Raw genomic sequence first — 60,948 nt, forward strand, 5'->3', positions numbered from 1 at the left:
ACCAAGTTGACCCAGAAGGGTGTTGCTTTTTCATGGGGTCCAGAGCAGCAGGCCTCCTTCGAGACACTTCGCCAGATACTATGCGAAGCTCCGGTGCTAGCCCTTCCGGAGGGGGTGGAGGACTTCATAGTGATAGCATACGCATCGAGGAAGCTGAAGCCTCATGAGATAAGGTATCCCACCCACAATCTGGAGTTGGGGGCGGTGGTGTTCGCCCTCAAGATCTGGCATCACTATCTGTATGGGGTTCGGTGTACCATATACACGGACCACAAGAGCCTGAAGTATCTAATGGATCAGCCCAACCTGAATATGCGTCAGAGGAGATGGTTGGATGTGGTGAAGGATTACGATTGTGAGATCCTGTACCACCCGGGCAAGGCTAATGTTGTAGCCGATGCACTGAGCCGAAGGGCGGAGGGCGCCTCGATGCGAGATGTTTGTTTGAGATTGACAGTGATGACTCCGGTATTGGACACTATTCGTGAGGCCCAGGATGAGGCCATGAGGCCAGAAAGCCAGAAGAAAGAGCGAGTTGTCGGGCTGGTATCGGAGTACGTTACCGATAGCCGGGGGCTTATGACATTCCAGGGTCGGATATGGGTACCGTTTTTGGGCGGGACGCATACCATTTTGATGGAAGAGGCTCATAGATCGAAGTTCTTGATCCATCCCGGGGCCACTAAGATGTATTTGGACCTGAAGAGAGAGTATTGGTGGCCCTGTATGAAGAGGGATGTCGCATGGTTTGTAGAAAGATGCTTGATCTGTCACAGGTTTAAGGCCGAGCACCAGCGTCCACATGGTAAGCTGCAACCGTTAGAGATTCCCGAGTGGAAATAGGAACAGATTACCATGGATTTCATCACCAAATTGCCAAGGACTGTGAGAGGTGTCGATGCAATTTGGGTGATTATGGACAGGTTGACGAAGAGCACTCATTTCCTTGCTATTAGTGAGAGCTCTTCCGCGGAGAGGTTGGCAGAGATGTACGTGAAAGAGGTGGTATCGCGACATGGAGTGCCGATCTCGATTGTCTCAGATCGAGATGTACGTTTCACTTCCAGATTCTGGAAGAAGTTTCATGAGGAATTGGGTACGAGACTGCATTTTAGTACCGCATACCACCCACAGACTGACGGGCAGAGTGAGCGGATGATTCAGACGCTCAAGGACATGCTCCGAGCATGTGTGTTGGATTTCGGCGGGATTTGGGACACGTACTTGCCCTTGGCAGAGTTTTCCTACAACAACAGTCATCATTCGAGCATTGGTATGCCACCCTTCGAGCTGTTGTAAGGGAGGAGGTGTCGGACCCCCATTTGCTGGGGAGAGGTAGGGCAGCGTGTGATGGGTAGTACTAAGATCGTGCTTCAGACGACAGAGCAGATTCAGTAGGTCAGACAGAGGTTGTTGACCGCTCAGAGTCATCAGAAGAGTTATGCGGACAGGCGCCGTTCCGAGCTCGAATTTCAGGTCGGCGACTTTGTGCTCCTGAGGGTCTCTCCTTGGAAAGGAGTGATTCGATTCAGGAAGAGGGGCAAGTTGGGGCCCCGATATATTGGTCCTTTCAGGGTGATCGTGAGGGTAGGCAGTGTAGCCTACCGTTTGGAGTTACCTGCAGAGTTGGGTCAGATCCATGACACTTTCCACGTGTCGCAGTTAAGAAAGTGTATAGCCGACGAGTCGGCAGTGGTGTCATTAGAAGATATGCAGGTGGATGTGAGCCTGAACTATATTGAGAGGCCAGTGGCGATTAGGGATTGAAAAATCAAGGTTCTGAGGAGCAAAGAGGTACCTCTGGTGCAGGTCTAGTGGCAGCATCAGAAAGGGTCAGAGTTGACTTGGGAGTCGAAGCGTGAGATGCGGGAGCAACATCCAGAGTTGTTTGCAGAGTGAGACTTCGAGGGCGAAGTCTAATTTTAGTGGGGGGGGGGGGAATTGTAACACCCGGATTCTCACGTATATTATTTATTCTTTTATTTTTGGAGGTCAGGGGGACTCGGCGAGTTGGTGTTCAGACTCACCGAGTATGGTCGCGGATTCGTATCCAGGTTCACAACTGGACTCGATGAGTTCATGAGTGGACTCGGCGAGTCCACGCTGTTTAATGAAACCCTAATTTCCTTGGTTTGGGACCTATTTAAAGGCCCTTAGGGCCGTTATTTGCGGCTACCGAACCCCAGAGAGAAACCCTAAGAGATCTAGAGTGTTTGTGAGGAAGGAGAGGCCATTCTTGATCATTTCGTTGGTGTAATTGCAAGAAGGAGGTGACCAAGGCAAGAGGAGGCTGAAGGAGGTGCAATTCTGGTGATTTCAGAGTTCATAGACTTCATCTTGAGGTATTTATTCAGACGTTCTTCAGGTTGGTGTTGATTCTTAGAGTTAGGGTTTTCTAACCCCCTTTAGAGGATGGATATGTGGAGCAATTGGTCCCCTCTCGAGTTTATGCTTTGGATCTGGACTCAAAGAGGTCCAGAGACCTTAACCCTTGGAGCTTTATGAGCTATTTTGGGAACCATGAACTTAGGATGTTGTTTTTGGGGCTAAATCACCAAGTGAGACAATCTAGATGTTATATGTGTGTCAAGGTCTGAACTTTACGTGATTAGCATGCTTGGGAAGGTCAGATCTATGGATTAAAGGAACAGATATGACCTCAGGAGGTCTATGGAGTTTGTGCATGGCATGAACTCGCCGAGTCCAAAGATCAGACTCGACGAGTAGGGTTAGGGTTTCCCGTAAATCACTCAGTGAGTAGACTTGCCGAGTTGGGGAAATAACTCAGTGAGTCAGAGGGGGATTAGGGGACTGGAGTTCAAGGCGGAACTCGCCGAGTTGTTCTTGAGACTCGACGAGTTGAGTCGGGGTGGCCCCGCGATTCATGTCAGGTGTGACTCGTCGAGTAAGGGGAGGAACTCAACGTGCCAAGCGGGACTAAAGAGTAGTGGACACGTGTAGACTCGCCGAGTCTCCCAAGTGCACTCGACGATTCGGGTTAAAGTTTGACCATTGACTTTTGTTGACTTTTAGGGTTGGGTCAACAATGTGGCCTTTGAGCTAGAAGTGGGGCAAAATGCTCTTTTACCTACTGAGGGTGCCTAGAGAGGGTTAAGTCTAGTCCCGAGAGTTATATTTATGAGAATATTTACTTTATGTGATTAGGCGGAGGCTAGATCATATTTCTACCGAGTCAGAGATTTACCGAGACATCTGAGGTGAGTCTTCTCACTATACTTTACCTAGTGTGGAAACAGAATTATGTGACAGATTATTTTAGAGTTATATGCCAAAGTAATTGCATGTTATCATGTGTTGTAATTTAGTGTGATATGTGATATGCATGATTCAGAGTTTACAGAGTTAGGACCAGTGGGTCCACAGAGTTATGGGACCAAGAGGGTCCCACGGAGATATTCGACCAGAGGGTCAACAAAGTTACAACCTTGAGTGGCTGATATGTGTTTATGTGGTATTTTGGGGAACTCGCTAAGCAAATATGCTTACAGTGTTATGTGTGGTGTTTCAGGTACCAACGATAATCGCAAGAAGGCGCCGGCATGATTCGTACACACGCACACTGGAGTTTATATATTTTGATCTTGGGGTTTTGTATTAAGATAATGATGATACAATGTTATAAAACATGGATGTGAATGAAATTATATGATTTTTAAAATGCGAAAAATTGTTTAAATTTTTTCGGTGTTACAAGGACACCGCCCCTCTAAAAGCCCAACATTTATTGGCGACTACCATTTTTAGTAAAATTATCAAAGATATGGAAGTTCACTTCGACATAACGATTAGGCAAAAAAACAATTTTTGAGTGTCTAATGGCCCCACATGCTCAAGATTTTCTTATGACGATTCCTATTGACGGTCTGGACCAGCATATGTCACTAGTGGAGTATTGTGTCATCCTCAAGTATCGCTTTTTGATCCCATTATTTCCAGTTGACGGTCTGGACCAGCATATACAAGACCGTGTCGTATTGTATTGTGGGAAATACCAAATATATGAATCTGTTGCAAATAAAGGACCAGGGAGATGGAGACAAGTCATGTTAGTATTAATTGATTTTTCTAGATGATTCATATAATAATTAGTGATCACAATATTAATGTCTCATGTGTGTGATTAAAATAAACAGAGTTGGGCTTGATCCATTTACAGTGGGCTAAACTATTCATTTAATCTTAAATTCGTAACTGCAGCTTGGAGCCTTGGAAGGTTGCTGCAATTGCAAATGCCTCACTTTCATTTTTCAATTATTAAAAAAAAAAAAAGAAGAAGAAGAAGAAGAAGAAGGTTGTTGTTACTTTCTGTCCAACTCTATATACCTTAGCAATTTTGAAGCTAAAATTATACCGGATCAAGCTAAGTGGTGTAACTATTGTCAAACTTTTTTCGTCACTTCGTATTTATCACATCTCTTCTACATCTTGTCATTTATGAAGTTGGTTAGCCATGCAATAATTATTTATTTATTTTTATTATTAAAAAAATTAATTTATATAAAAACTAAAACTCATATTGACTTGAAAAGGAAATTACAACATAACTTAAACACTAGAAAATACAATATAGAGATTAAAATACTTCATACGAACGGGTTGAAATGGGTTTCTTGAATGGTTTCAAATGGGTTGAAATTATTTTAGGATTGAATTAGGGATTAAGATGGGAATTGGTCAATTGGGATTGAAATTGGTGTTGGAATCGGCTAAGATATGGATTGCAATATGTACAGTCACCAACATAATAGAAAGTAGGAGGTGAAAAAATAGGAGATTTATTTGACTTTGGTAGAAAATCTGAAAATGGGTGGTTTTTTTTTTTTGAATTGGACGGGGAATTGGAAGAAATCATTTTCGCCTAGTAAAAAGAATGTATGAGTGAAACTAGGGGTGAGCAAAAACCGCACCGCAACTAAAATTAACCGCAAAACTCGCATATACCGCAACCGCAATAGAAATCGATGGTGAGGTTTTCTGTTTTTCAAAAACCGTAAATTTGTTGTACGGTGCGGTTATTAATTTTCAAAAACCACAAAAAAAACCGCACCGCACCGCATATATTATATACAACTTTTTTTATTAATTATTAATATATTAAATATTAGAAATAAGACAAGTTTCATGAATGAGTGAAACATGGAAGGTTGTTGTGTGTTAAAAAATTGGATAGTTGTTAGTATTTATAGTGGTTGAAAGAGCAGTAAAATTTTGAATTTCTAGTTAAAAAACCGATATGTTTTTGAAAAGTAAGAATAAATTTGAATTTTTTTAATTTTTTGGCACCTTCTCTCTCATCGGCTAGCCATTGTTGAGTCACCCTTTCGAGCTCCGGATGCCGAACTCAAGGGGTGGTGTACACTGAGTCCGGCTCATCTTTCGTTAAGTATTTGCCGAGTCACACCCCCACAGCCTTATAAATTACCCTTGAAACTTTATATCACCAACCGAAATTTCTTTTATCAGTTTTCAAAAGAATTATATAATATCCATTATTTTATAAATGTTTATATTTTATTATAAAATACTTCAATTATGATTCTAGGATTATTATTATAGTATTATCGAATAAGAGGTATTAAATATTTAACAAGTTTTCTTATAATTTATATTTTAGTCATAATTTCTTATATCCGGAAGAACTTATATAAGTTCTTTCTGATAGTAGAGTGGTTTAAGTTTAAAGACTTACGCTTATGTGTGAAATTAATTAATACAATATTTTGTGGTTACTAGCATGTAATTCTTTTTTTGTATGTACCCTTTAAGTAATGTGTATTCAATATTTGGAAAGGTTTATAGCATGCATTGTGTGTGAATCCACATGCATGGTTCGTTGACTTACTTGGTGGAAGTGTTGTGGCGTGGGGTCGTACTTGTTTCCTGATATAATGACCATATGCAACTAACAACACACATGTGTGACAACGGTGTCATGTGAAGTAAGGACGAGGGTTGAAATAGTTGATTGTATGCATGTTATTGGTTCACATTGATAGCATTAATAAGTTATTTGGTTTTTTTTTTTTCTATTTGACATTGTGTTTACCTCCTTAGTTAGGTTAACTCAGGATAAAAAAATTTATATGCAGTGTTATTTATCTTTATTTATATTCATATTTTTCCATCAAAAATGTAATCCTAATCGTTTTCTCTCTACACGGTTTTTATCAACAATGTAACCTTAACCATTTTCTCTCTATATCATCATTAGTTTTCTGTAGATTCTTATTAGTTTACATGGTATTAGAGTTGTGTTCTATCCGTCTTTTACGATTATTTGGTGTGTTTTTTTGATTCATTTATACATTCATTTATGTTTAATTTGTTTGAATTTGTGGTTTTGAGGGTATTGTTGTTATCTCGTCACTTCATGGTTTGTTTGGTTCGCTTTTCTTTGATTTTCGCATTGTGATCTGTTATGAAAATACATTTTGATCGATATTTTTCGATGTAGTTTTGTGAATCTCTCCTTGAACGTGGGTTTGAAGTGACATTTTGGCGATTTTGGGTATTATTTTCTAATTCATTCATGTATTTCGTTTTGCTTGATTTGTTAGATTTTGTGGGTATGATTTTCTAATTTGTTTCTATACGTTTGTTTGATATTGATTCCTTTGATTATGAGAGTATGATATTAATGCGTTCGATAATGAGAGTTTGGATCTGAACAAAATATCATGGGGCAACTAGTGAAATCGTGTCAGTATATTCTGTTTGTTGTTATTGTTCATCATTTGTGCGTTTTGGTTATTGTTCAATAAATTTCTTGTTTGATTGTTGCATGTATGTGTATGTATTTGTTGTTGGTATTAGTTTCCTTTTATTACACTTTTTTCTTTTTGCAATTTTCTCAATTATGAAACCTAGTCGAAAGTTGTATTACAATTTTCTTTTGTTGTCGGAGCTCTTGAAAACTTTGGTCGTCGAAAGTTTCCTACTCTAGTTATTTTCATTGTCTGCAGTTCAATTCTTGTTTGTTTCGTAATTATGAAACATAGTCGAAAGTTTTATTGTTGTTTATTGCGTCTATATGGTTATTGTTTGAAGTTTTGTTTGTTTGGTTGTTGCAGATATTTGTTCGTATTCATTAGTGGTATTAGTATGGTTTTATTATACTTTTCCTTTTTTACAATGTTTTTCAATTATGAAACTTAGTTGAAAGTTTTATTAAACTACTAGGTGTGAAACCCGTGTATTACACGGGTTGATTGTTTTATCATTTTTATTAAATTTATTATCATATTCAATGTATTTTAATATATCATATATATATATATATATATATATATATATATATATATATATATATATATATATATATATATATATATATATATATCTACTCTAATAAATGAAAATAATTTTTGCCACTTGTCATCTTCTTATGCATTTTGCCACATGGCATTTTATGGTAAATTTAAATTAAATTTTATCCACATGTCATTTTATGGTTTTTTATATTTTATTAAATTTCATATATAGTATTAAATGGATATTAATTTTAATAATACACTTTCTAAACTTAAAATCCCTAATTGAGCAATTCAATCATATTTTAACGTCATTAAATTGGGAACAAATTTAACATGTATTTTTAGTAAATATAGTCTCTACATCTCCCTCATATTCTTATTTCTTCTCTCAACGACGATGATTTCTATACAAAAATCTATTATGTTACTATATTGTCATATTATTTCATTTATTAAAAACTTACGGTCAAAATTTAATTTGGAATGTGATATAGAAGAAACCTAATGCTTTTAAGTAATTTTATCCTATTTTATTTTTTGTATATATAGAGAATATATATCTCACTGAAATATAATAAATGTTGTTATAATATATTATATTTAACATCTTATTAATTTATTTCTTTAAGTTTTGTTATGTTGTAAACGAATCCAATCAGAACCGATTACAATTTGATATTCTTTTAATCAACCCGTGTATTACACGGGTCTCACACCTAGTATATATATATATATATATATATATATATATATATATATATATATATATATATATATTTAAGATTCTTTGCACTTATTATCACATTAAATATATTTAATACTTTACATATATAAATTTAGTATTATGTGTCATATTAATTGATTTAATTCAAAAAAACCACAAAATGACATGTGGATTTAAATTTAATCAAAAAATTTACAAAATTACATGTAGCAAACTTAATGACAAGATGACATTTGGCAAAATGATCTTCATTTATTAGGATAGATAGTTTTGTTGTTCGAGCTCTTGAGTGAAGAAAGTAAAAAACACCAAATCTTCCCAACTTGAACAGTTTATTCACTATAAACCAGTTCGGTTATACATCAACTTACACCAGAAGCCTCTTTACATTAACACTCACTCTCAGATGTACAAATAACAAGATCTAAGATATATCAGTAGAACAATGAAACCCTAAACGAGAGAAAATATCTAAGAAGTGATATATGTTGTAATGTCCTCAATGAGAGAAGCTTCAACTTTAAATACATCGGGTCTCAACAAACGGAGCAACCATGACCCATAAAAGATCCGCGTATAAACCCAAATGATTCTTTCCTGCATAAAACTTACACAAACAACCCTTCGGATAATAATAATATACCCTTTAACAATTAACGTTTATGTTTGACTATAGAATATATATTTCAACACCCCCCCCCCCCCCCCCCCCCACAAACTAAACATTAATTATAACTTTTATTACTTATTAAAAATATTAATAAGACCAAGACAATTAGAAATATATTCATGCTGACCAACACCTAATGCTTTAGTCAAAATATCAGCATTTTGATTTGATGAATCAATCTTATTTATTTTAAAAACACCTTTTTCAATTTTTTCTCTAATAAAATGGAGATCAACTTCAAAATGTTTAGTTTTTTCATGAAATACAGGATTTAAAGCTAATTTAATAGCAGGATCATTGTCACAAAAAACATTCACAGGAGTTAAACCTGTAATTCCACAATCACATAATAATTTCAGAATCCAAATTACTTCACAAGCTACAGAACCAAGAGCTCTATACTCAGACTCAGTCGAAGAACGAGAAACAGTACTCTGTTTCTTGTTCTTCCAAGATACAAGACAACCTCCAAAATATACCATAAAATATACCATAAAACCAGTAACAGATCTACGACTAAACAAGCATTTATCCCAATCAGCATCAACAAAGGCAACAAGATCAAGACTACTATTTTTTGTAATATGAATACCCTTTCCTGGACTTTCTTTCAGATACCTCAAGAGTCTGAATACAACATTTAAGTGTGACTTGTATGGTTTATGCATATACCGACTCAAAATCTGAACAGCATACGAAATGTTTGGACGTGTCATAGTTAAATAGATTAATTTTCCAGTCAATTTTTGAAATTCAGTTATATTAACTACATAATCAGAACTATCCAAGTCAGACTCTCTTTTAATAACTAAGTTTGCTTCCAGAGGGGTTTTTACAGGTTTACATGCAAGCATTCCAAACTCATTCAACAATTCCAAACAATATTTACTTTGATTTAAACAAATTCCTTTATCAGTTTTTATAACTTCAATTCCTAAAAAATATTTTAACTCTCCTAAATCTTTTATGAAAAACTGTGACTTCAAGAAAACTTTGACCTTTTCTAACTCAACATTACAATTTCCAGTAATAACAATATCATCCACATATACCAACAAAACTACAAATGTATGTTCATGTTTTCTAATAAATAAAGAGTAGTCATTTATGCTTTGTTTAAAACCAAAAAGTGAAAGTTTTTGGCACAATTTCTCATTCCACTTCCAGGGGGCTTGTTTAAGTCCATAAAGAGACTTTATAAGTTTACAAACTCTAGTATCACCTTTAGAGTGATAGCCTTCAGGAAGTTCCATATAAACATTTTCAAATAAATCACCATATAGAAAAGCATTATTAATGTCAAGTTGATATAAAAACCAAGAATTGTGAACAGCTAAAGACAAAACTATTCTAACTGAAACCATTTTAGCTACTGGAGCAAAAGTTTCCTCATAATCTATACCTTCCCATTGACTATAACCTTTTGCTACAAGTCTAGCTTTAAATCTTTCAATCTCTCCATTAGATTTATATTTTATTTTATAAATCCAACGACAACCTATAACTTTTATTCCTTTAGGAAGATCAGTAATTTCCCAAGTATTATTCCTATAAAGAGCCTTCATTTCCTCATTCATAGCTTTAATCCAATTTGGATCTAAAGCAGCCTCATTATAGTTTTTTGGTTCAACTGTTTTATTAAGGTTTGAAACAAAACAACAATTTAGTACTAAGAGAAGAATAGTTTACAGATTGTTCAATGCCATACTTATGTTTTCCTTCAACAACATCATCACTAAATCTAGCTGGCATATGTACAACTCTACCAGACCTAGTAACCCTAGAAGAATGACTACCAGAAGGATCTAAATTACTCTGACCACTTTCCTCAGCCACAGTAGAGGAACTAGGAAACGTCTCACCAGATGAAGGCACATGTGCCTCACCAAACTGGTTGCTGACATCAAGAGGACTAGTCTCATCCAAGAAATGGTCTGCAGTAGCACCATCCAAATGATGGACATCTCTCAAGTTACTAGTACTAGATTTATCAAGTAAGGAACTCGAATAAAAAGACTCATCATAGGAAAAAGGATCACTAGAGCATGATGGCACACTAATTTTATCACTCACAGAAGAAGACTTCATTTTGAAAGGAAACACTTATTCATAAAATTTTACATCCCTAGAAACAAAAATAAGATTTGAATCAAGACTAAGAACTCTGTACCCTTTTTTATCAGGTGAATAACCAAGAAAAATACACTTATCAGCTCTTTCAGAAAATTTATCAGAATTATTCAACTTTGTTGCAAAACACAAGCATCCAAACACTCTAAGCCTATCAAAAACTAGAGAAGATTTATAAACAAGTTCATAAGGAGAAGCTCCATTTAACACTGATGTAGGTGTTCTATTGATTAAAAAAACAAAAGTTAAGACAACTTCTCCCCAATACTCCAGAGGTAATCCAGACTGAAAAATCAAAGATCTAGCAACATTTAAAATATGTCTGTGTTTTCTCTCAACAACTCCATTTTGTTGTGGAGTGTGAACACATGAAGTTTGATGAGAAATCCCTTTAGACTCAAACAAAATTTTCATTTTGTGATTTAAAAATTCAGTCCCATTATCTGACCTAACAGTCTTAACTTTAACTTCAAATTGATTAAGAAGATTGTTTAAAAACACAGAAACATAAGCAAAAACTTCATCCTTTGACTTCAGCAAATAGACCCATGTAGCTCTAGTATAATCATCCACAATGGTCAAGAAATATCTATATCCTTCTGATGTGGTCACTCTATAAGGGCCCCATACATCTAGATGAATTAATTCACCAAGACTAGATGTGATATGTTGACTAACAGAAAATGACTCTCTAGTTTGTTTAGCCATATGACAAACATCACAAGGAGGAATAGAATCACTTCCAAAATTAAGTTTATGCTTAAGAGATCCTAATGCTTGATCAGAAGGATGACCAAGCCTATTATGCCATGTAAGTTTAGAAACACAACAAAATGATGAAGAATTATGAACACCAAAGGAATTAATACCTGAAGACACACTATTCATGTAATAGAGACCCACAGATTCTTTACCATTCCCCACCATCTCCTTTGATTGTAAACCCTGAATTGTACAACTATGTTCATTAAAGACAACCTCACAATTACTATCCTTACATACCATATGAACAGAAAAAAGGTTTACATTAAAGTCTGGGACAGCAAAAACATCAAACAAAGTTAAGGAATTAGATATATTCATATTCCCAATTTTCTCAATTTTAGCAGATGTGCCATTAGGATGACTAACAAGAAGATTCAACTTAGACACATCCACGGCATTATGAAGAAGAGATTCAGAAGCAATCATATGTTGATTGGCTCCTGAATCAACAATCCACTTTTGACAATCAAAGGGAGAATTAAAGGCTTGAAACAAGCAAGTACCTGCCATGTTAGCACTCGCAGGTGCTTCCTCATTAACTTGTTTATCATTTATTAGTTGCAAAAACTTCATGTATTTTTCCTTAGTGAGCTGATGAAGCTCAGAGTCTCCAACAACATCAGATAAGACAGGAGCATTAGAACTCCCTGGAGAAGTGGTAACATAATTAACAGAAAAAGTTTTTTGACTGTTTGACACATTTCGATGTTTAAAATCTTTTGGATATCCTATTAGTTTATAACATTTTTCAATTGAATGACCTTTAATACCACAATTATTGCATTGTACTACCTGATTTTTATTCCTATTAGAATTGTTTGAATTAAACCTGTTATTAAAACTACTATTAAAAGCAGTAGGTTGAGATTTAGAACACTGAAGAGAAGTCAAAGAACCATTTCTTTGAAGAGACTCTTCTCTAGAGAATATAGAAAATGCAGTTTTGACATTAGGTAAGGGTTCCATAAGAAGAATATGACTCTTGACTTGACTATATGAATCATCTAGACCACTAAGAAAGTGCATAAGTTTCATAAGATTGGAATGGTCCTTAAGTTTAACAGATGCTTCACATTTACACTCGGTAAGACTAGTAAGACCATCAAATTCCTTCCAAAGAGAGTCAAGTTTATTAAAGTAGTCTGATAGTGAAATACCATTTTGTTTCAAGGAATTAATCTGTTGATGAATGTTAAAAACAACAGATCCATCTGACTTATTATAGGTTTCAAAAAGATTGTTCCAAATATCCTCAGCAACATCTGAATAAGCTTGACTCTGATAGATGGAATCTGATATGGATGACAAAAGCCAAGAACAGACAACAACATTGGCTCTATCCCATTTAGAACTTTTAGACTCATCTACCTTTGTTTTCTGAAAAGAACCATCTACAAACCCAATTTTATTTCTGGCCCTAAGTGCTCTAGACATAGAACTTTTCCAAAGTCTAAAATTCTCATTTCCAGTTATTTTTATAGTAACAATAGTGGTAATGGAATTATCTGAAGGATGAACAAAAAGAGGATCATCAAAATTAACATGATCATCCTTTCCACTACTGCTAGGAGAATCAGTAGGACCAGCCATAAGAACAAGACAAACATATAATCAATCAGATAATCAAGAATTACAGATAGAAATCAGACTCGTGTATTGACTTAGAGTCCAGATGGTCACCACTTTTTTCGGGGCCCAAGACAATCAATATAGAGCCACAGAAAACAAATCGAAACAAGAAAACAAACAACTGGTGTAAACAAAAACGGACAATCAGAAGCTATAAGCAAGAAAATAACTGATGTATACAAAACAACCAGGATCTCCCAATCACCATATAATAGAGAAAAAAGGGAACAAGAAAACCCTCACAGTGCTTTAAAGAAGAAAAGAAGACATAAATCGACTCTGTTTGTCCGTTCTCAACGTAGGGTTTATCGGTGATGAAATCTGACCCCTAGAGAGTTATTTCAGACTTAAACAGATTAATCGATTGAAGAAGAATCGTTGATAATTTGACTGATGTTCAACTATCAGGCGAACAGAACAAGAATCAGCCACAAGCACCTGCAATAACACGCAAAAAACTTCACAGTACCAGGATCGAAAGAACGAAAACAATAAAAGAACTAAATCGATCGATCAACCAGAAACAACAAAAGAAAAAGAAACAAAAGGTTAGAAACAACCTTTTATGAAACTATTCTGAGTTGTGAACCTCCGATGAACATCGATGAAGAAGAAGAGCCTCCGATGAACATCGACGAAGAAGACAAAGGAGCCTTAAGCTCTGATACCATGTGAAGAAAGTAAAAAAAAAACCAAATCTTCCCAACTTGAACAGTTTATTCACTATAAACCAGTTCGATTATACATCAACTTACACCAGAAACCTCTCTACATTAACACTCACTCTCAGATGTACAAATAAGAACAAGATCTAAGATATATCAGTAGAACAATGAAACCCTAAACGAGAGAAAATATCTAAGAAGTGATATATGCTGTAATGTCCACAATGAGAGAAGCTTCAATTTTAAATACATCGGGTCTCAACAAACGGAGCAACCATGACCCATAAAAGATCCGCGTACAAACCCGAATGATTCTTTCCTACATAAAACTTACACAAACAACCCTTTGGATAATAACAACATAAACATAATATACCCTTTAACAATTAATGTTTATGTTTGAGTATAGAATATATATTTCAACAAAAACCATGGTCGTCGAAAGTTTCAAACTCTTGTTATTAGTTGATTTTAAAATCTTCTTATTAAAATTTTTTACTTTTGCACGAATGTCGATTCATGTTAAGTGTAATTTTAATGCTTTCGTCTTACCTTTTTGTTACAAACATAGTTTCTTAAGGGTTCTAATGTTCTTCTATTTAAGTTTAGTGTTATGTAAAATATAGATGTTATGCTTCGTTTAGTATTATTTAAGAAAACATTTTCTTGTTCTTTTGTTGTAACGTCCTAAAAATACTAAGTAAAAATTTTTGTTTTTAGGTCAACCAAAACCATTAACCATTCATTTCAAAAACCATCAAAGTATGTCAATGTAGACGATATTTATCATAGTACAATCCAAAATTATAAAATGCATAACACAGATGGATGTTGTGTCGTCATGTTGGGTCCTTCCCCTTCAAACCGGAAGTACCTGAAAAAAAACATTTTAAAAATAATCGTAAACACGAAACTTAGTGAGTTTCCCAAAATACCACAAACTATACATACAACATGCCCGCTCGACATCGGGCTCTGCCCCATAACCCGAACCATCACCAGAACTTGAACTTCCTCGAGTGACCACTATACTGAAAAATAAACAATGCAAACCATCAGAAAACACTCGAAGAATCCCACACCCTACAAATTCCTTAGTATACTCGTGACTCCCCTTGACTCGAGTACATATTATATGCTTTTAGTAGTACGGGCCCAATACTAACTTTCACACCTATTTATACTTTCCTCAAGAGTCGCCTCGATTCCCCTAAGTTACTCCTTTACTACAAAGCATTTTTCATTCCCGCTAAATAATGCATCTACCAAGCTAACATACTTCATAGTCTCTCCTAGGATTCCCTTCACACCACTCTCCACCATCAGTTATAGAAGAAACTCCCACTAATACCCACTAACTATCTCACGAATACAATTACATGCAACAGAAACTAAATAATTCTTTGATTGCAAGGTTTCACACTACAACGGTTGGACTCAAACAAGAGTTGCGCAATAGAGTTAAACCTAACCTTATAAAGTTATCTAAATTTTGTAACATGTAACCTAGCGTATTTGCTTGATGGTTAATTGATACTAGTGGAGGTCCCTAAAAGCACAAATGCCACATTTAAGCATCGAGTTCTACCCAGTACACTACCTAAACAGGCCATCCTATCATATCATCTAGAATCCATACTAGCATGCAGTTCTAGAGGCTCATACAGTAGGCATATAAAGGCATCTCTCGTAACATACAATTATGAGCAGATCCTTAGCCCTAATCTAGCATGCTATACACACATTCACATACTGAAACAAATAAGCATGTATGGGTATTTTGGGAAATACTTACTTGAGCTCGGCCAATCGCTCGCATCACACCCCATTATTTTATAAAAAAAACCCTTTAGAAAATCTTTTTCTTTTACCAATTCCTTAGTTTAAGTTCAGGCACACCGGAGAGTGTGCCTGAATCCCTCAAACCATGGCTCTGATACCAACTTGTAACATCCCAAAAATACTAAGTAAATTTGTTTTTAAGTCAACCAAAACCATTAACCATTCATTTCAGAAACCATCAAAGTATGTCAATGAAGAAAATAGGTATCATAGTACAATCCAAAATCATAAAATGCAGAACACGGATGGATGTGGTGCCATCATATCGGGCCCATTCCCTTCGAACCGGAAGTACCTGGAAAAAAACATTTTAAACATAACCGTAAGCACAAAACTTAGTGAGTTCCACAAAATACTACATACCATGCAAAAAACAGGCCCCACCCAGTACTGATCTGTCAGTAACATGCGATGGGCCCCACCTAACACATTCATCAGGCCCCACCCAGTATACTTACAAACAAATATAATACATAGCATCCTATAACCATAAACCAAAGGGCCGGCATTAGTGCCTTCGACCCGCAAATAATGTGAGGAGACTCACCTCAATACGATAATAAAACAAGTCACTCACTCGAGCTATTGCTATAAAGGTTCCTCACACTGGACATAACCAAAACCATCCCTAATTAATAATTAGGGTAATAACTTATAATCAAAGGTCCAAATCAAATTCTCTTTTATTAAGGGTAAAATACTATTTTATCCCTCCCATACTAGACCCAACTAAGCATGACCCAAGGCCCAAAAGGCAACTCTGAGAGTACGTTATGCATACTTCTCCCTTACGCACTCCATACTCGGTGTCCACAGAAAAGATCACGGGCCAAAACTCGTTACGCCCTGCATACATAGAGGTTATACCCTGCGTAAACCTTTGTTGTCCAAAACTACTTTTTAAACACTTAATACCTAAAGACTAAAACTCCAACTCACATGTCTTAATCTTGAGAAGGTCTTAACTGATAAATTCGCCAACTTTAAGCTTTTGCATGGATTAATAGAACTCGAAACCAAACCCCAGGTCCAAAACTTCACAAAATGACCAACAATTCATGCATGGGAGGAATATAACCCTCAAGATCCAATTTTTTATGCCAAAAGAACCTCAAAAACACCAAAAATGCTAATCATAAGTTCTGGAGTAGCTTTTACTCACAAGAACCAAAGCATGCAAATCTCAAGTTAACCGAGATCTACACAAAAGAATCATAAAAGTGAGAGCTTTATACCTTCAAAAGTTGGAAAGGTAAAGGAAACTCTGGATCAACAAGCTCCAAGCCCACCATTCCTCAATGGTGAACTTCTTCTTCTTCTTCTTCCACAATGCACCAAGAACACTCTAAAGGTCCAAAACAAGCTTTCAAGACTTAGGGTTTCGAAATGGCCGTTTGGGGAGAGTGGAGACTGAGTATGAAGAAGCCTCATGGGACTTCAGATTTTTAAATAGGGGCTCAATCCTAAATCTTTAGGGCTTTGGGTTAGCTCGAGTATGTCCTGCATACTTCTTGTGTACACCCAATGTGACATCCCCGGAAAAGACCAATTTGTGTATGCTTCATTTTTTTAAAAATCAGAGTATACTTTTATAAAAAAGCAGAAAACATGATAAAGATATTATCAAAGCATTTCCGAAGTAATGAAGATATTAAAACTTTGGGATGTCATCGTCAATACAGAAACATAAGCATAAACAGACTTTACATGTATTTACACTAATGATTTTTATCTCCTTTAATCTCTTAGTGTAATGTAGTTTCGTATCGATACCTGTGATACAAATAAACTGAGTGTGTCAGGTTGGGAAACCTGGTGAGTATATAGGGTTTTCAACCCACAATAATAAAGTTATTATGTTTCATCATCACACAATTAACTCAATTACTCATCCCCATTATCTTCTTTATTTCTTAAGGATCTACCCTAAGAATCATCTATCATTCACTTTTTCATTCCTTAGGATTCTCCTAAGGAATAGGCACGAAGTCCATCATTGCCTATGACGCAACTGCCAATGTTATCTATTAGGCGCAGCTGCCAATATTATCATTTAGGCCCAGTTTCCAGGATTATGACGTTCTCTATTAGGGGCAGCTGAAATATTATCCTTTTGCGCAGCTGCTAGGATGTTTAGAGTACATCGTAGTTCGAAAATATCTACAGGTTGTAATGCAGCTTCCAATATTCATCTATATCAACTTTCATCCCTCATCATTTATCTACCCATGTTCTACCCAACATATTTGTAGATATAAAATACATATACAGTTCAGATCTGAAGAAAAAGGTTCAGACCTGAAAAGAAAATACATATACAGTTTAGATATGAAGAAAAAGGTTTAGATCTGAAAAGAAAATACACATACAGGTCAAATATGAAGAAAAAGGTTTAAATCTTTCTTACAGCATAGATCTCAAGGTAAACAGATAATTTGCACAACGTAATTTATAGAAAATACTTCATATCTATGTGTAAGATGAAAGTAACTATGCACTCACCTGATAAGGTGGTGGTTCCAATTTGAACAACGTTTCGCTTCTTAAAAATATGATTTCCTTTGACGAAACCAGGAAGTTTGCTGAAAACCGGGTTCTGCACCGGCAGAGTTTTGAACTGAAAAACTCTTTTTCTCGGAGCCTTCGGGCGCTCCGAGGCTTTCTTCTAGTGTCGGGGAGGTTTCTTAGGCTTCGGAAGGTGTTTGGGAGGTTTAGAGAGAGTAGAGAGAGAAAAAAGAGGTTAAAGGTGTGAAGAAATGAGCTGCCCTCACTCTCCTTTTATACTGCGAGGCCTCGCATTACGCGGGGAGTTCCTTTAAAGTACACGGGGCGTAAGGGGGCACGCGTCTGACATCGGCTGGGTCATAATGGCTAGATTCGGACACATAAGGAAAAAGACCGCGTAGCGTAATCCTCGGTGTACGCAGGGTGTACTTCGGTACGTAAGGCGTCTAAAGGTACATTGGGCATAGTCCTCGCACCATCCTCGTATTGTAACATCCGAATTTTCAGGGTTATTATTGTGTAGGTTAATCTTTTGATTAAAAGAGAGACTCGACGAGTTGAGGATCCAACTCACCGAGTTGAGTCGGGTTTCTCACACAGATTTAATGAGTGGACTCGACGAGTCAGAGGAGGGACTCGCCGAGTAGGTGTTAGGCATAGAAACCCTAATTTCACAGGTTTGGGACCTATTTAAAGGTCCTTATGGCCTTCATTTGCGGCTACTACACCCTGAGAAACCATAGAGAGCAGAGAGGAAGCTTGTAGTGCAAGAGGAGGGCTAATTCATCATCCTTTGGAGTGTCTTAGCAAAGGGAAGGAAGGATTTCGAGTTGGGCTGTCTTGTGGGACTCAAATCTTCCATCATTTTGTTCAGAGCTACTGTGAGAGGTAAGGATTCATGTCCATCTTTGTTTTTTTAGTAGATTTCATGAATCTAGGGTTTCTTCATGTTTTATTTAGCTTGAATCTAGAGTATGAGAGGTCCCATGGTGAAATGATTCCTAGATTCAGACCTTAAGAGGTCCAGAGAGTCCCTTTCATTATGCTTTATGCCTTTTCCTTGGAGTTATGAGCTAGGGTTGTCATGATATGAAGGATTTCACCAAAATAAGCATAGAGAGCCTTGCATGTGTACCAAGATTCGACCTTTACGTGGTTATTGGTTATAGGGAAGTCAGATCTATGGATTAGAGAAATTATTTATGTGATTAGGCAAAGGCTAGCGCAGTATTTCAGAGTACAAGGTTTACCGAGTATCCAAGGTGAGTCTTCTCACTATACTTTACCTTGATTGGTAATTAGAGTTATATGATAGAGTATCTCATATGCTATGTATGCGATGTGTTGCACTGCGTTATTTCTATGTGATTTATGTTGTGTGTATTCCACAGCTTGACAGAGTTAGGTCCGGAAGGTCCACAAAGTTAGATCCGGAAGGTTCATAGAGTTAGGACTAGAGGGTCCACAAAGTTAGGGCTCAAGGGCCCACAGAGTTATAGCCTCGAGTGGCTAGTATGTGTTATGTGTGGTATTTTGGGGAACTCACTAAGCTTCGTGCTTATCGTATTATGTGTTATGTGTTTCAGGTTTTCTCGGGATCACGGGACGGCACCGACTCGATTGTACACACCAGAGGAAGAGTTATGTTTTGAGGATCCTGGTTTATTATGAAATTGAATATGGAGTTATGTTTTGTAAATTAAACAGAAATGAGATTTCTACGAAAAGTGTTTTAAGAATTAAACGATTATTTTAAATTTAAAAAAAAAATTGTTTTGAAATTTACGGTGTTACAAGTTGGTATCAGAGCCTTGGTTTTAGGGATTCGGAGCCACCTTTGGGTAAATCTGGACTCAAACTAAGGATTGAGGAAATTTTTTCCAAGAAACGATTTTTCTAAAGAAGAATAAGAGTTTCAAAGAGAAAACAAGAAAGAGCAGTGTGTACAATCAGCCAGAGCCCGAACGGTGATTTCCCAAAATACCCTTACTTTGTATTATGAGATATTTATGAGATATGTTATGAGATATTATGCATGTTAGAGACAAGCTAGGTATATCATATTTTAGGACTAGAGTGGCCAGATTTGTGATGTCTTAGCCTAGGAGTTGTTGTTATATATGTGGTGTGCTTTCGAGTATGGGCTGAATGAGAGTATTCAGCAGGAATCCTTTTAGGGGATTCGAGTAGATGAGTAATCTAGAAGAGGTATCTACATGAGCATTGGAGGAGCATGCCGAGAGGGTAGCCAGATGCCATGTGGGGAAAAGTTGTTAGAGTTCGGTGATATCCTTCGATTATGAGGAAGGCGAGTGGATAATGACCTAAGGAGGTTTTACGTGATGAAGGAGATGCTTCGATGCCCGAATACTGCTTGCTTCGTGCTTTGTGGAACTCTCGAGGATGGGAGTCAGCTACTAAGTGAATATGACGATATTCAGGAGGTAGATGGTTGGCATCATTAGGAGATCTTCAGCAGCTAATGGCGGAGAAGTAGGAGAACCAAGGAAGAGCCTAGGGAGTCACCTTAGGCAGATGAGTACGCTGGCAGAGTAGAGCATTTCACTGAGGAGCGAGCACGCGTGACGAAATTGGTGAACGAGAAGGTTGAGCAGCTACTTAGGAGCTCTGAGATGGTCCGTGTGGAAAGTATGGGTAGATATGGCAGGTAGTATGGGCCCGTACTACCGAAAGTAGAGGACCCATACTCAATACAGGGAGTATTCTGAAGGTTCTAACTTCTAAGTAGCAGGTTGAGGAGTGATGTTATGGTTTGAGTACCATACATCATAGCAGATGGAGGAGTGATGTCATGGTTCGAGTACCATGCACTGTAGCAGATTGAGGAGTGATGTTATGGTTCGAGTACCATACATCGTAGAAGATGGAGGAATGATGTCATGGTTCGAGTACCATAATTTGTAGCAGATCGAGAGGTGACATCATGGTTCGAGTACCATGATTCGTAGCGGGTTGAGAAGAGATAACATGGTTCGGGTACCATGATTCATAGCAGATCGAGAGGTGGCCACATGGTTCGAGTACCATGACCCGTGGCAGTTAGTGTTGTTGATTCTACCAGTTATTTTGTGGTGATTGGTTAGACCGAGATCAGATGTGAAAAAGTATGGGGCCAGAGGGCCATGATTAAAAAGTTTTAGTGGAGCATCCATTAAAAGGGAAATCGAGTTAGCTCCGAGGAATTGTTGGTGAGATGCCAATTGGAGTCGCAAGACTCAGGAATGAGTAGATATGGCGGTTATGGAGGATTGTGGCATGAGTTGAGCAATCAGCCGATGGTGGAGATGTCATTTTCTGTGCCCTGAGCGGTGTTATTTCTGTTCCTGTGGGAAACAGGAGAGGTATTGAGATTTTCGGTTTCCAAGGATGGGGGTGAGCCCTGTGGGGTGGCTTTGGTTACAATCTTTCATCAGAGTATTTGGGTAGTATGTCTGCCGAGAGGCAATGTTAGAGCCTGAGTAGGTTGTCGGCGGAGACTGAGATGGTTAAGGACAAGGATACACCCTATCTGAGCATAGTAGGGCATGTATTAGCTGCAACAGCAGGCGATCAAGAAGAGGATATTAGGGCGATGGCTCTTATTGTCTATGATGAGTATCGAGTGTGGTAACGATGAATCCATTCTTATTACAACCCACGGGATGGAACGTTGGTTGAAGAGTCGAGGATGAGGAATATGTAGTTCGTTATTTTCAGACTGAGAGTCAGGGTTACGAATGGACAGTTGAGACGTCCGGTAGTGGGATGGTACGACATTCTGAATGACTAGAGGTAGTCATGATGAGAAGTTTCTGAGGATTTCATCGGAGATTCGGAGAATTTAGAATTGCTTGACCTCCATCAGGGAGATCATCGAGCATTGTGTATCACCTTCTAAGAGTAGGTGTGATGTTATTGGTAAAAACAGTCTTTGGGTTAGATTGTTGGAGAACCAATTGGTGATGGATCAAACCCTGAGTGGGGGAGAACCAAGTACTTTTGAGGAGATCAGAGAATTGTTCAAGAGTGATTATAGAACTGGATAGAGAGGCCTACGGTGCGAATTCCTGAGACTAGAGTTATTGGTTGTCAAGGAGAGGTGCAGAGCGAGATAGTGCATGTGGTACGTGTTTGAGAAAGGATGAGTGTCTCCACGGCAAGTGGTTGTTGGTCGGAGACCTTGTGGTGGTTAGGAATCCTTCAAGGTTAAAATGGTGAAATCGAGGTGGTTGGCTTACGAGGTTAGTTCGGCGGTTGAGGATTTCTGGTTCAGAGTATGGGCTATTATATGCAGTATGGGACGGAAAAAAGTTGATTGGGCGACCAACCTCAGGGTCGGTCAGTGTATTCTTGCATGTGTTTTGAGCAATAAAGGAGGGAGTTTCGAATGGTTGTCATCATGTTCCGAGTCATTTTCGATTCATCAGTGTTTCGATTGAGAGTTGTGATACTCTGAAGTTTCGCGTTGTGTGAAATGAAGGATAGTTATGATATCATGAGGGAATGCATGGAAGTATCCGTGTATGATGTCATAAGTATGGGATTGTTGGTTGAAGCAGGACATTGTGATGTTCTGCGATGGTGTTCCGGGGCATCCGAATATGACGTCCCGAATTCCAAATTATATTAGAGTTGTGAGTTTGAGGCGGTAAGTGGTGAATTAAGTATCTACGGTTCCAGTGGGAGCCCTTCGGGTATTGACATCAAGAGGGATTATTCAAGAATATGAATTTCAGCAGGGAAGGATGTTTTGTTATGGCAGTTGCCGTTAGAATCTATGATGCTACGGGGGAGACGTAGTACTCGCTAGTCACAGAAAGGGTGTTGTGATGCTACGAGAAGTCGTAGTACTCACTAGTTAAAGAGGGGGTGTTGTGATGCTACGGGGAGCCATAGTACTCACTAGTCAGAGAGAGGGTGTTGTGATGCTACGGTGGAGCCTAGTACTCACTAGTCAAAGAGAGGGTGTTGTGATGCTACGGGGAGTCGTAGTAGTCACTAGTCAGAGAGAGGGTGTTGTGATGCTTCGGGGAGCCGTAGTACTCACTAGGCAGAGAAAGGGTGTTGTGATGCTACGTGGAGCTGTAGTACTCACTAGTCAGAGAGAGGGTGTGGTGATGCTACGGGGAGACGTAGTACTCGCTAGTCAGCACAAGGTTCTTACGATGAGGTACTCTTTGATCAGAGCATGACGTAGAAGAGTTTTAGGCTTGGGTAGCCCTAATTTATGAGTTTTGGGAGACTGGTGGTCAGATCAGGGGCGTGACAGGGGTCTCCTTAATGATCATGAGTCGTTATATCCTGATTTAAGGTATGGTTATCGCAATCAGAAGGAATTTGGGAAGTGATGTACGCATGGGTTGCGGGTCATGAGTCATGAGTTGAGTGGTTCGTTGGAACGAGTGGTTCCAACTCTGGGTCGGACCATACTCTCGAGTTGAGTTTGGCTCTAGTGGTGCATTGAGTAGGCGAGATGAGATTCTGGATTCTGAGGTGGGTTCCAAGATGAGGGGTATTGTTCGTCATCTGATGTCTTAGGCCTGTATAGGTCAGTGCTCGGGTGCGGGAGATACCGCGAGATGCGCGGAGATATGTGCAGTAGACATCAGAGGTCGGGGCTAAGTCGATCTTCGGTTGGATTGTAGTTTTCGTTTGAGAATTTTGTGACTTGTGTGTCACAGGGCCGAGATAGTTGATGCGAATAGGAAGTCAGTGAGACATTTTGGATCATGTTACAGGTAACCATGGAGGTTCAACTATCGGGTTGAGGTCAGACCTCGTGTGGTGTTAAAAGAGATATGGAATTTGGAGCTGAGGCTTATGAATGTGATGTGTGAGGACACTTTTGAGTGAGCATGGTTATGCTTTTGTGTCTAAGGGCAGAGTATTGGGGATTCTTTGTTCGGATGGTTTCTGATAGCAGTCTAGTAGATGTGCCCCGGTGGAGTGTGAACCTTTCATTTCGTGGGGCATGATTCGTATGATTTAGCATTATCGGATTGGATGAGAGATAGTCGGTTGTTGGATGTGGTCTTATGAGAATCAGAGAGCCAGTGAGGAAACTGGGTTGATATTCGAGGAGCAAATATCATGGTGATCGCTCAAGTAGGCGGTCTGGCGGCGGGTCAGGCCACTGGAGTTTCCGGTTATTAGGAAGGAGTATTTTAGCGGCGAAAGAGTTGGTTTAAACTCTGGTTTTGGAGGTTCTATGTGGTTTCGGGTGTCCATAGAGAAAGATATCAATGTGGTATGAAGATCATTTCGGTAGTGCCTTTCGGTTTAATGATGTAATCTATGTGTGGTGAAGGAATGATTTCGATGGCGAAATCTAATTCAAGTGGGGGAGAATTGTAACATCCGGATTTTCAGGGTTATTATTGTGTAGGTTAATCTTTTGATTAAAAGAGAGACTCGACGATTCGAGGATCCAACTCGCCGAGTCGAGTCGGGTTTCTCACATGGATTTAATGAGTGGACTCGACGAGTCAGAGGAGGGACTCGCCGAGTAGGTGTTGGGCATAGAAACCCTAATTTCACAGGTTTGGGACCTATTTAAAGGTCCTTATGGCCTTCATTTGCGGCTACTACACCCTGAGAAACCATAGAGAGCAGAGAGGAAGCTTGTAGTGCAAGAGGAGGGCTAATTCATCATCCTTTGGAGTGTCTTAGCAAAGGGAAGGAAGGATTTCGAGTTGGGCTGTCTTGTGGGACTCAAATCTTCCATCATTTCGTTCAGAGCTACTGTGAGAGGTAAGGATTCATGTCCATCTTCGTTTGTTTAGTAGATTTCATGAATCTAGGGTTTCTTCATGCTTTATTTAGCTTGAATCTAGAGTATGAGAGGTCCCATGGTGAAATGATTCCTAGATCCGGACCTTAAGAGGTCCAGAGAGTCCCTTCCATTATGCTTTATGCCTTTTCCTTGGAGTTATGAGCTAGGGTTGTCATGATATGAAGGATTTCACCAAAATAAGCATAGAAAGCCTTGCATGTGTACCAAGATTTGACCTTTACGTGGTTATTGGTCATAGGGAAGTCAGATCTATGGATTAGAGAAATTATTTATGTGATTAGGCGGAGGCTAGCGCAGTATTTCAGAGTACAAGGTTTATCGAGTATCCAAGGTGAGTCTTCTCACTATACTTTATCTTGAGTGGTAATAAGAGTTATATGATAGAGTATCTCATATGCTATGTATGTGATGTGTTGCACTGCGTTATTTCTATGTGATTTATGTTGTGTGTATTCCAGAGCTTGACAGAGTTAGGACCGGAAGGTCCACAGAGTTAGATCCGGAAGGTTCATAGAGTTAGGACTAGAGGGTCCACAAAGTTAGGGCTCAAGGGCCCATAGAGTTATAGCCTCGAGTGGCTAGTATGTGTTATGTGTGGTATTTTGGGGAACTCACTAAGCTTCGTGCTTATCGTATTATGTGTTATGTGTTTCAGGTTTTCTCGGGATCACGGGATGGCACCGACTCGATTGTACACACCAGAGGAAGAGTTATGTTTTGAGGATCCTGGTTTATTATGAAATTGAATATGGAGTTATGTTTTGTAAATTAAACAGAAATGAGATTTCTATGAAAAGTGTTTTAAGAATTAAACGATTATTTTAAATTTCAAAAAAAATTGTTTTGGAATTTACGATGTTACACGTATTTTACACCTTCGACTTCTAAAATTCATAACGTTCACATACGACCTCTGTTTTTGATTTCTTTATATCCACACGTAGGTGGAGACGTACTCTACAACTTTCATTTAGACTCCGTCGGCTAATTTTGACTTTATTTTTTAAAATTATATTTTTAACAGACCGGGATAGGAAAAGTCCGTTAAAAACTAATAACTTCTTCATTCGATGTCCGTTTTCATCAGTCTTTTTAGCATTGGGCTACTATTAATGAGACCTTCGATTCTCGTTTAGATTATGTCGACTAGAAATCGGTCGATCTACAATTTGAATTCCGGGCTACATACTGCTATGCCGTAACTTAGAAAAATCATAACTTCCTCATAAGAAGTCGGATTTGGGAGTTCTTTCTATGCACGCTCTCGGTTTAACGTATGCTATGACTTTTATTTAGATTGCTAAGGCTAAAAGGCACTTTATCATAAACTCATTTTTTACGTCACGTAATGTCGTGCCGGTTCTATCGCGAAACTTCGACCTGCCGGTCTAGCTATAGATAACAACTTAGGTGCGGGATTGTCAATCACGTATAGATCTATACACAAGTATCATGATCTCCTTACAAGATATTATGGTATATAATACAGGACTTTAATTGCATACTCGAAAGTACGCGAAGCTGAACGTCTCACAAAACTTAGTATCAAATAGATTTACGTATGAAAAGTCCATTTGTTCTTGTATAATAAAGTATTTCCTTGATGTAGTATTTATAGTATGTAAAATCTCATGATTACCTTGTAAACAATACCTATTATAGTTTTTCCAAAAGTGTGTTTCGTTTGAATAGTAAACCGGCTTTGTATGTATAGTATAACATTTATAATAACATTATCGAACATTTATACTCAAAATATAAATAAAGTGTTTGATATTTAAATAAAACATGTTTTATTCCCAAAAGGGCAAGACATTATCGTGACATGTTTTGCATTCTGTTATAGTATTTGTGTATGATAGTATTTCTCCTAAACTATACCTATAATAGCTTACTAGTAATTTGTGTAATTTGAATGAAAGTATACATTTGCTACCCCAAGGTATTGAACTGATTGAATAGTACTTTTATATCTACAAATATACACATAATACATAAGTTTAAAAGGAAGCTTTGTAAAACATTTAAAGAGTTTAATATTAAATATTGATGACTTGATGTCAATGTATAAAATGATTTAAAAAGTAGTTTGTTTGATAAGACAATGTAAAGTAAAAGAGTCCTTTGCTCTAAACCCAGTTATAAAGTATATGAAATCATTTTCTTGAAACATGGTTATAAATCACATATGATTGATTATATAACAAAAAGTATAACAAAAGATTTATGTCTTTCACACGAGGATAACTGTGTGTTTACTTGTATTCCCCCCTTAAAAGAGTAAAAAAAGCATTTATAAAGCATTTGAAAGTGTAGTTTATAGGGGTATGAACTCACTTGATTGAAGTGGTGGCTTGAACAAGTTGAGACAATAAATCGAGCAGAACTTCGACTAAAAAAGCTGATTTATTTCTCGGGAACTTTGGGGTGTCGGGCCTTGCGTCGTGTACTAGGGGTGTACCGGGACTTTCGGGTGGTTTAGAGAGGCTTTAGAGGGGTTCCAAGGTGAAAGAAATGAGTAACGAAGCAAATAAACCCGGGCAGCCTCGCATGATATTTATATGGTGCTGAAAGAGGGATTATGTTGGGCGTAATTTCGGAGTACGCTGGGCATACGCGACGTTAGCGCTTACCACATCCTCGGATGGAGCATTGGATGGGACCCGGAGCGACGTGGACGAACTGAGGCCTAGCACCCGAGTACTTTGGGCGTATGAGGGTACATTGGGCGTAAATCGTCTTGGTGTGTGTTTCTCGAACTTGTAAATTCCATAAATTTCGCATACGAGCTCCGTTTTTGATGTTCTTTATATGCATGCGTAGGTGAGAATGTACTCTACAACTTTCATTTAGACTTCGTCGGTTGGTTTTGATTTTATTTTTAATTATTTATTTTTAACAAGCCGGGACAGGAACAGTCCGTTAAAAATCCATAACTTCTTCATCCGACATCCGTTTTCGTCGGACTTTTTACCGTTGTAATACCAATGATGAGATCTTATATTCTCATTTAGGTTGTTTCGGCCAAAAGTCTCTCGATCTCTATTTCAAGTTTTTAGCTGTCTACTGCTATATCCGGATCTTGGAAAAATCATAACTTCCTCATACGAAGTCAGATTTGGACGTTCTTTTTATGTACGTTTACGGTTTAATGATGTCTACAACTTTCATTTAGATACCTAAGGCTAAAAATTATTGTATTGAAACTTCGTGTTTTACGTCTATCAGTGTTGTCGGTTTTTGCCGCGAATCTTAGATTGGTCATAACTTCTTCGTTATAACTCGGATTTTAGTGTTCTTTATATGTACGAAAACTTTGATATGATTCCTACCACTTTATTTAACCCAAATAAGATTTTAGGAAAGTCAAATTTGGACCTAAATTTGAATGGTGTTACATTATATTGCCTCGAAATGTGGGGTTGTCACAGATGGTCTCTGCTTAAACTTAAAAGAAAAAACACACACACACTTACACACATAGATGTAGCATCCTCTTTAAAAATTACACTTCGATTGTCCAGTAACAGATGCACAAATGGATTAAGAGGATTGGTAATAATGTGATTATAACTTAAGCAAAAATGGAGTAAGAGGGGGACTAATAATGTAATTGTAATTCCTCCAAAAAAACTTGAGTACATACCCAAATATTAGCTACATGCAATAAAAAACAATATACTATTGTTATGGGGTCATGTTTATTGTAGCATCATATACTTATCATGAGGATTATAGCATTCTACTTTAAAAGTAATAGCATTGTACTTTGAATCTAAGATGTTATAATTGAAAATCACCTACACAGATACAAGAAATACATGCACAAATAAGCAACCGATTATATAAACATAAACATGTTATAATTTCATTAATGGCAAAGAAAAAAGAAAAAAAATGAATAATGCAAGAACATGTAAAGATATAACAAAATTACTAACCTTATGTTCTTTTTTTCTTTTTTCTTTGTTATTATTGTTGTTGGAAGATGTGCAAAGAAAAACACTAAATTTGTAACACCCAAAAAATTCATGCCAAATTTAAACTTTTAAAAACATTTCAAATACCAAGAGTTATTACAAATTTTTTTTCAAAATAGTTTCATATCAAAGTATCCCAGAAATCCAAATCAAAATATGAGGAAGTTTACGGTCACGCATTTGCCTTCCCGCGATCATCAGAAGTACCTGAAACAAAATCAACAATTGTAAGCCCGAAGCTTAGTGAGTTCCCCTAAAATACCAACGCCATACAATCATTATCATATCATATAAACAAACAGAACAGCCATGCATCTCGAGTCTACAGTGTGACTGGTTCGCCCACACCGGGCCTTCAGTCCACCTGTGTAACTTCCGCAGATCCGGGCTAGTCAATTTAGAGGCAATAAGTGTCGAAAACGACTTTTCAACAACAGATTATTTATAATAAATAGTCTTAACCAAGTTGTAGAATATGTCACAAGGTTTCCGTACATATAAAGAACGCCGAAATCCGAGTTATACCGAAGAGGTTATGACCCGTTGAAGTTTCGCGACGGAACCGGCACGATACCGGAAAGCTAAATAGTGAATTTATGATGGAGCGAGATTTAGCCTTAGAGATCTAAACAAAAGTCGTAGAATACGCTAAAATGAGAGCGTACATAAAAAGAACGCCCAAATATGACTTCGTATGAGGAAGTTATGATTTTTCGAAGTTTCGGCTTAACAGTGTACAACCCGAAATTTGAATAATAGACCGAGCGGTTTTAGCCGACACGACCTAAACAAGAATCGAAGATCTCGTTAAGAGTAGCATAACGAGAAAAAGATGGGCGAAAACGGATGTCGGATGAAGAAGTTATGAGAATTTAACGGACCAATCTTGTCCTGGCATGTTAATAACATAACTTTTAAAATAAAGTCAAAATTAGCCGACGGAGTCTAAACGAAAGTTGTAGAGTACATTCCCACCTTCCCGTGGATATAAAGAACTTTGAAAACGGGGCTCGTATGCGAAAGATACGAATTTTTGAAGTTTGAAGTCGAAATTACGAAGTCTGGTGCGAAGTTTATGACATGGCAGCGCCACAGCCGTCCGATGTTGGTTCCAGAAGTCGCTTCGGATCTTGACGCGTCACCCTCGCATTACGCCCCGCATACGAAGTCCGGAACGTGTCGCGTACGCCTTGCACTCTGCGGTCCAGCTTGAGCCACATCGCCCCATCCGAAGCTTGCCATCTGTATGCCTTATCTGAAGCTACGCCCCGCGTAGAGCTTCTGAACGCCCAGCATAGCGAGGCCCTCGTAGCTATAAAAGGAGGCCGAGGCTGCCTGCATTTTCACACCAAAAATCACTTCTCTCTGTAATTTCTTTCTCTCTCTAACTCCCCAAACCACCCCTAAGCCCTAGGAAAAATACCTAGCACCTAAAGGAAGCCCCGAGGCTCCCGGAGTCCCGAGAAAAAAAGGGTCTTTCGGTTTCGAAACGCTGCTCCGAGCAAAGCCCGGTTTTCTTTAAAATCCGTTGTAAGTGAGCTACGCTTACGCAACTTTTAATATAGCTTTCAAATAATTATAGTAATGTTATTAGGTCCTTAAAATAATTATTTGGGCTATTATTATGAGTTATATTGAGTGTTATTTAACGCATATATAATAGTAATAATAGTCAGGCTATTAATTTGTCGCGGTTATCGTTATACTAAACCCTAGTGGTATTGATATTAGCTCTTATCGAAGGAAATTGTTTTGAGAGTATCGTAGCGCTATCCGAGTGCTGAGTCACCACCTTTCAGGTGAGTGCATAGTTACTTTTAGCTTACACATAGATATGAAGTATTTTATATAAATTACGTGCTATGTGTGCATATTATCTGAATACTTGCTATCTATGCTGGATGAACGATTTTATACACGTTTTAAATGATTTAAACTGTATATGTATTTTATATCTACGAAAATGTTGGGGTAAGACATGTGTAGATGTAATAGATGAAATATGAGTTGGATGATGAGTTGAGAGGTGAAATAGACCGTGAGGTGAGGGTGAGAGGTGGACGATGTGAGAAGCCTTTTTTCCCAAATGATGGCCCCATCATTCAGCAGAGTATGGATGACAACCACGGACTATTCTAGACAGTCCAGTGGAACACTAGCAGGCTCGCAACCTGTAGGTGTTGTGAACGACGTGTTCACCGGTGTACTCTAAAAACCCATTGATATGTATTGCGAGTGGACTCTAAAAAACGATAATGTCAATAAAACTCGTCAGATGCGCCTAAAGGACTCTACTGGCAGAAGCGCTTAATAAAGAACCTCATAACCGCGGCAGATGCGCCTAAAGGACTATTTCGGCAGATGCGCCCGATAGAGAATGTTACAATTTTGGTAGTTGCGCCCTAGTGACAGAACTAACAGATTGTGCTTGACAGATGTATCATTTACAACAATGGAATTGGTACCTATTCCTTAGGATACTCCTTAGGAATAAATGAACGAGGAATAGCTGATTCTTAGGGTAGATACTTAAGAATAAAGAAGATAATGGGGATGGGTAATTAGGTTGATTGTTTAATTGTTTAAACATAATAATTATATTATTGTGGGTTGAAAACCCTATGTACTCACCAGGTTTTCCAATCTGACCCACTCGGTTTATTTATATCACAGGTGTCGATATGAAGTGACATTACACTGAGAGATTAAAGAGATGTAGATCACTAGTGTAAATAAATATAAGTTTTGTTTATGCTTATGTTCCTGTATTGACAATGACATCCCAAACGTTTTAAAATGAATAAAATACGTTTCTTCGAAAATGTTTTGATAACGTATTTATCGTATTTTTCTGGGAACAAATTCTGCAACATTTTTATGAAAAGTAGTACTCTGATTTTTATAAAGCATAAACAAAATCGGTCTTTTCTAGCCGTGAAAATGGGGATGTCACAACCTGGTCCACTCTCTAAGTCTACAGTATGACTGGATCGCCCGCACTGGCACGTCTGGACCGCCCTCTCGGGGCCTTCAGCCTATCTGGACCGCTCGTCGGGTCTTCGGCCTGACTATGTGCCCTCCTGGGTCTACAGTCTATCCGGTCCGCCCTGCGTATGTTGGCCTACAGCACGAAGCAGGACCCGCCTCAACCTAACCTCCATACCAATCAAACAATCATGTGCACATAAATATCATATGCTAGCATGTATATAACAGATAATCATACCAATCTAACAGATCATTAACACAACAACCATCCTATAACCATGATACCGACCTAACCGGTCACTAACATAGCATCATCCTATATACCAGGATACCAACCTAAACCAGGTCACTAGACATAATACCATCTTAACTACAGGATGCAGATCTAGCATATCAATAAACATATCAAGCAAATACTCGGATACAAATCCGATAAAGGGTCGGCCTTGGTGCCTTAGACCCTGTTGATACAGTGAAGATAACTTACCTCGCAATGCCGATATGAACTGAAGAATCGAACTCCCGAATCGCTACCTCACCAAAAATCCTAAACTATCCAAATAATGAATATTAATTCATTACACAACATAACAATCTTGACTAAGGGTCCACACAATCCATCATGTCCATTCTTTTTAGTAGGCCAAGGCCCAATGCCAAGTCCATAACCTTGAAAGTCCTTATGCAAAGCCCATTATTGGCCCAATTTACCAGATTGGGCCCAACTCCCGAATTGGGCCTAATTCTAAGATCCATTATCAAAACTTGGCCCAAAACATTAAATTCATAAAGTACAGCAAAGGCTTAAATCCAATTAGTCCATAAACAGCCCAAAACCCGAAGCCCAATTGTTAAAGGCCCAACAGAGGACGTACGCGGGGCGTACTCGTCCTGATGTTGACCACCGTTGAAGTGGTTGACCCAGTATGTTGGGCGTACTGGATTTATGTTGGGCGTATGTAGTGGTTTGCCAAAATCTGAATAAGTGCTTAATAGCTTAAGCACTTAAGCCCAAACTTCAGATCCAGTGACCAAATGTGCCTAGGACCCATAAAGTCACGAACTTTATCACTTTGGATGTCCAGAAAGCTCTTAATACTTGGTCTTAATCCATTAAGACCTTCCTGCTCCATGCATGGGACATCTTAAGCCATTGGGACCTCATTTTTATCACTCAAAACCCCTTCAAGAGTCTGAAAGAACAACTCATTTCGTCCCAATCACATCATGCACCATCTTGGGACTTTTGGGACAAGAAATGGTTCTTTAAAGCAAAAAATGGCAAGATCTATACATATATGCAGAAATTTTGAAGCTTTTTTTACCTTCTGGAGCTTCTAGGGCACAAACCAACTTTAGATCTACAAGCTTGATCTTCTTCTCCAACTCCTTGATGCAGCACCTTCTTCTTAAAATACTCAAGAAACACTCAATAAGATCAAACACTCAAGGAAATGGCTAGGGTTTGGGGGAAACAACTCTAAGCAGTGGAGGTTGGGGTAAGGGAGGGTTTTGTGCTCATAATGTTGCTTATATAGCCCCCAAACCCTAAATATTAGCGTTTCCTTCTGTCATGAGTACGCCCAGCGTACACAAGTGTACCCCCACCATACTAGGGCGCGCCTAGTACGCTCAACGTACCCTTATGTACGCGCAACGTACTCCTCCTGGTCCTAAAATTGCAATTTAGCCCTTAGACTTTTCATGGCTTCACTCTTCCATCCCCAAGGACTATAAATGGCAAATCTTGGGATGTTAAAAAATTGCTCAATATAAAGATGAAGTAGAAAGAAGAGATAAAGCGTTTATTAAGATAGAAATATATGTAATAAATTAGTAGTTAACAAATTTAATATATTAACCACACCAATTCACCATATCCATTTTAATTTGATAGAATTTAGGACATCTATTAACATGTCATTGATTTATAACTTCAATTTGATCCATACTTTCTATAATAAAAATGCTATGTGCCAACAAAATTAGTCAAAATACCTTGGCTAGTTACTTTATTTACTTCCATCTCTCTAACTATAACTGTGTCATTTGGTGTAATCCGCGAATTATGAGAAATGCTTCTTGTACCATAACATAATATTACAAACAGTTACTAAAAAAGACAGATTAAATGGGATTTTTTTCACTTGCCTGCATCTTTAACTACTTTTACTTGAAAACTTTAAACCATTATTTTGATAAGAATTCTTTTGTAATCACAATGCAAAAACTATCTATAAGAATTGACAAACGAACATATTATAACTTGTTGGTCATTTTTAGCCTGCCTATTTTGACCCATTACCCAACCTAAAAGACCCACCAATTTTGTGTGTAAAACCTTTCTAACTAACCCACTATAATTAACGAATAGATTAGGGTAAAATATGAGGGAGTTTCTTCATTTCTCTAAAAATTAGAAACTTTTCCAGAAATTCTATTATGTTCAATCTCATAATAAAATGAAATAGTTTGGAACATCCGGTTTTCAGGTATTTCCATTTTAGCCCTTGGACTAATTAAAGTTTAATATTTGGTCCTTTATGTAAAAAACCTTGCATTCAGCTTGTACGTTGGGCGTACGTGAAGTACTAGCAGCGTACCTGATCGAGATCCAGAAACACGGAGTCCATGCTAGTACGTTGGGCGTACCAGCTCATACCCCAAACCATAAATTAAGGGGGTTGCTCCCTATTTAATCAACATAATACCTCCCTTAGACCTCCTTGAGACAGCCTCCACTCCTTACAAACCCTAATCTCAAGCCTAAGCCTTGTGTGTGAAGATTTTGAAACTTGTTAGTGATTATGGTGCTCTCTTGTTGAAGAAGAAGACTATTGACGAAAGTGGTGTTGCTTGCAAGCTTGTGGATCCAGAAACTACCTCACGTTGTGCATCATTTAAACGTATAAAGCTTATACCTTGGTGCACTTTTATCTAGATCTCTTTAAGAGGGTTTTTAAGTACTTTTGTCCCCAAGCTTGGATCTTTATGAGTATGGTGTACTCCAAAGCATATTAGTTGTCCTTTCATGTGTTTTAAGTCATGTAGAATCATAAAAATACTTGCTTGAAGGTTCCTTTCTTTCCATGCAAGAGTGTGATGGTTTTTAGTATGATTTAAGTTAGGGTTTTGACGTTTTAGCTTATTTCAGCCATGCAAAGGCTTAAAAGTTATGGACTTTATGGATTAAGACGTTCTATGGAGGCCAGATCCATGTTTGGATTGCATGTCTTAATGATTAAGACGTTCGGGGTAATTTTTGGGATCATACGACGTATGTCCAATGTACTTCTAGGTACTCCCCTCGTATCCAGACCTAACCCTGACTTACCTTATCCTTCAATTACACAGCGCGTAGGGAGCATACACCCAACGTACGCGCTGGGCAATTGACTTTTTGCTGACTTTGAATTTTGGTCAAAGTTTTAAGGTTTTGGACCATGGAAGGGGCAAAATGGTCTTTTGCCCTTAAGGAGCATAGTTATGGGTTCTGTACATGTGAGTTGGGTTATGGACCTTAATTATTAATTAGGGTTAATTATTGTGTTATTAGGCAGAGTTTAGTTTCGGCAGTGCGGGTGTGGGATTTATCTGTTGTCAATGTCAGGTGAGTCTTCACACTTATTCTTACTTGTGGTAGAATAGTTGTATATGTGATGAACAGCTAAGTCCTACTGTTATTATTGTGTTATGTTGCTTTCATGTAACTAAGACTTCGTGTAGTATCCAGGGTTGCTGATAACTCATAGTTGTTTATGTGTTGTGTTGTATGAGTTATCTTAGGGAAATCACTAGGATTTGTGCTTATAGTTTTTGATTAAATGTGTTTTAGGTACTTCTGAGGATCACGGGAAGGCGAAGGCATGATTGTACACATTCGCTGAGAGATTTGTTATTGGACATTTTGCGGCACCCTGATATTTGCAGTGATGATTTGTATTTGATACTAGTGATTTTCTGATGAACAATATTTTCGGTAATTTAAAATGAAAATTTTGGCTTGAAATTTGAGGTGTTACATAGTTAAAAAGGTGAGAAGCTTCATATTAACCTTACTTCCCAGTGTAGTGTGACATCACTAAATTGAAGTTCAATCTTACCACTTCCTAGTCTTACCTGCATATCATTAATTAAAAGTTGTTTTTGGTTGTTATTATTATTTTTCTCTTCCTTCTACTTGTGTTACTTCTTTAGTACTTTCATTTACCTTCTTTTAATGTTTTGATGTTAATAGTGAGGGAAAATATATGAAGAAAACACTTACCATTAGTTTCAACCCCTTTGGGACAAAGGGTACTGAACCAGTAGCAATGATTATATTTCTTTGCTCTCATACGTGTCTCTACACCACCAACGAATATGTGTTTAAGCTTATATGGACCCTGCATATTAGAAAGAGATGTGTGACGCCAAATTTAGTTAACTTAAGCAGAAAATGATTAATTAAAGGCTACTTTAGAGTTCATATTATAAGAACAACCAACCTGTCAATTCAACACCAAGATATACCCAAATAAATATACCATTCTGATTCTGAATGGATGCAAGAGCTCATGTATAAGGGTCCCACTAATGAACTAAATATCTAAAACAGTTTTATAAGCATAAGAGACTAAAAATGAGTGATTGTGTGTCATAAAAAAAACAGCAAAACCTACACAGATGGATCTTTGATGAATTTATATTACCTTCAGACTGAGAGAGTGAATTCTCGGATTGATCAGAGCAAGATGATTGTACTTGAAATTTTTTCTTCAAGAAACCAAAAGCAGCAAAAGATGGTCTAAATGCCACAAGCAAATCAAGTATTTTAGTCAAAGAAGAACAAATATACCTATAGTGCGGGTTTATGGTTTTTTTCATGGTGAAGCCTAGGTGATAGCGATAGTTGGGGATCTATGGTTTTCAAAGAGAGCAGTGGCGACGATGTCTAGGGTTTGCTTTGATAGTGCATTGCTTATTAGAAAAACCTAAGATGAAAACGGTGACTGATTGCAAGGTTAGGTTTTCTATCATGTTGAAGGGTGAGTGACGGCGAATTGGTGGTTTTTCTGTAATGGTCGTAGGTTTTCTACAATATATGAAGAATATGGATGTCAATCAAATTGGATTTCCTTCAAGATTAATATATGTGTGAAAATTGAGAAGCAGGTCCCAAGATTTATGAGGTTTTTAAAGAGGGTTGATAAGGTTTCTAGTGAGGGAGGATGGCAATCACAAATCTCAGTGATCAGTAGCGTGATATCTCGACCACAAACTGGAAAGTCTTATTAGTTTCCACCTATTGTTACCAGACGAATTTGATTTCAAAATTAGGAGTATAAGGCTATTGGGTGTAGGCAACATGTTATTACATGTTATCACATCCAAAATGTCTATCTTATCATCCTAGTCACTTTATGGTATTATAACACCCAATGCGGGAATAGACAACACCAAATAACATGTGATAACACCTACCATTTTCTATTTATTTTTTATTTTGTTTTTTATGTTTTTAATTTTTATTTTTCTAATTTGTTTTATTTTTTTAATTTATGTCATAATATTTATAAAAAAACATATAAATTAATAAAACATAATTCAATTAAATACTAAATTAAACATACTTAAAACTAAAAACGACATTACAGGGAAAAAAAAAACATCGACCAAAAGCATATGATAGTCCTAATAATTTAAAAAACTTAAAACCGATAAACTATTTGTCGTCCAAATATTTTTGCTCGACCTTTGCCTTCATTTTCTGAAGCACTTGTGCTTGTCACAGTGTCATATTTTCCTCGCTAGTTGTTAGAATTGTAAAATCCTTCATCATGCGATCTTCCTGGCTTCTCGACGAAGGAACTCTAAATGCTCACGTTGCAAGTCATATCTTTTAATTGCGATTTCGTTGTGGGAGTTTTCTGTTTCAATTATGCGTGCTCTCGAAGTCTACTTTCGATTTCCTCTGCATCTCGTTGAGCACGCCTTTCTTTGTCGCACCCTATCGGTCGTCGAAGCGGGGAGATCTCTTCGATGTCGTTGTTGTCGTCAAGTAGCTTATCCGTGTCTGCATTTAGGTCGATGTTTGTGCGTGCGTCAGGAACGTAGATCGAACCCGAACTGCGAGACCTCTTTGATTGTTTTTTCCGAAAACGTGTCCATTTTATTCTATTCTTGGTCGTCCTTGACAATCTCTCAAACTTTTTCGTGCTCGAAAACGTGACCCGTCTCGTAGGGGTGGCAATTCGGATAGTCGTTTCGTGTTTTCACCTAACACGACACGACACGAATTTCTTTTCCATAACCCGAACACGAAACGAAACGATATCGTGTTTTTTCTGCTAACACGAACACGAACCGATTAGAACACAAAAAACACGAAATTACACGACAACACGACAAAAAACATAAAATAATCATTTCATCGATAATTTCTCTTAAAAAGTCAGCAAAACACGACAAACATGACTAAAATTAACTCAAAACAACACGACAAACATGACATAAACTAGTACTAAAATGTTTCAAACTTGTGACATCAAAAAGTCCATTAAAAACTATGCCTCCATCGATTCATGCTTATTGTTCTTGCTAGCATCTTCCATAATATCATCGGTAAGCTCTTCTAAACACAATTCTTCATCACCTACAAAACAATAATATATATATATATATATATATATATATATATATATATATATATATATATATATATATATATATATATATATTAAAAATGGTTAAACACTAAACAAAAAGTTTTCAATAGGTGTAAAAAACACAATCACCTTTAATTCCAAAAGGCCAATCTTTTGAACAAATTAGAGCCTCAACAATGCCATGATTCAACGAACTTCGATATTGATCAAGTACATGACCATAGATGAACAAAAGCAGAACAAAAAAAAGATACAAAGCATAAAAATATGATCAAAAGGCAAGTGTATACAAGTTCATAAAAACATAAGCATAACTATATGTGAGAAGTCCAAAAATAAAAGCAAAGTTTGAAGTAGTAAAATAGATGCCATTTTTTTCTATAAAGCATAGTAACATACATATCTTGTAACCGATTTAAGAGGAAAGAAAGTTCACAAATACAATAAACATACAAACAAATCTTGTATTCAATTTCAGAAAATTTCCAATGAAAAAGAACATGAACTAGTTTCTATAATCGATTTCTTGAAAAGTAGAGTAGAGCATAGTGCATACATATCAACAATAAGAAAAGGGAAACAAGCCAGCATCGAATGAGGAACGATAAGCAACAACAGACAACTACAATCAATTTTTATGATCGATTTCTTGAATATCAGAGCATACAGACAATGATGAACAACAACAAGAATAAAATTTAGGGGTTAAAAAAACAAAAACTTACCGATCGGTAACGATAAACAAGAGCAGCAAGCGAACAACAAATATTTAGCAACAAGACTTTGTAGCGATGAAAAAGGAAAACAGACACTTCTTACTTCTTAGGCATCAATTCTTTTGATACAGCAGTGAGGAGAAATTAACTTGAGGAGAGCAATTAAAATAGGGAACAAACAAAGGTCTCTATTTAAGGTTGGGGAGTTGTCATCGAATCCGGATAATCGAATCTGGTTAAAAGAAGAAGAAGTAATAGCAGGCTCATTGGAATCATATGATAGAGGCGAGACTCGAGATGTCAGTTGAGTTCTCAAAGGAGATTTGGAATTAATTTTAAGCACCGAACGCTCTATCCTTCTAGGTTCCCAATACATGAAAAGTTTGTATTATATATAATATATAAATATTATTAAAAAGTTGTAAGTTATAATTTTGTATAAATATCGGTTTAATCGTGTTTGTTGTCGGGTTACTATCGTTTTAATTTCGTGCTGTTGTCGGGTTAATTTCGTTTTGAATTCTGAACACGAACACGACACGAAACGACTTCGGGTTTTTTATAAACAACACGAAAACGACACGAACACGAATTCGAAATTCGATTTCGTCCCAATTTCGTTTCGTGTCATGTATTTTTGTCGTGCCATGTCAGCTTTTGCCACCCCTACTGTCTCGACATGATATTGGTCCATCGCCGCTCTAAAAACATCAAAATTGGACGCACCACTTTGCTTGTGTGATGAAAGTTTGTTGTAGATGAAATTGAACTTGGTGCACTTCTTACTTATTTAAGTCCACTTGCTACTCAACATATTGTAATTGCGATAATTTTCATCCTTCTTCAAAATAGCCAGAAACTTGTCGATCACAACTTTCCAAAAAACAACTTTTCTCATATCGTTTCCTTTGTTGGGTTTTTTGATGTCCCGCACCACGACACCATCAACGTGTATTCTTCCTGGGCAGTCCACCATGTTGGAGGTTCTTCTTCTGAATGCTCCACCGCAACCGCTTTCCCTTTATTTCTTGTTCTCCCTTTGTTGGTCGTTTTTTCGTCTCCCCCCCCCCCCCTTCCCCTGCTAGCGTCTCGACAACCGTTTCTTGCATGGGTGGTGGTTATGTGGTAGTTTGTTGCATGGTAGCAAATGTGTTGAAAAAGTTTTGTAGAAGGGTTGTAGGGAATTGTGTGGGGGTGAGGCAGAATTGAAAAGGTTTTCGGAAATTGGAAGTTGCGATGAGCTTTGCGAGTTGAGGATGTTCGCGTACGCCTCACATTGTGCAAAACCAAGAGGAGAGGATGTGTTTGTGTTTAGAGGAGGAGTCTTGGGATTTTGATCCATAGTGATTGAATGTGAAATTGGTTGAGTTGTATGTAATAAGATGAGGAAAATAGGTTGAATGTGTAGGTAAAAATTGAAATTTTATGTGTATTTATATTGGAGTTAAAATGGATTTTTTTTACTGCATGATCGTTTCACAACAAAAAGTGACCATTTCACTCGATGCAAGCCGTTTTCTCCCTTTGTCACCATAAAACCTTGTAACATAATAGCCAAAAACGGGTATTGGGAGTAGTGTACCAGGCGTTATAACGCCGATTTTTGGATGCCACCTCGGAATAATTGGGAGGCGCATCGCCGTTCCTAGTCGTCTGAAATTGGATTTGGAGAGCAAATTAATCGTTTAAGCAGGAAACATCAAAATAACCTCCACCAAAAAATGACATGTGGCATAACATTGGCCTAAAAGAACGGAGATAACCGTTTTCTCTCCATATAATGACCCTTTGCAACTAACACACATGCGAGACAAAGGTGTCATGTAAAGCAGGGACGAGGGTTGAAATAGTTGATTGTATGCATGTTATTGGTTCACATGATCGTATGGTTAGTTTAAATTATTAACTTCAAGATGCATTAAAAAAAACATGAGCTCACTATACATCATGTTTACCAAATCAATCTTAAATTATGCTAACAAGAGTATTTGCAATACTGATATCAATATTAATTAGGGGAAAAGAGAAGTCGAGCATCTGTGACCTTGGAGATGATGCACATAGCACGCCTTTAGGAAGAATTTATCATATCATGTATCCATGCATGTTTATGGCAGTCTTGGATTAAGTGAAGTGAAACAAATTAACTCAAAAAAATCTCGTCAAATTTAGCAATGAATTAACAAAAATACTCAAATTCACGAATTCTGAGGTTTAAAAAATTTGCAAGAAAAAAAAAACTATAAAATAAATATTAGAAAAATGTAAACAAATTGAGATTGCTAAGTTGCAAGCTTTTAAAAGTTTTGGTTGTGAGTTTAGATACCAAACATTGAAGCTGGAACTGGAAGGCAGGAAAGAAATAACTTAATTATCTTTGGTGAGAATCTCTATGATCAAAGCAATATAAACCATACATCTTAACCACCTCAACAACAGCTTCCCTTGTTTTTTATTTTTAGAAATTTATATATTGGCTAAGTTTCAAATAGTCAATTTTTTAGTTTACTCGATGAATTTTTTTAAAATATACATTTTTTTAATTTAGGGTTTAGGTCATTTTTGGTCACTTAACTTTTGGTTTTGTGCTCATTTGGTCACTTAACTTTTTTTAAGTTTTAAAAGGTCATCAAACTTTTGCCTTTATGCTCATTTAGTCACTTAACTTTTGGTTTGGTCACATTTAGTCACCTAACTTTTAAAACTGTGCTCATTTGGTCACTAAACTTTTAAATTTTTGTAAAAGTTTGGTGACTAAATGAGCAAAATTTTAAAAGTTAGGTGACCAAATAAGCACAAATCTAAAAGTTAAGTGACTAAATGTAACCAAACCAAAAGTTAAGTGACTAAATGAGCACAAAGTCAAAAGTTTGATTACCTTTTAAAACTTAAAAATAGTTAAGTGACCAAATGAGCACAAAACCAAAAGTTAAGTGACCAAAAATGACCTAAACCCTTTAATTTATACGTGAATTTTATACAATTCTCGCGAAATATTCACGAGTTTAACTATATCAGGCATTGGCTAATTCACGGCTAAATTACATGAGGTTTTTATAAGACTATTAACCAGTATGGGTCCGTTGTATAGAATTTTTATCTTATATTTCGTTGCTATCTCTTCCATACTTAGAGGAGTTATTTACGGGATGTTGTTTATGGCATTCCTATTTATTTAGTCCTTGTATTCTGTTGCCATTAATTAATTTTGAACAATTTTTCTGCTTATTCTTTTCTCTCTCGTTAATTCCATTATGGTATCAGAGCAGGTTTCACAAACCTAGCTTTCGATCCTAAAGAATGGCAGGAGACAAAACCAAAGATGGAGAAGGTCCTAGTGGTGGGATTACATACGACTCACCCTATTACCTTCATCCATCTGACTACCCAAAGCAATTACACGTGAACGAGATCCTCACCGACAACAACTTCGCCGATTGGAGCCAAGAGATGACGAACTTTCTCTTTGCTAAAAACAAAATTGAGTTTGTTGACGAGACGATCGAGAAACCCGAGAAAGGTTCTTAAGATTACATGCCATGGATGCGGGTCGATGCCATGATAAAGGGTTGGTTGACGACCGCCATGGAGAAGAACATACGGAACAGTGTCAAATACGCAGGGACGACATCGGAGATATGGTCAGATCTGAATGAACGTTTCGGGAAAGAAAGCGCTCCTAGGGCGTATGAGTTAAAGCAAAAGATCACTTCTACTCGACAAGGTAGTGCCACTGTATCCACATACTTCACACAGTTACAATCCATATGGGATGAATTTCAGTCCATATATCCATTCCCTCGATGTTCCTGTAACAAATGTGAATGTAATATTGGCAAGAAGATTAATGAGCATCAAGAGAAAGAACGTCTTTATGAGTTTTTGATGGGACTAGATGCCGAGTTCACATTCATTAGAACCCAAATCCTAGCCACTAAACCAATTCCTTCTCTTGGGACGGCATACCACATGGTGACTGAGGATGAAAGGCAAAGAGTCGTCTCCAATGAAAGCGCAAAACCTCTCGAATCCGCTGCATTCAAGGCCTTTCAAAGAAGGAATGGACCTTCAAGTTCGAGCAAATAAAGAACCGGAACCAAGGCTGTGAAGGAAGGGACCGATCACTGCACCGAATGCAACAGAGATGGTCACAAGCGTGAAGGTTGCTTCAAACTAATTGGATACCCAGAATGGTGGCCCAGAAAGAAAGGAGAAAAGTCAAAGGGCAAAGCGGCATGTGTCGAGACGGAGATGAGTCCGATTCCAGGTTTGAGAAACGAAGATTATGAGCTTTTCTTGAAGCATTTTTCTGGAACAGGTAATGTCGAAGGTATTAAGCCCACAGCCAATATGGCTCATAAAGAAAACGAAGAAGGTGAGTGGATTCTCGACTCGGGTTGCACCGAATACATTACTCACTTGCCCAACGTCCTTATTAAAAATAAGAATACCCCTTTCGAAGCTCCTGTCCTCATTCCCAATGGGGATTCCATCCCAATTGAAGGAAAAGGGGATTGTGTTCTTCCACGGGGAACAAAAGTGAATGGAGTTCTTTATGTTCCGGAATTCAAGTCCAACCTTCTTTCTGTCAGTCGTCTTGCTCGCCACCTACAATGTGCCATAACTTTTTTCCCTAATTTTTGTACCATGCAGGGGCTACTGAAGAGGAACTTGATTGGTACGGGGAGATGCCGAGGGGGACTGTACCGAATGAAGATGATTCAAGGAAGAAAGGCTATGGCTGCAACCATTGAGACATGGCACAAAAGGCTTGGACACGCATCAAAAGGGAAGCTTGCTAGAGTTAACTTTCTCAAAACTAGTGTTAATCATTTACAAAATTTTTGTGATTCTTGTGCGAAAGCAAAACATACGAGATTGCCTTTTCCTTCTAGTTTTATTAAAACAAATGCTCCGTTTGAGTTAATTCATTATGATATTTGGGGAGGATATCGTGTTCCGTCATATACAAAAGCCAACTACTTTCTTACTATAGTTGATGATTTTAGTAGAGCAATTTGGATATTTCTTCTTAAATACAAAAGTGACGCAAGTCAATATCTTAAAAATTTTCACAAGATGATAGAGGTCCAATTTGAAAAGCAAATCAAACGAATTAGGTGTGATAATGGTGGGGAATTTACATCCACTAGCATGCTTGAATTTTACAATGAGAAGGGAATTCTGTTAGAGACCACATGTCCCCATACTCCCGAACAAAATGGGGTTGTTGAAAGGAAGCACACAGAAACCTACTCGAGACTGCATGTGCCTTAAGGATCGGTGCTAACCTTCCTAAGAGGTTTTGGGGAGAATGCATTTTAACCGCAGCGCATGTGATCAACCGTATCCCATCCAAAGTGATTAAAGACAAAACTCCTTTCGAATTGATCTGGAACAAAGAACCGGATTACAACTCTTTAAAGGTCTTTGGCTGTCTCGCTTACTTTAAAAACACCAATACGAGAGGTTACAAGTTTAAAGAAAGGGGGAAGCCAGGGGTATTTCTTGGATACCCTCCTGGAACTAAAGGATACAAGATTTTTGATCTTGAAACAAGAAAAATAATACTCAGCAGAGATGTCAACTTCCACGAAGAAAATTTTCCTTTCAAAAATATTCAAGAAAATAGTGAATATGAAACCGAAGAACCAATGATGTGTCACGATTGTCATTGTCATGATGAGCCAATTTAACACAAAACAAAAGTCAAAACTACATATAGCAAGATGCTCAAGTAGATCATGACCAAGATAGTGAACCAAATGACTCACATGAAACTCACAGTGAGCATGAAATGGGCAACCTGAGCAATGAAGGGCAGCCCATCAGTGATGATCTTGAAACCGATGAGTCTAACGAAGGAACAGAAGTCCTTTTCGAAACAAGACCCACCCGAACGAGGGTCCAGCCTTCGAGATTCAAAGACTTCATGGTACAGGTTCCCCCTTCGGTCAAACATCCGACATCAACGTCCAATCAGGTTGCCTCTGCGGTATGTCACCTAATTTCCAATTTCGTGTCTTATAATGAGTTTTCCGCTAATCACAAAGCTTTTCTCTCGGCCATCTCTAACAATGATGAGCCCCAGTTTTTCAAACAAGCAGCTCAAGACGTTCGTTGGCGTGAAGCTATGCACAAGGAAATTAAAGCTCTGGAGAAAAATGGAACATGGACCTTGGAAGAATACCTAAATGCAAACGAGCTATAGACTCCAAATGGGTCTATAAAATAAAGTTCAAACCGAATGGCGAAGTTGAAAGATACAAAACTCGTTTAGTTGCAAAGGGTTTTACTCAAATGGAAGGGGTGGATTATCATGATACATTCACACCGGTCGCCAAACTCGTTACAGTTCGAACTATTCTAGCCGTGGCTGTAAAAAGGGATTGGATTATCCACCAACTTGACGTAAACAACGCCTTTCTGCATGGGGATCTCGATGAGGAAGTCTACATGAAAATTCCTCAAGGTTTTTCTAAAGAAGGTGAAACTCGAGTGTGTCGTCTAAGAAAATCCTTATACGGGTTAAAGCAAGCTTCACGCAACTGGTATCACAAGTTCACAACTTATCTTTTGAGCTTGAATTTCAAACAGTCCAAGGCCGATCACTCGCTATTCATTTATGAGAATGCAAAAATAACGATGGTTGCTCTCATTTATGTGGACGACGTGATCATTACAGGAAATTATCTCGATGCAATTCAAGAAATAAAGGCGCAACTTGACGAAGAATTTAGTGTTAAAGACCTTGGCCCTCTCAAATACTTTCTCGGCATAGAAGTAACCAAAACTAGCGATGGACTAGTCCTAAGCCAACGAAAATATACATTGGACATCTTAAAGGATAGCGGGAAATTGGGCTGCAAACCGAGTTCCTTTCCTATTGAACAAGGTTTGAAGCTTGACAAAGGTGACAATGAAGCACGTGTCGATGCGGGTCAATACCGACGTCTGATCGGCCGGTTGTTGTACCTTCAAGCCACACGTCCAGACATTACCTACTTAGTCAACGTCCTGAGCCAGTTTGTGGCCGATCCGAGAACCAATCATTTGGAAGCGGCAAACCGTGTTCTTCGATACTTAAAGGCTACACCGGGTCAAGGCATCCTCCTTTCCCGAACAGGAGATCTTGTCTTAAATGCTTATTGTGACGCCGACTGGTTAGGATGCTCTTATACAAGACGCTCACGTACCGGTTACTTCCTCTTACTAGGCGGGGCCCATATCTCTTGGAGAAGTAAGAAACAGTCTGTTGTGTCGCGATCTTCCGCAGAGGCAGAATATCGAGCAATGGCGTCAACCGTAAGTGAAGTTCTTTGGGTTCGTTGGCTACTTAGTGAATTACGAATTGACACTTCATCTCCCACACCCTTGTTTTGTGACAATCAAGCTGCTCGACACATAGCTAATAATCCGGTTTTCCACGAAAGAACTAAGCACGTTGAGATGGACTGTTACTTTATTCGTGAACGCGTTGAGTCCAAGGAGATAATTCCCATGCATATAAGCAGCAAAATGTAGTTATCTGACTTGTTAACAAAAGGGCTGACAGCACAGCAACTTCAATTTCTTCTTGGCAAGATTAGCATTACCAATTTGCATGCTACATCTTGAGGGGGAATATACAATTTTTATCTTATATTTCGTTGCTATCTCTTCCATACTTAGAGGAGTTATTTACGGGATGTTGTTTATGGCATACCTATTTATTTAGTCCTTGTATTCTGTTGTTATTAATCAATTTTGAACAATTTTTCTGCTTATTCTTTTCTCTCACTCGTTAATTCCATTACGTTGTGGTGGTGTTATAACAAGAAGCAACAAGAAGAGGGGGTGGTGTTAATGATGTTATAACATCATGTTAAGAGGAGAGAGATAATTTGGCAGCCAATAGAAAAGCTCGTTTCTTCTAGTCATGGAGACGACAAGAAGCACCACAACAAGATGCAACAAGAAGGAGGGGTGGTGTTCTCTCCTATCACGACGTCGTTGAGGGTGCCACCTCAGCATAACGAGCACGCCACAATGCCCATACCGTTTGCTCTAAGTGATTTTTGTGTCATACCAAATATTAAATAACAATGCCAATTTACGGATTTTTTAAGTGCTTTAGATGGTAATTAATTATAAAAATAAAATAAAATCATATATATATATATATATATATATATATATATATATATATATATATATATATATATATATATATATATATATATGTCACACCAAAGGTCATTTTAAAGGACAACTCTTAAATAACATTGTTAATTGTTATTCCCTTGATTAAATATATAACATTTTATATTTTCATATTGTAAACGTTTCCTTCATTAGAACGAGTCATTGATTAAAACATTCATCCATGAATTTGCTAACACTAAAATCTCAAAAATTATGTCTATAAGCGAGAAAAAAATAAGAGAGAAAAGAGAAATCTAGCTAACTTAAAACATTTTGTAATACTATTAAGGGAAAACTGCAATAAAGTCCCTACATATTGGCTTGATAATCGATTTAGTCCTTATATTTATTTTTTATTCAATTAAGTTCTAAATACCGGTAATCGTATTCAATTTAACCCTTTGACCCGGTCAACAGATCATTCAACTTTCAAAAATTACATTTTTCGCCAAGATTTCAAATTTTTTTACAAATTTGGTCCAAAAGTTACACTTTTGGCCAAGATTTTAAATTTTGTTACAAATTTGGTCCAAGCATTACCCTTTTTGTCAAAATCTTAGAATTTTATTATGAATTCATCCCAACTTTAGTTTTTTTTTACAACTTTTTTTCTCAAAAAAAAATTTCTAATATGTTTTTTCTTTATAAAATCATATTAATACAAAAAAAACGTATTTTTACATAAAAATCTTATATTTTCTATATAAAAACTTTTTTTAAAAAGTTTTCGTATATGAAATATCTAGTTATAAAAATATATATTTATTAAGTATATAAATATATACAAATTCGTTTTTATAAAAAAAATGTATACAAACACTTATCACCTTTATATATATATATATATATATATATATATATATATATATATATATATATATATATATATATATATATATATATATATATATATATATAGGTGTGTATCTATATATTTTTTTACAAAATCGTGTTTGTTTTTTTTTATAAAAACGTGTTTGAATAATTTTTTATATAATACGTGTTTGTATACATTTTATAAAAACGTGTTTAAATAATTTTTTATATAATACGTGTTTGTATATATTTTATAAAATCGTGTTTGTGTATACACATTTGATAAAATATATACAAACACGTATTATACAAAAAATTACTAAAATAAGTTTTTATAAAAAAATGTAAACAAACACGATTTTAGAAAAAAAAAATATAGATAAAATAGGTGTTTGTATATATTTTTTTATAAAAACAGATTTGTATATATTTATATACTTATTAAATATTTATTTTTATAACTAGATATTCATATAAAAAAAGTATTTAAAAAAAGTTTTTGTATAGAAAATATAAAATTTTTAAGTGAAAATACGTTTTTTTTTTTGTAAAAGTATGATTTTATAAAGAAAAAACATATTAGAAAAAATTCTTTGAGAAAAAAAGTTGTAAAAAAAAACTAAAGTTAGGATGAATTCATAATAAAATTCTAAAATTTGGGCAAAAGGGTAAAGTTTGGACCAAATTTGTAACAAAATTTAAAATCTGGACCAAATGTGTAAATTTTGGATCAAATTTGTAATAAATTTTGAAATCTGAGCAAAAAATGTAATTTTTGAAACTTGGATGACCTGTTGACCAGGTCAAAGGGTTAAATTGAATGCGATTACCGGTATTTGGGACTTAATTGAATATATATATATATATATATATATATATATATATATATATATATATATATATATATATATATATATATATATATATATATATATATATATATATATATATATATATATATATATATATATATATAGGGACTAAATCGATTATGAGGCCAATATGTAGGGACTTTATTGCAGTTTTCCCTACTATTAAGGCAACGCATTAACTTTAAATAAATAATAATAAATAAATAAATAAATAAAATCGAGTATATTATTTAAATCGTCCTTATGTTTGGTCAAAATTTCACGTTTGGTCCTAACTTTTTTTTTGCACTCGAATCGTCCTTGTGGTTTGATTTTGTTGCGTTTTTCAACTCTATGGTTTGGTCAAAATTGCACGTTTGGTTCCTAACTTTATGTATGTAAGGGACGAAAAACGCAACAAAATCAAACCATAGGGACGATCCGAGTGCAAAAAAAAAAAAAATTAGAGACCAAACAATGTAATTTTGATCAAACCATAGAGACCGTTACAATAATTTACTCAATAAAATCATAGGCCTTGCCTGCAAAGTAGCTATTTGGCCTGCAGGTTTATCAAAAGGGCGTTACTTTGAAGATTTTTTATAAAGAAAATATCTTTTTCGCATACTTGACGTGCGCAAATACAAAGTTCATGGTAATTTTTGAAAAAAAAAAAAAACCTAAACTTTTACTTCAATTTTGGTTAAAACTTAGAAGATTTAACCTAATTTGTTTGTATATTCTCAAAAATAAATAAATAAATAAAGATAAAGTTTAGATCGACACTAACCATGATGCTTAATGCCTCAACTTTTTGCATTACAAAATAAAATTCAAAATAGTTAAAAAGTACACAACTTACAATCTCACTTTAAACAGACCTCCTCCTCACACCTTTCCCTTTTCCTAATTGTTGCAGTACCAATTATTTCTTTTCTGGGTTTCATGTTTAAAATAATATGTAATCTTAGGGTCCAATAAGTTCCATGTTTTAGGCACTTAAATATCAAATAGGATTTAAGAATTAAAACACATTTTTTGTTCAATAAACATGTCATCAATCAAAACATCATATGAAAAGTTCATTTCACATAACTAATTCTAATAATAACCATCAAGTATATCTTTTTATCGCCTATTTCTTTATACAGCATGTAACCACCCTTTCAACTATAACCCAACATTTAATTATCGGTTAAGCTTCATCTTTTAACTTTAATTAGCAAGTTTAATGACTTAAATGAATGCCTAAAAAAAGAAAAGTATTTTTGACGTGTAATGAATAAAGGTGTTTTGAAGAACGTAGGCATGGATACGGATACCATCTCTTTTAACACGTCCTCAAAAGTGATTAAAGCGGATGATGTCGGTGATTCCAAGACAAACTATAATACAAAGAAAATGTTAAATAGATACAAAGGAAGTCTCACTTACTTACTTTGACTAAATACAAAGGAAAGTAGATACTATTTAATTTTAAATAGGGTTGGCTAAATACACAATTCAATATTTATTTGAAATAAAAGAAAGGGTAAATTATATAAATGGTTTCTATGGTTTTGGATAATCTATGTTGTTGGTCCTTAACTTATTTTTTTAATTTAGAAGATCCTTGTTGTTTGGTTTTATTAATCGTTTGGTCTCTATTGTTTGTTTTTGTTACACGCATGGTTCGTGTCTTACCTAAAAAGACTATTATTTAAATAGGGAAAAATAGTATGGTAGGTAAGGTAAGGTGAGGGGCGGGGTTGGGGTATTTTATTTACATAAATTATAAAATCAAGGGCAAAAATAGTTTTTTAGGTAGAACAGGGATCAAACGCGTAACAAAAACAAATAGTAGAAACTTTCTAAGTTAAAAAAATAAGTTAAGAATTTTTTTTTTACATTGTTATATATATATATATATATATATATATATATATATATATATATATATATATATATATATATATATATATATATAATCAATAATATTAACTAAATTTGAACATTTTGGAAGTCAATACATATCGATTGAAGGCAAACGGGCAACAAGCTGCGCCGCTAACCCTTTTTGGATGGCAAAACCTATTCTTTTGAAAACAACATTTGTGGATCTAGGAGATATGACATTAGAATGCATGACCCATTGGACTCTGTTAAGGAGCTCCACCGCCTCTGGTGCAAGAAAACCAAATGTATCGAATGCAAAAGGAACAAACACATGTTGATTTTCTCTACATGCATTGTCGTGCTTTACCACTTTGCACGCAGCTGCTTTCAAAGCGGCATGCCTAGCTGCGAAACCTCCGCTCCGCAAACCAACGAGAGGAGATACACCAGTAAGATCCACGCACGCATGCTTCCCTCCTATCCATCCAAAGACCAAAATGTCAGTCGGTCTAAGTGTGGACCTGCCATCCTGCGGGTCCGTCAAAAAGTTCACTGGCGCTTCTTTCTTCACAGATATACCACCACGCCGACAAGTATCAAAGAGAACATCCTGAACCACATCATGTCTATACTTGAAACCAGGGAGCTCTCTACAATGAACCGCGTGTTCCCCAAAGGTATCCAAACATGTCTTGCGACAAACTGGGCATATCTCGTCAATTGGGAATATAGGAATCATGAGGCGGTAACGAAGGATAGTGCGGTACTCCACAGGAGACATATGCTGACCAAGACCATCAATAGGGATAGTTAGCAGAAAATCTTGAGCATGAGGCGCCCGCAGACACTCAAAGACTGCTTTCTGTCTGACAGTCATCTCGAAGTTGACTTCCATATCTTGGACGATTTTGCTAAAAAGGGCACACGCCAAAACTTTTTGGGATTTAGGGGGGGCGGTGTCCTTATTAGTGAAACCGCTACAATCAAATCCCGGAATCGTATCACGGAGACGAGTCATAGCACATAGATAATCCGAGTCCATACCACATATGCCACTGTCACGTAAGATGTGGTCTTGTAATGCCCAAGATTGGGCCCTCGAGGCTACAAATGCGTAAGAGGAAACCTCGTAGGCCGAGTACAAACCCAAACCACCAAAACGAATAGGTAAGGAAGCCAAGCGCCACTGAATGTCTCCAAAGAAGGGGCCTCCACATACCATCATATCCTCGATAGACCTGCGCAATCCCTTGTCAAAGAATAACGCTGCCTCTTCTATGTGTACCGGCTGACATGTTCTTAAACCAAATAAAAGTTTTGCAATGCCCATACATGATCGAAGCAAAATGAGCTCACTTTGTGGGTCACATAGTTGTGGAAGAAGGCCCATCAAATCAACAACATTGACCGCTCTTTTCATGGCCAGCCCGCTAATAAACCACGCGTCTCTGCTAACAGCCCCCCCAAGGAGTTTCACCCCCAAAGAAGGTCTCCCTATCTCCGTAGGGAATAAATCAGCCCGAAGCTTCCTACCATCACATGAGGGCCAAAAAATCTCCGTTTTCTTGATGTTCAACTCGAGACCCAAACCTGGACCATGCAACCGAATTATGTTCAACACTCTAGCCACCTCCTCTGAATTCCCTATGACAGTCCCATCATCAAGGTACCAAGCATGGAGAATGAGCTTACAATTGTCTCTAATCTTGTGCACAAGCGGGTGCAAAACAAGGGCAAAAAGAAGAGGGCCCAAGGGGTCACCTTGCTGCACCCCAGTGGCAGACCATATATGTTGGTCTCCGATATAAAGTCTCGCTGCTTGCCCGTACAAGAAATTCACCCACAAAGAAATGGAAGGGCACATCTTCTTAACCTCGTGGAGTAATGCTGAACGATCCACTAGGTTAAAGGCATTCGAAAAATCCACAGTCATCATTACAAGAGACTCATCAGCATGGTGTTCACTCAACACCCTATTGGCACTGTGTAACACAGCCTCAGCACCGCCAGATACACCAACGCCAAACTAAAAATCATTAAGGTACTTGGCCATTTCTTTACCCACACCTTTCATAGCAACCTTGGAAACCAGACGTCTCCATAAGAACCATTCATTTAATTTAGAGTATAATAAATCTAATCATAATTTAAAGATGTATTTGAAAAAAATATAAAAAAAATAGTTTTTAGCAAAAATAATCATTTTGCTTGGATATTTTGGATTAGGAAAAAACAATTTAATAACAGAAAAAAAAAACACATTTAGGACTAATATTCATGAATTTCATACCAACATTTTATATTATGTACCGAAATTTCAGAAAAAAAAATAAGAAAAAAAAAACATTCAAAATTTCATAAAAAAATCTGATTTCGAATTCCAGAGAAAAAAAAATTGTTTTTTACTTAAATATAACAAAAGCTTAAAACTATATAAGACATTAATATATAAAATTAGATATTTTAATGAAAAACAGTACCATTAAACATTTCAACATACGACATATAGAAAAATAGATAAATTTTACTTAAAAATTGGATAAAAAAAAACTTCCGGATTTTGAAGATTATTGCACACCTGAAATAGATATTTTGGATATGAGTTAAGAGATTTTAAAAATAAAAAATCTCCAAGTTATGATCAGTAGTCCGATAATATTCGAAAGAAATAGACTATTTTTTAAAAACTGAAAAAACAATATATTTATCTTTTAATCTTTTTAAAAATCTCATTTATAATAATTAGATTTACTTAATCTCCTTAAATAAATATTCATTTGTCTGAACTACTTTGGACATAAACACCATTTAAGACTACACAACCAGTCAACCACATAAAAAAGATAGAAATAACAACGAACATTTCAGTTATTAATTACATAAATGTTACAAAGACCAGTTTACCCCTACACTTCTTAATAGTTTGATGCGGAATTCCTCTCTTACAAATTACCATTTTTCTGGAGCCGAATTAACTTTAGGAAGACAAAGCTTCGAAATCAAGCAATAAAAAAAAGTTGAAAATCAAATCAAATAAAAAAAAAAAAAAAAATTCTTGCATCGAAGATTTTAGCATTTATTAGGGGAGAATCCAATGAGGGAGTTTTCTAGGTCATAACTGACACGTGTCCCTTGTTGTTGTACGTTCCCTATAATCGACAACGAAGACGACGTCGGAGCAAAGGCAAAACAAAACGTTCCTGACGAGTCAACCGGTATCAGGTAATTTTTAGCCGGTAAATCCAGTTTCTTCCCGTTGGAGAAATGAAACGCCACCGTTGGCACCTCAACGCTCTTCTTCTCCGACAAGTCGTAGCAAGTATCGAACAGCGCCACTCCGTTCGCCGACGGCAACCCCTTCGTGCCCTTTACGAACGCATCCCGTAGCGCATTGTATGCCTCCGTCTGCAACCGAGTCACCGCCGTACCGGAGTCAACTATAACACCGGCATTACCGTCGGTTGTTAGCTTGAATGTCGACGACGGGATATGTAACAGTTGACCGGCGACGCTTAGACCTCTTAAACCGACGTAGTAAAACGTGTCGAGCTTGGTGCTTCGTAATAACGGAGCTGTAATGGCGTCGTGGGGAGTTGGTGAGTTGAAGTCCAGAGTTGATGCCGAGTCGGAGTCACGGTCCACGAGGCAATAGGAGTAGGAAGTCGCGTTTATCTGTGAAGGAAACGACAACGCTCCGCCGCCGAGACCGATTAATCCGGCGGCTCCGACGAACAGTCCCTCGTTATTATGTCCACAGCCGATGGCTATGTTTTGAACGGCGGTTGATCCTTCAAGAGTCACCGTCTCCGTCACGAAATCTCCGACGGTGTATGACCCATCGCCGTAGGATACTTCGTACAAGCAGGTGCCGTTTCTGCACTCTGAAACGTCGAGAGATTTGCATTGGTGAGCGTCGCAGGTGAGCGGAGAGTAGGAGGAGGACGACGCCGGCTCAAAAATAGGGTCCGCTTGCTGGTAGCAATCGCCGCAGGGTGCGCACTGTACCCAGTTGACGTCGCTGCCGGTATCGAGTACCATATAAACCTGACTCGCCGGACGACCGATTCCCACTCGGCAGAAGTACTCTCCGCTTCCCTGACTCGTACCTGAAATTACCGGAACTTCCAAGTCCTCAGCTGCAAGCTCAGTGTCTACCGGCTTAAGATCCGCTTTCCTGACGCCATTAACGGCTAGATCTACCCTGGTTTGAAGGGATTCCACTCGTGCTGAGTCACGAGCGAGTCTAGCTAACATAACTGACTCGTAATCTTGGTGTGAGGATTTGTGAACAGAGACTCGAGAATGCAGTTGCAGACTGAGAAGCGAAGAAGACGATGACGAGTCAAAAGCCGAGGCCATTAGCGACTGTGAAGGGCGAGGAGTGAATGAGAGGACATCGAGGGTTTTCTGGATGGAAGCAGACACATCGAGCTCCGAAGTTTCTCCGGTGGAAGTGGGTAAGTGGCTGCGAGAAAGAATGGATGGGAGTGATAAAGTGAAAAGAATACAGAGGAGAGGAAACCCAATTTCCGCCATTAGAGAAGGTTGGAGAGTGAGGAGTGAAAGTAGTGGACAGGGAGGGGGGATGGATATATACACAGGGGGTGATGATTAGATTAAGATTAAAAGATTTGTTAAGTAAAGAAGTGTCATTCGCGTGGCATTTTTGTTTAGAATAAATTGTTTACATTATTTTTAGCTTAAGATTTACACAAATAGTCTTTGTGGTAACTAGTAAGTGAAACCTTTTCTATATAGTTCAGATATTCTATTTGTTGCACCATTAGTCCCTAAAGATTATTTTGTTGCCAAAAATGTTCATCATTAGTCCCTAAAGATTATTTTGTTGCCAAAAATGTTCATGACTTACAACCCACTTAAATACGAGTGCCAATCAAATACGATCCGTGAAATTGGTGATCAACATGCGAAATATGTTACGATGCCATGAAGTTTAACACCCAATGACCCAAAAGGGATCATTTTATTACTATGAAAATGATGCATAACAATGAAATGAAAAGAAATTTATGTGTAGCTAGATAAACCACACAATAATAAAAGGGCTTACGCTAATTACACAATAAGCTAAATATTAAATATATGCCAGCGACTAGGAGCATCCTGAGTTAATTGGAACTTTATACGTTTTTCATTAGAATATGAAAATACTTTTATTCCGTATGAACTTATATGTGACGAATGAATAATCATTCTATATATATATATATATATATATATATATATATATATATATATATATATATATATATATATATATATATATATATATATATATATATATATATATAAAGTAAATCCATTTTGATGCAATTTGGTGGGGAAAGCAGTGGCATAAATCACGGGATTAGGGTGTAGTCAAAGTAGAAGTTGTTGATCATTTTTCCTTTTTAAAATAATTGTCTTGTGTTAACTGTTTTCGTAAATTATGCATAAAATTTGTTTTTAATTGATTTTTATTTTAGAAAGCGAAGTAATTCGTAAACAACAATTTATGCATTATAGAGTTGTACAGTACAACAATTTAAAGCATCAATTGTTGTGTATGAAGAAAAATTGTTGTGTACAAATTATCTCCCTTTTAGAAAACACATTTCAACTTAATATTTAACAGTTTATATTATCATTTTTTTTTAACTAATTAAAGGATCCGATTACTAAAATTGAAATTATAGATGACGAAAATCTTATATTTTTCATAAATAATGAGAAATTTTCATATTGATTCCCCACAAAAACAAAAAACTTTGGCACATCGTTACACCATTGGTTCATATGGTATCCAAATAGACACGATTGGTCTTGAGTTGTTAAATATAACTTTTTTCTTTTTTCTTAAATTACCTTTTTACCAAATCAAAAAACAATACACCATGACCATTTTTGTAATGTATTCTATTAAAGATAAAATGAATTCCTTAAAATTTGTAAAATATTTTTGGAAAAATTACTAATATAACCAAATTCATTAATGACTTCTTATTTTTTAGCCAAAATTTAGGACTTATTTCAAAATAGTCATCGAAACCGTAGGTGGTTAAAATAACTTACTGTTTCGCCCATTTACCTACGGTTTTGATTTTAGTATATAAGGATTTTTTTTCCATTTTTCACTATGAAACCGTAGACGAAAAAATGGTCTACTGTTTTCTCAAATAAGTCTACTGTTTCCAAAAGAGTAGATTAAAAATGATCTACTGTTTCGTCTAAAAACCTACGATTTTGGTTTTTTTTTTTTGGTATTTGACTAGTAATTCATGTATTTTGACTACTATATTGTACCTAGTGTATATTAAAAGAAAAATCCATTTTAAAATAAAAGTTAGTTTTTTTTTTCATCTTAAAAAAATAAAAAACCCAAAACCGTAGATTTTGAACGAAATAATAGACCATTTTTAATCTACTATTTGGGAAATAATAGACTTCTCCGAGGAAAACGTAGACCATTTTTTCATCTACGGTTTCATAGTGAAAAATGAAAAAAAAAATCATATACTAAAATCAAAACTATAGGTAAATTGGCAAAACAGTATGTCATTTTAACCACCTACGGTTTCGATGACTATTTTGAAATAAGTCCTAAATTTTGGCTAAAAAGTGAGAAATCATTAATAAATTTGATTATATTAGTAATTTTCCCAATATATTTTAATTTGTAATTAACTTGGATTCCTTCGAATGTATACAATATTTCATATGTTATAAAAAATGTACATAGGAATTAGTTCAACCAATTATTTTATCCTCCTACTCATTAGAGAAGTTCATGAATTGAATAAGGGTCTTTAAATATTCAGACATTTCAAAACAACCCCAAAATCTGTGATCCAGAATGCCACTTGAAGAATTCTTTGTATCAATGTTTCCACCAATGTAGCACAAACTACATCACCAATTTTGACACCATGATTAGCTACTAAAACATTGTGGGACTTGATATCATAATGTACTAAATTCTTTTTGAGTGAAGATAACCAAACCTAAGTAGAATGTAGCAAGTATAAGCTTTATCAAAGTCTCATAAACACGCCCACCTTGTTGGAGTGAAGCTAATCCAACTCAAGTAGAATCCTAACCCCTGTCGTTTCATTTTAACTGTTTTATTCTTTATCTTTTTACATATAAACACTTTCAATCATTCAATATTTCTTAAAATTCGATCGTTCAAGAAATGTCATTTCTCTTATTAACAGTTTTTTAACGAATTTATCTAAAATGACTAGCCATACAAGATTTTGAAACCGAAAGGACTAGCAGTGTAGTTTTGTGAAACATTGTACTAAAGTTGATACCTTTCTTCTTTCGAAACCACAAAGACCAATTCTAAAAAAATTTCTAATTCAATTATAACATAGAAAGTAGATTCCGTTCACTTGAAATTGACTAAAAAAAATAAAAATAGATCACTTTTAGTTTACATGTAATTGCTGTTTTTTATGGGCGGCAGTTACTTTTGACAGATTGATAAAATTTGGTCATGTAAATTAATATGAAATCTTTTCATTTTTATTAAATAACATGGGATTTAATGATTGTAATTTAATAAATTAAATAAAAATTTAAGATTATTTTGGACAAACGTACATGAAACATGGAAGTCAGGCTTTATTGACCAGTAAATGTGGACGGGTGTTATCAGTGAAGGTAAAGTCGAGAAGAGTCCATGCATCAAGGCGGATGGTACGTTGGTTGGGTGGTGACCTAATTTAAGTTTAAATCTATTGTTGAATTACAGTTTCAGTCCTTTTAATTTATGATTAATTCGTAACGTGACATTTTATAAAAAGCTTTTATGATTTCGGTATAATTCCAAAATTCAAACTCAGTTGAGATTTTTGACGATTTACTACTGATTCCAACTTAATTTCGGTCATTTTGTGTTAATGATGTATGTTATTGTTAACCCATAAACGATGAATCAATTATTGATAAATTAAGACAAGTAGAAAACTTAATCGGCTAATTGATCTGTTGATGAACCTCTTGTGAATTCTAAATCGGACGCTTTTGTTTATTTTGGAGCAAATTACATAAATTTTCAATGTGTTTCAATGAAAGTTACATTTCGAGTCCAATTTTTTTTTCTTTTCTTAATCATCTATGTGGTTAACTTTTCTTTACATTAATGATCCCTATGATTAAATTACTATGTGAAATTCCTACATTACCCTTTTAATTTTCTTTTTCTTTATGAGTTTGTAAATAATAAAAAAATAATATTAAAAGATAAAAAAAAATAGTTATGGTTTTTTATTTGCTAAGAAAATAATTGTAGTTAGGTGTGAAGCTGATAATAATCTATAAATAGCTGAGAACTTTCTAAAAAATCCCAAATTTTTGGGAAAAAAATTCTAATCATAATTTTTTTTTGAATAAATATCTCAAAAAAACCAGATAATTTAACCAATTAAGCCCTTTGTGACATTTTCAACAGGTTACCTGATGATATGGAGTATCAAGGTGGAAAGATGTTTAATGTGTCGGTTGATGTCACGCCAACATCTTAAGTTGAAAATAAAATGAAATATTAGTGGAAGAAGAGGTGTGTCCCAAGGGTCAAACTCACCACCTCCACAAGACTCGTATATGCGCCCTTAACCCTAAGCCATATACACTTTTGTGAAATTTTGACTGGCTTCCTTTCTATATATTGCTAATATCACTAAACAATAGATAATAAAAAAGGAGGACCAGAGGATTCGAATTCAAAACCTCCAATTTAAAGACCAAACACCTTAACCATCAAGCTAGGAACCAATTTATGTTCTTTCCTCTGCTTTTATTTATATAACATGTAAATCAAATCCTTAACTTAATTATAATAATAAGATTTGTTGTTAAAGTGTTTGGTCTTTAAGTTGGAAGTTTTGGGTTTGAATCCTTTTTCTTATTTGTTGTTAGTGATATTAGCGATATATAAAGGAAAACAACCATTATTTCACAAAAAGATCTAGAGCCTAGTAGTTAGGGTCCATGTGAGAGTCATCTAGAGGTCGTGAGTTCGACCTTTGGACGCCCCTCTTTTCCGTCTTAAGTTTTATTTTATTTCCAACTTAAGATGCTGACATGGAATGCCACGTCAGCTGCCACATCGACCATCTTTCCACCATGTCACTCCACATCAGCAAGTGACCTACTGAAAATGTCATAGAGGGCTAAATTGTTTAAATTATCCGGTTTTTTGGGCATTTTATTCAAAAAATGGGACTAAAATGAAACTTTTCCTAAAAGTTTGGGACTTTTATCGAGATTTCCCATAAATACCTATCTAAAGTTAACCTAGGTATTATGGCTAATTAAAAGCTTAACGTGTGTGTTTACAAGAATTTGAGATCAATGACTTCAACTACAATATCATGATTGAGGGACGTTGCTGGAGAGAGAGAGAGAGAGAGAGAGAGAGAGAGAGAGGGAGAGAGAGAGAGAGATGATGATGGTGGTGGTGGTGGTAATATTTGCAACAAGCGATTTTTATCCAGGAAAGAAGTTCCGGTGGTGTTGATATTTGAATAAGGTGACAGTAAGGTCATCAGAAGTATTCACTATTCACCACTAACCACTAATAGTGGTATTTATAAGTAAAAGTTTATTTTAAGAAAATATATCCAAAACGAGCCGTTAAAAGGCTTGTATTCTGAGTCAAACACCAAACAAATATGACTGGTCATGGTAATTCGTCGTCTCTGCCACAATTCACAACGACCACACACCACAATCGACACCCGAGGTGGTGTCTGTGGTCGTGGTTTGTTGCCAACTAGACTACAATCCCTTTCGTGCTTTGTACTCCAGGCGGTCTTGTTAACCCATATGTTTATGGACTCCTTTGTATCTAGTCTATTAGCCTATTAGGGTTTCACCCATTAGCCTTAG

At 36.6% G+C, this 60,948-nt stretch overlaps 2 protein-coding genes and 1 long non-coding RNA gene across 3 annotated transcripts; 1 reads left to right on the forward strand and 2 right to left on the reverse strand.

The window, feature by feature from the left end:
• Positions 1 to 38,357: 38,357 nt before the first annotated feature.
• On the reverse strand, positions 38,358 to 39,668 carry LOC111894486 (uncharacterized). Its single transcript, XR_002851239.3, has 3 exons — positions 39,338 to 39,668; positions 38,742 to 38,806; positions 38,358 to 38,599 (listed from the first exon to the last, which is right to left on the reverse strand). It is a non-coding gene; the product is annotated as an uncharacterized LOC111894486 (long non-coding RNA).
• A 3,194-nt stretch (positions 39,669 to 42,862) lies between these two features.
• On the forward strand, positions 42,863 to 43,414 carry LOC111894406 (uncharacterized). The gene has a single exon (XM_023890478.1). It carries the CDS (start codon positions 42,863 to 42,865, stop codon positions 43,412 to 43,414), a length of 552 nt encoding a protein of 183 aa, XP_023746246.1.
• Positions 43,415 to 53,904: 10,490 nt separating this feature from the next.
• LOC111894450 (protein ASPARTIC PROTEASE IN GUARD CELL 1) lies at positions 53,905 to 55,624 on the reverse strand. The gene has a single exon (XM_023890530.3). It carries the CDS (start codon positions 55,588 to 55,590, stop codon positions 54,124 to 54,126), a length of 1,467 nt encoding a protein of 488 aa, XP_023746298.1. The 5' UTR covers positions 55,591 to 55,624; the 3' UTR covers positions 53,905 to 54,123.
• Positions 55,625 to 60,948: the final 5,324 nt, after the last annotated feature.

This window comes from Lactuca sativa, chromosome 4, assembly GCF_002870075.4.
Source record: "Lactuca sativa cultivar Salinas chromosome 4, Lsat_Salinas_v11, whole genome shotgun sequence".
In the NCBI taxonomy this organism is placed as follows: domain Eukaryota; kingdom Viridiplantae; phylum Streptophyta; class Magnoliopsida; order Asterales; family Asteraceae; genus Lactuca; species Lactuca sativa.

Excerpts from the sequence above, each read along its gene's own strand:
- LOC111894406 (XM_023890478.1), top strand. The coding sequence starts at position 42,863 with ATGCCATGGATGCGGGTCGATGCCATGATAAAGGGTTGGTTGACGACC.
- LOC111894450 (XM_023890530.3), bottom strand. The coding sequence starts at position 55,590 with ATGGCGGAAATTGGGTTTCCTCTCCTCTGTATTCTTTTCACTTTATCA.